The 72089-nt window shown below is 43.6% G+C and overlaps 2 protein-coding genes across 3 annotated transcripts in view; both read right to left on the bottom strand.

Moving 5' to 3' along the window:
- The window catches only part of mmp24 (matrix metallopeptidase 24), a 59379-nt gene extending 48896 nt beyond the window's left edge, over positions 1-10483 (bottom strand). Inside the window, exon 1 of the mRNA XM_084349298.1 lies at positions 10029-10483. Within this exon, the coding sequence (XP_084205424.1) occupies positions 10029-10178 (150 nt within the window). The 5' untranslated portion in view covers positions 10179-10483. The remainder of the gene's footprint in view (positions 1-10028) is intronic.
- A 32145-nt stretch (positions 10484-42628) lies between these two features.
- sdc4 (syndecan 4) lies at positions 42629-62632 on the bottom strand. Of its 2 annotated transcripts, none has more exons than XM_084349305.1 (5): positions 62324-62632; positions 47148-47391; positions 46995-47038; positions 46573-46768; positions 42629-46324 (listed from the first exon to the last, which is right to left on the bottom strand). In XM_084349305.1, the coding sequence occupies exons 1-5, from the start codon at positions 62375-62377 to the stop codon at positions 46173-46175; spliced, it is 690 nt and encodes a 229-aa protein (XP_084205431.1). In that variant the 5' UTR covers positions 62378-62632; the 3' UTR covers positions 42629-46172. The 2 variants fall into 2 exon arrangements, with proteins under 2 accessions (XP_084205431.1, XP_084205432.1); XM_084349306.1 differs by having other exon boundaries at positions 47148-47388; positions 62324-62629.
- Between the last annotated feature and the right edge of the window lie 9457 nt (positions 62633-72089).

The raw sequence follows: 72089 nt of genomic DNA, 5'->3' as shown, positions 1-72089 counted from the left end.
CAAATGGGGAGCAGCACCAGAGTAACAGCTAACTGCCGCTTACTGCAGCTGCCATTAGCTAGTTAGCTCAGTTAGCCGTGCAGCTAGCAGTCCGAACTGGGAGCTCAGAGTAGCGGGTGTTTGCTGTGTGAACTGTGACGGGCAGAGGCTAGCTGGTTAGCATGCTGAACATGAAAACACAACCAAAACTCTTACACCTTTAAATTAATTGTTGGTTATTTTAATAATTCATTAATCAGCTTCTTAGACGACAGCGTTTTCTTTCATCTTTGTTTTTGGGAAACACTGATCGACATTTTTCACCATTTTCTGACATCGAGACCAAACAAATAATCAGTCAGTTGAGAAGTCGACAGATTAATCAATGATGAAAGTAGCTGTTAGTTGCAGGCCTGCCTGTGATTTCCTCTCATCCAACACCAGATGGTTGAGTCAGGAATAATCACGGACCAAAGAGAAAGTAAGAACTGAGTGAATAATATCCTGCGTTCAGTTTAAATAAAGATAAACAATTCATTTACTGTACGACCGGTGATGAACATTATGGTGCTGTAGCTGCAGGCGCGTGTTGTAATTAAATTTACATCAGAGTGTGAAATGATTTCCTCTTCCTGTTTCTCCACAGTGATCAAACACGATCCTCGCTCTGCGTCCGTCTGCGCTGCAGCCACCGAGCTGACGGACGGACGAGACGCTGCTTCTGCTCACAGACCTGCCCGACAGCCGTCTTTAATTACAGCTGCACTTTCTGCATTTCCTCCTGCTTTGTGTCTCATGTGATGAGGCTCTGCTGGACTCTCATGTAGCTCATTCACTGTGCTGTTTGTGTCTTGTGTTAAAAGTGATCTGCAGGGTCCATTAACTGTTTTCAGTCCTGCACGATGCTCAGCTGTGATCAGATGACAACATGAGCTTGTAACACTGTTACTGTCGCTCCACCTTTTCTCCTCGTCTCCATGTATTTTCCTTTTTTCATCTTGCTTTCTCTTCTCTTCTTTATCCTCTCAGCATCTCGAGCCTCTCCACCTTCGCTGCCTGACGTCCCGTCTCCTGCTGCAGGATTATACAACTCGTCCTCTTTTTCTTCGCACCCTTTTTACTCTTCTCAGGGTTTTATGCAGATAAGGCTGATCTTCAAAAACCAGTGACATGATGGTAAGAAAACAAGCTGTAAGTGAGTCAGCGCTGTGAAGAAAACATCCACTCTGAATAAAGTCGACCAGGCGACATGCAAAACTCAGTGATGCACCAATTCAGGCCGTTTTCATATGAAAGTCGTGGCTTCAGTACACGAGCCTGTGAAGGCTGCATCAGCAGCTTCAGGTGTGTCATTACCTGCCTCAATCAGTTTCATTTGTCTGCGTTCTGCTGCACAAATTGTGGGTTTTAAAAAAGACGAGCAGCCAATAGGAGCCTCTCACAGCTCCAGCAATCATCTCAACTGAATCGTTTAAGTCAGTTCGTTGAAGGAGTTTGAAACCAGGCAGAGGCGGAGCTCGTTGCACCACTTTATAAAAACTCATCAGACGTTTGACTCAAATCATTCAGTCCAAGTCTCAATCAAGTCACTTTTCCTCCTCAAGACTCTGCAGGTCAGGTCTCACCTGCAGCATCCCGTCTTCATAAAGACAGAGAGGAAGGTGTCAGTGCCCGTCTGACTAACCTGTTCAAAAATGTGACAGTGACTTGAATTTGTGTGATAAATCTTGATATTCAGTGAAGTAAATAACTTCAGAAAACTTTATTTATTTCTTAATTTCTTCTCAATAACAAAAACTATTCCCCTCCCATCACTCAAGTCTCTCCTTTAAACAGATTTCAATCATTTGGAATAAAAAAAATCATAAATCAGTCAGGAAACATTATCAAAGTCGAGGTTTCGGTACTGAAATATGTGTAAACACACCGGCCCTCGTCTTATTAATGTTGTTGAAAGGTGCGTCACCATTTTGACTCTAAATTGAAATTTGCATCAATGAGCATCAAGTTTTTATCATCAATCCAAAGACGCTCGTCTGAGAAAAACAGCACTTTAGAGACAACACAGCTAGCTTAGCATTAGCCTGCAGCTCCTGTATGCACGAGGATGAACTGACTTGTACCAGCAGCGCTGGGTTTATTCTCTTTCTCAGAGATCCTGTATTGATTTGTTTGAGAAGAGGGTTCACTCTGCACAGACTTGAGAAACTGAACTTTGTAACAAACTGAATTTCTCTCGTTTGTTGTTTGTTGTTGAATCACTGAAGGCTGGTATTTTTTTGTTGAACTCTGGACTCTTTATTTTCGGTGAATATTATTTGAACCCCAACCTGGAAAAAGACACCAGGATGAATTAAAGCTGTTGGTATAAAAGACCTCGATCTGTTTAAAGTTGTCAGGACATAAAACCAACGATCTGTTGATCTTTACAGTATCGGAGCCACCGGGGCTGAAAATAACCCTCGTTAATAAGCATCTTATAAAGACTTATATTGTTCTTCTTAGTGATTAACTCACACCTATTACAAGGACCACTGAAGATCTGTCAGCTGTAAAGTTTATAACTACATCTGACTTCTGCTGAACTTACTGTAGATGCAGAATAGAGCCACATCACAGGCAGCGATGATTATAACGCCTCTCTATCATCGCAGTTTGAAAAGCATGTCAGCTATTTTCAGAGGCAGGTCGACTGAGTTCAGCTGAGCGAGACCATCCAGCACGTCCCTGCTTCTGAGCACTTCAAACTGCTCTGACTTTGTCCCCGGCTCGCTGCATACAAACAGCACAATACCCTCATCAAATGCACAATGACAACTCCTCTTATTTACAGCTGCAGCTTGCACCGAGTGTGCAGTAAAGTGTGTGTGTGGGCGGGCGAGAAAGACAATAGCTGGAGAGGAGGGAAGTGAAAAAGAGTGGAGACAGAAGAGCACCGAGGCAGAGAGAGGAAGGACTGTAAAACAATGAGGCTGCCCATCAAAAAGCCTCAATGTGCAGAAGAAGCAGCGGGAGGCGGTCGTAAAAACAGACGTGGATATACTGTACGAAGCCCGGGCGCCATATGTGCACGCTTCACTCCAAGGACGGCAAATCAGGACAAAGCTTAAAACTACTAGTAACAGCCGTGAATTCACACCCGCCTACACAGTGTACAGACACACACGGCTCTGATAAGTGCAGCAGTGCAGCCTCATTTAGCTCATTTCTCGGGTGTAATGTAGTGTTTACAGCTCCCCGGGGAGCAGCCGCGCTCCCGGAGCGTCTCCTCCTCCGGGGAGGGAGAAAAAGACAGAAAAGAAGCCCAGAGAGGTTTGAAGCACTTTCATCTGCTAAAACCATCAACTTCCATCATCGTCACGGTGATCTGCAACCTGGACACTTCCTCCATCATCGTCACGGTGATCTGCAACCTGGACACTTCCTCCATCATCGTCACGGTGATCTGCAACCTGGACACTTCCTCCATCATCGTCGTTCATATTCATCACCGCTGTGACTGTTTACTGTTGTCAAGTCTGGCTTCATATCACAATCACCATCGCTGCTGCTGTTGTTCAGCTGTTTATCATCACCACCATCATCACCACCATCATCACCACCATCATCACCACCATCATCATCATCACCATCATCATCATCATCAGCCTCATCATGCTGCAGGTACGTGCAGCCATTTTGAGAAGGCCTCTCGTCACCAGGAGAGCGTGAAACTCGCCAGTCAGGAAAAAAGTCTTCAAACACACGATCGAAGACGCTGGAAGAAAAAACTCCTGGCTTAGTTTCAAATCCCCCCGAATTAAACCTTCAGTCCCGTATCTCAGCTTTCTATTATATCAAATACAGACGTGACACTTCAGCAGCTCTCAGCTGACTCTGCTCTGAAGCCACACGGACGTCAAGAAACCACTTCTTGTCCACAAATCATTGAGCTGTTGTCACATTTCTGTGAACTGACACCAGACAAGCCTTTTTACTGTAAAGCATCATTATGTAGTAAATGTGGGGCTGCACAAGTGATCACAATATTAACAAATCACAAAGTTCAAGGAGACCTATTATACTTGTTACAGTTTTTCCTTTCCCTCAGTGTGTTGCATCGCTTCTTGCGGATGTAAAAGGAAACACCTCACCAATAGTCCCGCCTTTAACTCGTGACTTGTTGACATCACCATGTCACACATCCGCATTATCAATGTCTTTATTCACGGCAGAAGTCGAAGCCAACTGGAGGCTGAAGACACGACAGAGCCGACCGGAGACACATCATCACGACTTTCATTAGTTTCTTCAGTGAAAATGGAAACGGTGATGCAAAATGATGATTCCCATTATTGTGAGTTATATTTCAAATCATTAAATCCGTCTTAATATTTGCATTTTGTTTTTATTTCATGATTTCATCCAGCCTGGGAATAATGACACCAGCAGCGTAGGGATTGTTTTCCTGTAAACCTCGTTGTCCCTGCGCTGGAAAGTTAATCTGTACATGTAGATCACCTTTAATATAGATATCATGATATGACATAAGTCTTTTCCTGGATTTAAAGGCTGCGTTACAGGCTGCTCTACTTGTCCTAATACTTATCTTTACAGACTCAGTCAGAGTTTCCACATTACTGATGATTATTGATCAAATATCTGATGTTGTCAAAGTTCATCAATAGTCCCCCTACAGTACTGTCACAGTATCATTGCCCAGTCTGAACATGTCTTTAATGAGCTGTTGATGTGAATTCAAAATACTGAAATATTCATCGTGTATCAGGATCAGGGGAAGGACAATAAAAGACTTTATCACAGATCGTGATAAAAAACATCTTGGTGAATATCCTCACATGAAACCAAAGATCAGCAGAGCTGTGAGGTCACTTATCTGTGCAGGACGACGTTGAGATCTATGATGAATGATTGAAGAATCTTTAAAACAGATGTGAGTCGTCTCTGTGACACAATAAAATATTTGTTCCCTCACGAAATGTAAAGTTAATGTTTTAGTGCAATTTTTGTTTTTTAAATTTTAGGAATATTTTGATTATCAGGATGATGTCACCAACCGCAATCATGTTGGACTAACATGGATAATCATGAAGGGCAGTTTTCATACCGTTGCATGTCTTAAGGCCATTTTGCCCAGCTGTCAATATAAATACTCAGATTAAATCCACTTGTACAGCGAGTACATAAAGAAAACAAACTAAAAATGGGCAACAGCCAAAAGCTTAAAAGAAAAATCATGATCAAATTGTTCGACAGAAGAACAAAACAAAACAGCACCAATAAATCTGAGAGGCTTCTTAACCTCAATATATTAACCTTTAATATCATCAGACACCATCAGCACCAGCGTCTGCAATCAACCAATCAATCAATCAATCAATCAATCAATCACATCAGTACAATAACTAACATTGGGTGAATAAACCATGAAACAATCTGCACAAAAAGCTTGTTTCACACGCAGCAGCAGCTCGGCCCACACCACAGTTGTCTGAACCTGCTCGCCAAAAATATTCCCTCCAAAACACACAAACATGAGTCGGTTCTGACCACAGAAATCTGACCTATTGTGTAAACAGGCAAACAGACAAAGGAGCGCGGAGCAGTGAGTCAGACAAAGAGCTGAACGCCTCCTTCTCCCTCTGCTGTCTGCGAAGCAACCATCTGTGTTTCCACCGCGCCAGCCCCGCTCGCTCTCTGTGATCAGAGGCCGAGCGAGCAGCCCGCCACGACCTGCAGCTGAGGGCGGGCGGGAGGCGTACGGTCGGGTGTTCGCGGTCCAGCTGGGTGCTGATGGACGACTGAAACGATTCTTGCAGAAGAAACAGAAGACTGAGCTGATGTGGACCCACGTCCGTCATCAAGAAACCCAAACTGATCAGCACCACCACATGTGGACTGACTGCAGGTGTTAGCGAGACAAAAAGAGAACTTGCTTCAAAGCTACATGCTAATAATCCTTTCAAGGAAACTACAAATACACTGTAAAAACAGTATTTTCTTTATTCAGTATTTTTAATGCTCTAAATATCTGCCAACGCTGCAGTTAATGATTTTTTTCGTTGTCGATTATTTTCTTGATTGATCGATCAGTTGTTTGGTTTACCGCCGGTCACTCCTGCACAGACTCTGGCTCCAATCGTCGTCATCAGCACGAGATGGAGACGTGTCGTCCATCTTTATTTAAGTCAGTGTAGGGCCGCCGTCGTCGCAAAGCTTTCCCACCAGCTAATAAAAAAAAGACGCGCTGTGTGAATTTACTGCTGCTGTAAACCAACACTTCCTTCAGCTGCAGCTTCACATTAAAAGCATTTTAACTGATAAAACATGAGTTATTTTGTCGTGAACTTTGACGATGCGCTTCGTGAGATTATGCTGAATTATAGATCGTGCAGTAATCCATCGTTCAGTTTAGCAGCACCTTGTATCATAACACCGACTACAGCTACAGTTGTGCTTTCTGCTGAGTGCTGATCAGAAAATATAAAAAAATATCAGCTCATTTCAACTGGACCGCACCCGAAGACGTGCGTCTCGTTTTTATCACGTCGTGCGTCTGTCTGTGGACATGTTGCTTCAGGGTTAGCATGTGCAAAATACTGCTTAATATCAACTGTACTGCTAACAACGGCTAACAATGGCTAACCTGGTTTTACAACTTGTTGTGCTGCAACGCAGCCAACTCAGGTGTGACGTCATTCCCAGCTCCATTAGCATCATTAGCATTGTCATCGTGAGTGTGTTAGCATGCTGATGTTAGCACTTGCATGTTCGTACACAGAATTACTGGCTGTCGACACTGTGTTTGAGATGGTCACCACAGGACGTGATGCTCTGCAGACTTTTACTGACACGAGTTATAAAAAACAAGTGAAGCAAATAAATCCATAAATGAAAACATGATCAAAACATCTTGACAGAAAACATGAAGCCGTGCACAGACGTGACCTCTGCAGCCAAAGTCACAACCAAACCTCCTCCACAGAGTGTGTGTGTTTGTGTGTGTGTGTGTGTGTGTGTGTGTGTGTGAGACTCATCACTTCAGCAAAGAGTTGAGAGAAATACAGCGAGTCGACTATCAAATACAAACTCTTAATATCTTTGATCTCTTAAAATCACAGCGTCCCCACAACCAGCGAGTCTGAGCTGTTTAATCAACACAACAAGCAGACAGCTGGCAGACAACCTGCACACCGAACCTGCTGCAGTCCAAGCCCGCGATCAACGAGAGGCATTCATTCAGTGATTAGAGTCAATTAATACACAGCAGAGGTCATCTGACACATCTCTGTTGTTACACTCAACTTTAAATTCAGGACAACAGGACCAGAACCAGGAGATGAGGAGAGCACACGACCGTCTGAACACGTCTCGTGTGGTCCATGTGGCTGCAGCGAGCACACAAAGAAACCTGGAAGCTGTGAAAATCTGAGGCAGGGAGCGTTCTGATTGGTCGGCTGTGACTTCACAGGAGACGCTCTGTTAAAAACATCACATGATCTCGTCTGTTTGCAACAAACCGAAATATTTCAGCAGAAATACATAAAAACATTTATTTATTCCACTTTGCAGGCAGAGTTCAGTTCAAACCAGCTGATCAGAGTTTAAATTGTGTTTACTGTAACTCTGTTTATGTGCTGATGTGGATTCTGGCTTCTTCTTATAAAATGATCAATTGTCTGCTGATCATCTGCTTCACCATAATTTAAAAACTTGCAAGATCTATAACAGCCGATCACGAGGACAACAAAACAATCTCCTTTGTGTTTTGGAAGAATAAAAAGATGTTTTCGATCACATCCACGCTCACCTGGAGCAGCTATTTAATAATACATGTAAAGAAGTCATGCCTGAACCAGCTGATCACAACTAAAAACATCAACCATCAATCAATCTTCAAGCGAGCATCGAGCGAGTGAAGATCTGCACGTTTCACTGATCACAGTACAAAAACACATTTATAACTTTATCCACTGTCCTCCAGCTGAGACAGCCTCCTGGTCAACAGATGACTTTACTTGTCTCAACAGTAACAGCTAACGGCGGCTAACTGTACCGAGCTCCGACTGAACACGACCGGTCCGGACCGAACACGAACTCGGCCTGACGGCAGTGGATCCAGTCCGGAGGTGGTTTATGTTTCGCTGCTTTCAGACAGTCGTGCAGCTGTCGTCTCACTGGCAGCCGTTGGTCTCGGCTGCTGCCATGTGCAGCCGTGTTTGTCCAGATATTTTACACTTAATTAGTTGCGTTTAACGAGAGCTCCCGGTCAGACAGAGTCGGCTACTTTGACAGCTGTGTGGCGGGAAGCATGTAAATATGTGGAAGCAAATAACCCTCCAAGAAAAAACTCCTGGATCCGTGTCTTTCTCCGGATCCACACCGAACGTTATCGTGCTCGATTCTGGGCTGAGACACTTCCTCCATCTAAGTTTGGTGGAAATCAGTCGAGTAGTTTTTGTGTAACGCTGCTGACAAACCAACCAACAGACACAAACCTCCTTGACGAAGGTAAAAAATGAAAGCTAATTTGATAATTGATCGATAATATAATCTAATCTTTTGTCTGATGTGAGTGTGAACTGAATGACAAAAGAAACTGGGTGAAGACGTCACCTCAGAGGCGTCTTTTTCTATTTTCCTGATGAAGAAAATAATCAGCAGATTTGTCAATAAGACCTGTTCACACAGAGCTGAAGCTTTCTGCACCGACAGGCTGCATGTTTTCCTCTCAGCAGATCTTGAAACCTTGAATCGCAGCAGAAACTGTACAGTGCGTTCGTGTGAGGCCACATTAGCATGACGTGTACCAACAATAGCTGTGGGGGGGATTATGATTTCTGAGGGGAAACCAGGCTCAGTGAAAACATCTCATCCTTTGTACGGCGCCGTGACACACGGCGGCTGTTAGCAGCCACGCTCAGCACAGCCACGGGCGCTTCCTTTGTCTGAATGAAAGTGTCACTCGCAACACAAACATCGCTAAATAAAACCGCCACAGATCACGTCTCCTGGAGGCGAGAGGCTTCTTCTTCTTCTCCTCCTGCGAGCTTTCCATTTCATAACACATGACCCACATTTCCAAACGAGGTATCGTGCACATTCAGCATCAGGAGAGAGTTTCTGCTCGAACCTGCTGAAGCTGAAAACATCAGAGGCAGCATCATTTCACCATCACACAGCCTCACATGCACAAACTACTTCCTCTCCTCGTCTGCGTGTGTGTGTGTGTGTGTGTGTGTGTGTGGCAGCAGCCTGACACCACACCGGCCATCATGTGCACAAGACTGTAAAAGATGAAAACACATCTGTCTGCACCTCCTCTCTTCTTCTCTCCTCCAACTCGCTGCCATCTCCATAAATTATGGAGGGAGCTATATTTGGACGGAGTGAATCTGCAGAGCTTTGTTCGGCGCACATGCAGCTTCAGCCTGATGCTCTCTGCATGCTGATGGCTGTTTATTGACAACGTGGGCTCATTAGAGAGCAGATATAACGCACAGCCATCTGCATGTGCACATCAGTGTTTTAACCCCTTCCCGTGCGTCCCGTGCGTCAATAACCAGAGTGAACCATCAGCGCGTGCTGAGGATGTTTGAGGCTCCTCACCATCTTGGACGGACCGACTCAACAAAAGGCCGAACCAGCGGAGGAGCTGATCATCTGCTCAGACGAGCCTGTGGGCGACCGGAAACAATTAAAAGCTGATGAGCCAATTAAAACCACCTTTTAGCGTTCAGTGCGCGCGCCGACAACACAAGAGCAGAGCGCGAGGAGCTGATACAGCTGCTTTAATTCAGTCATCCAGCCCCTCGTGAGCCCGCGAGCCTGTCAGAGGAAACAAAAACACACCGCGGAGCGCACGAGCTGCGCGCGTGAAGAGGGCGCGCGATGGAAGTGATGGAGAAAAAGAGGAGGGGGGGGGGGGTCATTCCTGCACATCCAGGGGACATAAAGGTGGAGATAACACACACACACACACACACACACATCCACACTTTGTTCCAATTACGCGCGCGTGTGAGTGCGCGCGCGCGCTCACCGCCTACCTCCACAATCAGCGTCTTCTCTTCTCCGCAGACGGAAACGACCCAGAACAAAATGGGAAAGTAGCAGGTCTTCCAGCAGAACCCCGGGAGCCCCGCTGTCCTCCTCCGCCTCCGCCTCGCTCCTCCACCTCCTCCTCCTCCCGTCGCCATGGCTGTGTCCCCGAAATCCCCCCCTCCGCTCTCCGCCGGTGATGTCCAGGCTCCTGCGTGTTTACCGGAGGAAACAGTCCGTGCGCTGCTCGTGCTTCATCCCGTCTGTCTCTCTCTCTCTCTCTCTGTGCGTGTGTGTGTGTGTGTGTGTGTGTGTGTGTGCTGTCTCTCACTCTCCCGGTTCGTCGGTGCAGACGCGCGATTGGTTTCCTACACTTGACGAGCGCCCATTGCGCAGGCTCACTCAGGGTCGGCGGAGCAGCTGGGGAAGCCTGGCTACAAGACAGCGAGGCTGCAGGTTGGTCCGCCCGGGTATCACTGAGGAGGAGCAGGGGGAGGGACGGAGAGAGGCAGGGAGGGAGAGAGAGAGGGAGGGAGAGGGAGGGAGGGAGGGAGAGAGAGGGAGGGAGAGAGAGAGAGAGAGGGAGAGAGAGAGAGAGAGAGAGAGGGAGAGAGAGAGAGAGGGAGAGAGGGAGGGAGAGAGAGAGAGAGAGGGAGAGAGAGAGGGAGGGAGAGGGAGGGAGGGAGGGAGGGAGAGAGAGAGAGAGAGGGAGGTGGAGGTGATGGATGTTGTTGCAGTAGCGCTGTGCCAACACAAGGGGCGCTGCAGCTGCAGGGAGACTGGATCAGCTGAAGACTGAGACAGAAACAATGAAAGAGCATCAGAGTTAAAGGAGCATTCTGTAGTTTTAAGGAATACATTTGAATCAGAAGACAAAGGTCTTCACTGACTGACTAAATCAAAACGTCGCTGTGTCCTCGCTGCAGCGCTCCGACCTGTGGCCCCCCCACAGCCTGTGCACCCCCCCCCCCCCCGACAGCCTGTGGCCCCCCGACAGCCGTGTGGTGCGTCACTTTACATCTATTCATGAACTCACTGGCATGCCGGGATCGACAGGTGTGACTCATTTGTACAAGGCCTCATTTAAACATTAAACCTATTTACACCTTCATATGTGCTAATCATGTGAAAACAGTGTGTGTGTGTGTGTGTGACAGAGGAAGCGTTACCTACAGAGACGTGAAGAGGCAGAAGAGACTCAGCGTTCATATGAATCACACCATGTGTTCGATAATCAGGTAACGATCCTGTCGAGGGATCAGATCTACACTTTCAGAAGTGTTTTACAGTTCCACCCCCGATTAAATTATGAATGAGTGAGTTTTGATTCATAATGCATTTGTCCTCAGGTGTCCTCAGGTGTCCTCGGGTGTCCCTCCGAGCTCCATGTTACATGTGGAAAACTATATGAGAATCCATACTGCGCTGTGTGGGAGGAGATGTCTCTGCAGGTTTACACCTTCACAGTGAAGTTTTCCATGTGTGTACGACACAGTGGGGAAATAAAACAAGATACAAACAGAAGCAAACAGATGAGAGGAGAAGAAGAAGAAGAGCAGAGAGGTGAAGATGAGGAGCAGAGCTCAGGGAGAGACGACCTCAGGAGGGAACCAACCGAACCGAACTGAGGCTGCGTTCAGACCGACTTCAGGAGCTTTCTGTAACTTATGTTCTTGTTTTATTTGTTGTATATCACTGTATTCATTAGCGTCCTCCTGAACGCTAACATCAGCACGCTCACAGTGAAACGCTAACATGAAAACCATAAAACCACAATGCACAACAAAACACGACGTGTCCACGAGTCTGTGTAGCGACTCTCATCAGGAGTCATCACGCCTGTTTTTCTAACAGCTTGTATGTGAATTGCTTATAAGTAATGTTAAAATGTCAACAATCTTAGCGTAGCATGTTAGCATGCTAACATTTGATAATCAGCACTAAACACAAAGTATCTCTGAGGATAATGGATGAAGGTCATCAGCTCTGCAGGAATCTGGACAGAAACTAAAGTGTTGGACTTTTTGACGTGAATGTTTGAACCAGTTGTTAAAACAGCTGTGGAGACATTTTACTCACAACCATGTCGACCTCATGATGGTGCAGGAAGAGACGTCCGGGGATCATCACGTCACGATGATACCTGAGGACGATCCATCCTGAGCTGCTCACGAGGCTGAAGGCTCCAGAGGATGAGAGGTCACCGCTCTGAAGCTCTTCCAGACCCTCTGAGTGTTTCGTGCTGCAGTTACTATCAGCAGCATGTAATCACACTGCAGATAAATAAAGACAAAGAGCGGAGGAGGCGCAGACTGAGATGATTTGGTCTTCAACACCTCCTCTTCTCTCACCTTCATCTTCCTCCCACTCATCTCCCCCCTTCACTTTCACACTCGAGTATCTCACCTCTTTGTGTCCAGCTCTCTCTCTCTCTCTCTCTCTCTCTCTCTCGCTCGCTCACTCACACATGTGAACATCAGCACCTTCACTCAGCGTCCATCAGTGTTGACAGGTCACATGACCTGAACCGTACGATAAATGACCAACATGAATTCAATAATACAATTCTGTTATGTCCTGAAACAAATACTCCATTACTGTCCTTCAGTAGATGTTTCAGGTATCTGTACTGTACCTGAGTATCTCTGAGACTTTCCCTCTCTACATCTGAACACAAACATCTGAACTTTCTCCTCCTCACAGCTTCAAAACAGACTCGTTACTTTAGTTTGATGCATTTGAGGTGAATTATGGATTATTGTTATTTGGCGTCATCGCACGCCGCCTTCCCAACATCACATGACTGATGTCGACCTATCAGAGCACATCACGCACGGCAGACGCAGCGAGACGAAACAAAGACGTAAAAGACGTGAACAGACAGAGAGGGAGGCTGAATGGGGAGAAAAGGCGTGTTAGTGTCTCGTATCTGCAGAGTTTCTTATTTCCTCACTTTGTTGCTGCTCGGGACGCTTTACCAACCTGTACTCGATTACTTTTACCGGAGTAAAGAAGTTGAATCAGTGTCTGAGTATCTGAACTTCTACTGGAGGACGGATCATCTGGGCTTTTGCCTCCTCTGGTGATTTTTGCGTCAGAAATAAAAATAAAAAAATAGCTTCACGTTTCTGCCAGTTTTCTCAAACAGGTGCAGAGAAACTGTCTTTCCTTCAGGCCAGACATTGAACCGTAGTCCTTACCCACAATCCTCTCTGTTCAGACAGTGTGTGAATAAACACCATCTGAGGAGAGCAGGGAGCCAACAGCCTCACATCTCCATCTTCTTATAACATCTCTTATGAATCTCCTCCTCTCTGGACGGCTCCGGCTGTTCCTCCGCTCTTCTCCGGCCTCTTCATCCTCCTCTTCCTCTCTTCCTCTTCCTCGGCTCGTCAGCTGTTCACCTTCACAACGCTTCATTTCCACTCTGCATCCGTCGTCAGCTCAGTAAACCAGCCGGTCAGAAAGCTTCTCACACCTTCTTCACGTCTTTGTTCCTCCTCACCTTCTTGTTTTACACATCTTTTTTTTTAATTAAAACCTTTTTCTCTTCTCTCCATTTAGTCCTCGTCCTCCTCGTCAATCTTTCCTGATTTCTCCTCTCTCGTCTCGTTTGCTTCCAGACAGTCAGATTCACACCTCCCTCTCCCTCCTGTTCACTTATAACAGCTTCTAATTTCTGGGTTGTGACCCACTTTTTCAGCAGCTGACATGTTCTGTTCTGGTCCAGCACTGAGGCTCCTTCTGTTCTCCAGCCTTCAGTGTCAGTCCAGTGACATAAACCAACAGTCAGGATGTGATGTAACAAGCCTGTCGAGTGAGCAAAGCAACTATAATCAGCATTTAGAATCAAATTAACATTTTAATAACAGGGTGACGGCGTGACGCGGCCGCTCGTATGAACCTCAGAAGAAACATCAGCTGAATCTGCGTTTATCTGTAGACAGGTAGAGACGAGCATTCAGCAGCTAAAGAGACCAAAACTGAGCTAAAAGAGAGAGAACATTGGACTCGGGCCGTCTTTTGACCAAATCATGCGTTGTGGTAAAAAACATTAATCCTCCAAATCATTTGAATAAGGGCGGTGTGTTTGAAACCACAGATTTATGATGGATCAAGGTTTACTTCCTGGTTATGTGCGAGGAGCCTAAAGAAGAAGGAAGGGTCATGACGTCATCGAACGCCTCAGGACCAGACTGTGGTTTTAAACCCAACACACGTACGTTGTACAACTTCTGATGAAGAAAAAAAACACACCTCAGAGAAGATGTTAACCACTGATTTATTTGTCAACATGTCGTCTGCTCTTTGAGTTTGTGTAGGAAAGTTTTCTGTCGGTGCCGCTCGTGGTGTCAGTGACCAGTCGGACCATTTGGTCATGATATTATCAGGACAAAAAATTTAAAATGTGATTTAAGCGCCTTACATTCATCAGGAGACACAAACACGACTGACCATGTTTCTCTGTAACTGCTGGATGTTAAGCGAAACTTCAGCTTGATGATATCTCAGCGTTCAGTGTCCAACATTGTTTCTGCTGCCACCAAGTGGTGAAAGAAATGAGTTACAGCAGGTTTCACCATCACAACTAAAAACTTCACCTCAACCCGTCACTGTTAACTGAACCTCAGTCTGACCTGAACCTCAAATCCAGGTCTGATGTCCTCACTTTGTAAAGACGTCCTCAACAAACACTGGTCCTCACAAAGATAGACACACAAGAGCACAAATACACTGTCATTAACCGTGTGTGTGTGTGTGTGTGTGTGTATGTGTGTGTGAGTGTGTGTGTACCTCGGAGGAATAATGGTCTCCATGGCGTCAGCAGCAGGGGCTCTGCTTCTAATAAAAGAAAGTGATTACTCACAGCCAATCACACGTCAGAACGAATCCCTCGCTCACCTGCCTCGTCCAATCAGGTGGTGAGTGTGCGGCTCGTTAATGGACGGACAGGCCGGTTAATGAGGACGAAGTGCTGCTGTCGTCTGGCCTGTCTCCTCCTGGCTCGTCGCTGCGAAAGGTCAGTGTGTGTGTGTGTGTGTGTGTGTGTGTGTGTGTGTGTGTAGAGAAAACATTTGAAATATTGCTGCCTTCAAGTTCAATGGGACATTTCTACGTTACATCATGCACTGACATTTTTAAAGCACTCTGCAGATGTTACCTGAAAGACACTCGTTAGCTCTCTGAGTCGGATGAAACAATTAAAACTAATTAAATCTCTGTGAGTTCAGTTGAAGGACCGGTCCACCATGTTTAGCCGAGCTTAGCACAACACACTGGTGAGCAGGGGGAAACTTCCAGCTCCACTCACAGAGTTTAACTACAGTCGTTACTCGCCTCGACTTCTGTGGAGCTGCTTTTAGCATGAACTTGCCTCGTCAGTGCAGATCCCAGAGGAAGATGTTTAATCAGGTAACGTGGACGTGTGTGTAGATAACACACCTGGAGGCACCGTGAGAAACTCTTCATATGCTGAAGTGCTCTAAAGATAGAAGACACACTGACTCCAGCTGTGAGTCAGACCACTCAACTACATCTGCTGTCTGCAGGAAGAAGAAGAAGAAGAAGAAAAGAAGAAGAACAATAGAAAAGTAATGACTATACATTAGTTGTCCAACAGGTACTGACCGCCCACAGCAGGTTTATGTTCTGGTGCTGCTCAGTGTCTCTGATGCTGCAGCCCAGTTCAGCTGCAGACGCTCTGCTGAGGCGTGTCAGTGAATCTTCACACCAGCAGATGGCAGCACTGTGACGTGAGTCACTGAGGGGGGATCTGTTGACGTACAGGCTGTTCATCACTTTGCTCACAGAAAGTTACAAGTGTATCAGAAATACATTCAGATCAGTCGTGTATCCGAGCTGAGCTGTTGGACTTTGTGTTCAGTCTGTTTTTACACAAGTATCTAAACTTGTGTCAGTTTTTGACCTTTAGCCATTTTTAGAGATACTTAAAATATAATTTTCTACTAGTCATTTTGCAAATTTGGAAGAAAAAACTATATATTACTAACCTTTATTCACAGTTAATCAGGAAGTACTCACTCAACAATCAGGTTGTTCATGATTATTTCCTCACTCGCTCCACATTACTTACTCATATTATTTCTGTGTATCTTATTGTAAAGTGTTACCGAGCTGAATAATTAATCTGCTGAAGGAGGAAAGATTCTCTGAGCTCACATGTAATCTCAGCTGGACACCTGCACTTTAAGATGATTTTGTAAAATCACGTCCTGCAAAACACACCAACAATGGACTTTACAGTGAAAAAGGAGACGTCTTGTCTTCAGCAGTTAAACTTTTCGAATCAACAGTCTTGATTCAGAACTTGTGGTGAATCTTGTGCCACGCCCTCACACCACATTTCATGTCAGTATGATCTTTCTAGCAGAAGTTATGCAACCAAAAAACGCCAGAAGTCACAGGGTCAGACTGAGGAGACGGAGTTGATGTAATTTTAACGAGGCAACTGGGAAAAAAAGACAAATCAAGAAAAATATTATTCAAATCAGTGTTTTTTATTTGTCTTGAAACATGTCATGTAACAAGAGAGCAGTGTGTCTGCATCAGAGGAGCATCATCAGTAGATAACCATCTCAACAAACATCTCTGTGCAGCAGAATGAAGTTCATCACTCTACTCATTCACCATGATGAAATGTTGGCAGTCAACATTTGTGCAAAGCCCTCCACTACGTTCAGATCTGCACGTGTGGAGCCATATCACACCAACATTAAGGAGACGGGTTTCCAGCTGCGTTTGTGGCCACAAAAACTTTTCCAAACCTTAACCAAGTGGCTGTTGTGCAGCGTAAGCACAGCGTTGTCTCAACATAACATTTCACATTGAGCCTAAATCAACATTAAATGCAGAGACATGAATTATGAACATTTATTCTCGTGATTGAGTCGCAGATTTTAAGAACAGATCAACAAAACATGTAGATCAGAAATCTTCTCACTTAACCGTATTAAGACGTTGATGGCGGAGTGAATGAACCACGTTGGTTCAGTAGAGCGGTGAGGTTGTTCCTGATATTTGAAAAATGACTCTTCAACTCTGAGTCAAACTTTGAGAAAACAAGTTTCCTAAAACCCTCATTTAATGGAGGATCTCCACAGGGACCAGATTCATACAGACTGACACTACTCAGTTGATGCGACACTTCACATTTCTCGCTTTTTATAAGACAGATTCCAGTGACAAGTGGAACAGAATACATGAACGAATATGCAGCAGGATAGGCGTCCCCCCATGTTTGGGATAGGATTGGAAAAGTAAACCACTCTATTTTAGGATAGGTGTTGTGACTCTTGTACTTCTTCAGCAAAACATCCAGGTTCTGCAGATACAAACTGATGGCAGCGTTGATTGTATTAACATAGTCTGATCTACGTCTGCCGGCATTGTTCAGTCGAGCCTCATGGATCAACATCTGGAGGTGGAAGGAGGCTCCATTGACCCAGATTTTGAAGCCCTGGGTGCTCATCTGTCCGTCAAGCAGCAGGGAGTTTCTCAGGATGGTCAGCTGGTTGCTCAGCTGTGCTTCTAGTCGATGTATTTCCTCCCGTAATCGTTGCTCATTGCTCATGAAGGTGTGATGGCGCTTCACGTACTCTGACATTGTGTCCCGGACAGCTGAACGTTTCTCCTCACCGAACACACGTCTCAGCAGGCTGTATGTTTCCTCAGTCGGTTCAGTGGTGCTCTTCATGACGATCTCCAAGATCATAGAAATCACCAACGCTCCAAGTCCAACAGCATTTGGGATTGGAGTCAACTGAGACAAACCTGATCCCAACCTGTCGATGAAGCCTGGAACGCTGTTGATCAGCTCATTAGAGAAGGTCTGCAGCACAGCGTTTGAGTCGATGCCAGAATATTTCAGCAGAGACTCGTCTATGCTGAGATCTGGTAGGAGGCAGGGGTTGTCCAGAGCAACTTCATAATAGTCCCGAGCAAACCGGTCGTACTCTTCTTGTGAGTATCCAGAGCCCATGTTTCTCAGGATGATCTGTGAGGCTCAAAGTGTGTTTGTACCAGCAGACTGATCACCAGGCAGTTCAGACTGTATGAACATAAAGTCCAACCAGCTCCCTCGTTTAAAGCCAGAACCAACCAACCAGGTCTCTGCAGAGTTGGAGGTGTATTTGTTGACTTTCCTCAGTCCCAGTGTGGCGAAGGTCTTGGAATTGTCCACGTTGTATTAACATGTTTTGTTGTTTGGACTTTGTTAGTTTGGCCAAGAATAGCATGAGAAGCACCTCAGTACTGTATTCCCTGTCATCAGACCGGCCTCCGTCTTCTTGGAGGCCTTGTTGTTCTGTCCCGGTCCGGCGAGGGTCGGCAGACCACCAGCACCATGGTGAGGGGAACGGGAATTAATGTACATTCAGCCCTATTGGCTGGCTGCGTCCCTCCCTAGCTGCCTGTGTTTACAGGAAAAACACAACTGTGCCAAAACAAATATCACTCAACTAGATGTTTCATGAACGCCTGGTGGAGGCTTCACATCAGCCGAAGGCCGGCAGTCAATATACTGTATTTTAAGTTTCTCTGTGATCTTTGACAGCGGGAAGATGCAAACTTTGTGATGCCAAGTGTTTGTGGTGTTGTGACCTTGAACGTCACCTGTCTGGATTTCATTCTTCACTCAATAAACAAGCAAACTGTGTTTGTTGGAAAGTTTGTCAGCGTGTCTTCAGTCAAACCAGATTCACTACAGTTTATATGAGACATATTCAAGCTGCGGCCCTTTAACAGCCTCATTCTGGCCCTGTGATCATTTTCTTAGCACATTTATTAGTTACGTCTGTTGCTAAGAAAGAAAAACTCTTATTCCATTCAACAGTTTTAACCCGGGCTGTTGAAGCGGGGGGAGTTTATGGGAATCAAACTGACAACTCAATTGTGAAAACTAAAAAACAAAGCTGAGAAAAAAAATAAAAAGCAATGTTTCAACACTTTAAACTTAATTTATAGATATTTAAAAAAAAACAAAAAAACATTTTAGAGCAATAAAACACAGATTGTTAATTCTGGTGATTAAGTTTATCTGTGGGGGAGCTGGGTATTGACTATCAATCGACAGATATGGTTTCGTTCAGGGGCGTTACAGATTATTTGTGATCAAGGAGACAGATTACTGATGTTTGTCACCAGTAATGGAATGTAACTGAGTACATTTACTCATGAACTGTGCTTCAGTACAGTTACTTCGCTTGAGTATTTCCATCTCTTGCTACTTTAAACTTCCACTCCACTATTTGATGACTCGAGTGACTTTGTAGATTCAGTGTTGACAGACTGTGACTTGTGACATGTGACCAATCAGACAGTGTTGTGGGCGGGACATGGAGTGAGACCACAGAGTGGAGACGGCGGACAGAGAGAGGACGTCTCAACACTTTTAAATGAAATGCTGAATATCGTCCCTGATGATCCATCTGTCCCCGACACTGACGTCTCCCTCTGCTGGTCACAATGAAACTCTACATCTGCATCTGAATCCCAACACTGACTCGTGGCTCTGTGGTTGTCAGATATGAAATGTTAGTAAATGACTGTGATCATTATGTGAATCTGACTGAATCTCTGGTGTTTGGTCTCTGCAGCCTCCTCTCCTCAGATACAACAAACACTTCCTTCTTCTTCATCCTCCTCTTCCTCCTGCCCTGCTGACATGAAGCCACGCTCAGAGACAAACAGAAGAACAACTGTAAACCAGAAACAAACGTGCCACGATACAAAGTTAATATAACGAAATAATAATATGATAGTAACACGATGAGGAATGAGATGTTGGTGATTGTGGTGAAGCTGCCTTTAAACGATCAGGTGCTCAAGGCCTTAACTTTAAGAACTAACAATTGAAGATTTGACCAAATTCAAACTATTTTTGTAGCTCTGGCCCAAAGCAGGACGGCTCCTGATGATGGCAGACACCGACCTGCGTCTCATCATGTGTCACCCAAATGTCCTTCAGAAGGAGACTTTTTACTCTGAGTACATTTCAGAGCCTGTACTCTATTACTTTGACTGGACTAAAGAAGTTGAATCAGTACTTCTACTCTGTTTTTACGCGAGTATCTGAACTTCTGCTGGAGGAGAGACTGTGTGGACTGTTGACACGTCTGCATATTTGTAAGAAGAGATGATTTCTGACACTTTGGGATCGTAGGATGTGTCGACCACCATCCCAAACATGTTGTCAACATCACATGACTTTTCCAAAAGTCTATTAAAAGATTCATTAATCGTTCATGATTATTTCCTCACTCGCTCCTCATTACTTAGTCATATTATTTCTGTGTATCTTATTGTAAAGTGTTACCGAGCTGAATAATTAATCTGCTGGAGGAGGAAAGATTCTCTGAGCTCACATGTAATCTCAGCTGGACACCTGCACTTTAAGATGATTTTGTGACATCACGTCCTGCAAAACACACCAACAATGGACTTTACAGTGAAAAAGGAGACGTCTGGTCTTCAGCAGTTAAACTTTTTAAATCAACAGTCTTGTCTCAACATCACATTTCACATTGAGCCTAAATCAACATTAAATGCAGAGACATGAATTATGAACATTTATTCTCGTGATTGAGTCGCAGATTTTAAGAACAGATCAACAAAACATGTAGATCAGAAATCTTCTCACTTAACCGTATAAAGATGTTGATGGCAGAGTGAATGAACCACGTTGGTTCATTAGAGCGGTGAGGTTGTTCCTGATATTTGAAAAATGACTCTTCAACTCTGAGTCAAACTTTGAGTGAACAAGTTTCCTAAAACCCTCATTTATTGGATCACAGGGACCAGATTGATACAGCACTTCACATTTCTCGCTTTTTATAAGACAGTCTCCAATCACAAATGGAGCAGAAGACCAATATATTCTAGTACTGGTGCTGTGACTCTTGTACTTCTTCAGCAAAACATCCAGGTTCTGCAGATACAAACTGATGGCAGCGTTGATTGCATGAACATAGTCTGATCTACGTCTGCCGGCCTGAATGTTCAGTCGAGCCTCATGGATCAACATCTGGAGGTGGAAGGAGGCTCCATTGATCCAGATTTTGAAGCCCTGGGTGCTCATCTGTCCGTCATGCAGCAGGGAGTTTCTCAGGATGGTCAGGTGGATGCTCAGCTGTGCTTCTAGTCTTCGTATTTCCTCCCGTAATCGTTGCTCATTGCTCATGAAGGTGTGATGGCGCTTCACGTACTCTGACATTGTGTCCCGGACAGCTGAACGTTTCTCCTCACCAAACACACGTCTCAGCAGGCTGTATGTTTCCTCGGTCGGTCCAGTGGTGCTCTTCATGACGATCTCCAAGATCATAGAAATCACCAACGCTCCAAGTCCAACAGCATTTGGGATTGAATCCATCTGAGACAAAGCTGAACCCAACCTGTCGATGTAGTCTGGAGCTCTGTTGATCAGCTCATTAGAGAAGGTCTGCAGCACAGCGTTTGAGTCGATGCCAGAATATTTCAGCAGAGACTCGTCTATGCTGATATCTGGTAGGAGGCAGGGGTTGTCCAGAGCAGCTTGATAATAGTCCCGAGCAAACCGGTCGTACTCTTCTTGTGAGTATCCAGAGCCCATGTTTCTCAGGATGATCTGTGAGGCTCAAAGTGTGTTTGTACCAGCAGACTGATCACCAGGCAGTTCAGACTGTATGAACATAAAGTCCAACCAGCTCCCTCGTTTAAAGCCAGAACCAACCAACCAGGTCTCTGCAGAGTTGGAGGTGTATTTGTTGACTTTCCTCCGTCCCAGTGTGTCGGAGGTCTTGGACCATATATTAACATGTTTTTAATGGCATTCAAATACGTACAGTTTTTTATTTATGTGCATTTTAAGAGAAAAACAGGCATTTTAAGCCAAAACACCCTGGAGGAGGGATGTGATGGTCCGGGCTGCTCTGGTGCTGGTAAAGTGGGAGATCTGCACAAAGCTAAAGGGATCTTGAATAAGGAAGTCACTTAATTTTGCAACACAATGCTGAAAAAACAGTCAGTAACATACGACCACTTTACTTTGTATAGTCAGCAAATAAAATGAGAGAGAGAAAAGTGTGTGTGAGGACGAGTTTCACCTTCTGCTGGAGGAGAGACTGTGTAGACCGCTGACACGTCTGCATATTTGTAAGAAGAGATGATTTCTGAGTCAGGATCTGCAGGATGTGTCGACCACCATCCCAAACAGTCAGTGTGCGCCCAGCTGGGAAACCCAAAGTGTTGAGTTTTTTTAGCCATTTTTAGAGATACTTCAAATATAATTTTCTACCAATTCTTAGTCATTTTGCAAATTTGAAAGAAAAAAAAATCACTTGGGTGAGTTCACCTAATGTGGGACAGCTGAGCTCCAGTGAGTGTGGGTCTTCATCAAACCAATGAACGTCAATAAAACCAGCAGGAAACACAAGCTGTGATGTCGTGTTATCAACATCACACGACTCTTCCAAAAGTCTATTGAAAGATTAGGGCAGAGCGATCTTTAAACTGGAAACAACCCAGTGACAAGTCATCTTACCAATCACTTATCGTTTAATCGTTAATGATACATGAAGTATGTTAGACTTCCAACTGTTTTAACCACTGACTATGTTTGATGCAAAATCAGAGTCGGTTACATTAAAGGATTACCGTGTAGTTTTGGAGAAGAAATTCAAACTCTTAACTTAAACTACAGACTGCTCCTTTAAAGACTGCTCTTTAAACTACAGACTGCTCCTTTAAACTACAGACTGCTCTTTAAGCTACAGACTGCTCCTTTAAACTACAGACTGCTCTTTAAAGTGAAACTCTCGCCAAAAAGCAACCGAGGCTTTATTTATGATTGGGTATGAGTCAAACCTTCACGTACAAGCACACTCATGACCAAAGAGGCACTTTTAAGATTTACCGTAGTTTCGTTTTGGGGCAAGCTCATTTTGAACGGGAGTACATAGGGCATACCACGACGGCATCAAAATGTCTATTTTTAGACCACTAAGAAGGCTCCACACATCATGAAACTTTACTGGTAGCATCACCAGGGTCTCTACTCATGACACGAGCAGTAAGAACATTGTTTGTGTACACAAAGTGTGTGAAAAAGACGGTTTTGAACTACTTACGCTTAGCTACTGGGACTCCGGCGCGCCGCCGCCATTCCAGGCAAAAAGTGTCGATCTCCGAGTGCGGCCATCAGTACGGAGAGTAACGGTGGGACGCTCCTCGGGCTTATTTCCAGATGAATTCGCGGATAATTCGTTGTTCTGTCGTTAGTCAAAAGCAACACTGACGTCCACTGACGTCCATGTTGACAAGGGAGCCACATATTACAAACAGTACGGCATCAACAGCCACGCGAGAGGTTACGTGACATCACCGGCTGTTGATGCCGTACTGTTTGTAATATGTGGCTCCCTTGTCAACATGGACGTCAGTGTTGCTTTTGACTAACGACAGAACAACGAATTATCCGCGAATTCATCTGGAAATAAGCCCGAGGAGCGTCCCACCGTTACTCTCCGTCATGATGGCCGCACTCGGAGATCGACACTTTTTGCCTGGAATGGCGGCGGCGCGCCGGAGTCCCAGTAGCTAAGCGTAAGTAGTTCAAAACCGTCTTTTTCACACACTTTGTGTACACAAACAATGTTCTTACTGCTCGTGTCATGAGTAGAGACCCTGGTGATGCTACCAGTAAAGTTTCATGATGTGTGGAGCCTTCTTAGTGGTCTAAAAATAGACATTTTGATGCCGTCGTGGTATGCCCTATGTACTCCCGTTCAAAATGAGCTTGCCCCAAAACGAAACTACGGTAAATCTTAAAAGTGCCTCTTTGGTCATGAGTGTGCTTGTACGTGAAGGTTTGACTCATACCCAATCATAAATAAAGCCTCGGTTGCTTTTTGGCGAGAGTTTCACTTTAAGCTACAGACTGCTCCTTTAAGCTACAGACTGCTCCTTTAAACTACAGACTGCTCCTTTAAGGTTGCTCTCAGCAGGTCAGCTGCTCTCTGAAACAGTCACCGACCAGCAGGAGGCAGCGTTTCCTCTCGTCGTCCTCCACCTATCACAGCAGTCGCTCGTGTTGACTCGCAGTGACTCAGCGGGCGTGTCTCTGCTCTCTGTGCTCAGCGATGAAGCAGATCTATGACGAGTCAAACAGTGGAAGGACGAAAGCAAACGGGCCGGTCCTGCACACACACAGTCCAAACACACAGCTGTGTTTGTTTACAGTGATTTCTCAATCTCTGGGTTTCTCTCCACTCCAGCGTCGTCACCTCGTCATCAACTGAACAGAAAAGTAATTAATAGGATTATTCAGAAAGCTAGAAATTAGTGAGAAGCAAGAACAGAAGGAAGAAGGACTCTGATCTTTTAAACTAAACTAAACTTCTAACTGGTTATCAAACGGTAACGCTGATGTCTGTGTGAGCTGCAGCCTGTAACTGTGTCGTCCTTTAAGGTCAGTTTGTTTATTCAGTGTATTCAGCCATGAAAACAAAGTTTGTTTATTCAGTTTGTTTAGGCAGAAAAAAATCAGCCAATGAAGATCTCTCTCTGCTCATTAACATCTCCTCACCTAAACTACAGAATGCTCCTTTAAAGTTCTGGTTTTTGGCTCTCGCAGGCTCAGAAAAGGATCCCGACAGAGAACGACCTCCTGAGAGAATAAGATTGTTGCTCAACCAGAAAGAGCCGCTATCACTCTCGCCACATCCACCAGACTCCATTTACAAAACAGTCATTTTACTGTCGTGAAACACACTTAATCTGAACGGCAAACACAGAACAAATCCTCGTCGGTGAAGCGCTCACGATCACGAGTCGAGTTCTGAAAAATGTGGTGAGGATATTATTCAGCAAACCAATCACAATATTGTTCTCATTTGCGATTAAAGTAATAAATAAATAAATAAACCTCACATACACTCATGTGATTTGATTAAAAACCAAAAGCAAGACAGTCTGAGGCGCAGTTGGGAGTTGACCCGTGCATGCTGCTGTTCTCTGGGTCGAATTCTGACTGACCCGGGTCGGATAAATCATGAAATTAAATCTGTTTTTATGGCCTTTTTCTTTGCTGAGGATGAATGAAAGAGTCTCACAGCCTGAGGTAAGAAGCTGCTCTGTAGTCGAGCATACAACACTGAAACAAAGTTCAGTTTCAGCTTCATCTTCTGTCCACAGAGGCTGTCAATCAACAATGGATGACAGTTTCTTGTAGCTTCAAGTAAAAGGTAGAAAATCCACCGCATCCTGTTAAATTCCCCAGGACTGCCGCCTCGTGTACGCTAGAAAAACGTTGGGTACAGTCGGGTATTTTCCATCACAGCCGACAGAAACAGGAAGTCTCCTGACTGTAAGTGAAGATAATCTGGTGTCTGCCGCTGCAGTCGATTTCCTGCTGTAACTGTTTTTCTGATGAGTGCGAACACGAGGGGGAAATCCACCATCGAGCCCACCGCCGCACAAACATCCTGCCGGTCAAACCTCACTGACGAGAAAGAAGCCGGGACTGAGTTCACACAAACACCTGCAGCTCGTTCATCACAACACGAGACGACAAAAGTCAGAAATATCTTACTGTCCCAGTACGAAGTGCGAACTGCAGGATGCCAAAAATACCAGGATGTCCGACTGCATCCGGTCACATTACACAGTGTACAAGCCAGCTGACCCACAATCCTCTGCACAGCGGAGGACTCGTCAGAGAACAAACACCTGACAGCTCTCTGACAGATGACAACACATTCAAGTATAAGTACTTCGTTCTTTGTACTTCAAGTTTTGTTCTGAGGCTGCGATGGACGAACAAGAGGGTCAAAGTTCAAGTAATAGTAGTTTGTCCTGATTGTAAACATGCTGCATGCAGCAGTGTGAACTCTGTGACGGCGGCTGCAGTACGAAGAGAACGCAAAAAGCAAAAGTCTGCAAACAGGACGAACCCGAGTCATCAGGGTCTGAACTGATGTTCTGGCCTGTGATGATGATCCGCTCATCAAGCAGAGGAGCGCTGGGATCCACTCGCTGACACCAGAACTCAAAGGGGCACTTTTAATATTTACAATATTATGAGGTAATAAAACAAACTGTCTCCATCAGTGAGTGAACAAGCTGCTCTCAGAGGAGAATACGGTCCCAGAAAAAGGTGGCAGGGTCCGCCACATATAAACACAAAAAAACAGTTTAAACTGTGTTGTCCTTTAAGCTCAGTTAGTTTTTTTAAGTCGCATATTTTTGGCCTTTTCATGGCTTTATTGTCAGGACAGCTTGACAGATGACAGGAGGGATGACAGGGGAAATGAGGTGCAGCAGGTCCAAGATGTTTCTCTTCTCAGTAACATTTCTGCCTCAAATCTACAGAGTGCTCCTTTAAAATGGACCCGCTGTCTACAAATGCAGAAAAAAGCAGAACTAACTGAACATTTTGCATTTTCTGTGACAAGTCTGCTTCAAAATAAAAGTCAACTCCCGTTTTTTTTTTAAAAATCGACTGCACATGAAGATCTAGTTTAACTGATTTACGGGATTTCAAAGCTCATTTAAATGTATCTGGACCCGGAGGAGCGTCGAGTGCTTCGTCTTCATCTTCACCATCACCAGATGTGTTTAGATCTCTGTGTCTATAAATCTGACTTGTTGATCGTCACCCGCAGACGTTCAGCTCGATGTTTCACGTGTCGACGCAGGAGAAATAATAATTAAACATCTGTGAGCAAACTGTGAAACTGTGTCTCTGCTGCTCTCACGTGTGAACAGTCGAGTTTACTCAAGATTTCACAACGTTCACGACAGAAAATCAAAACAAGACAAACATGTGAGTGTTTGTACGTGAGAGTGTGTGTGAGAGTGTGTGTCACAGTGTGTGTGAGAGTGTGTGTGAGTGTGTGTGTCAGTGTGTGTCAGAGGTGATTCTGAGTGTGTGAATGGAACAAAGAGACGACCGAGAGACCAAACAGAGGGAGCGGCCGTCCGTCACAAAGACTCTGTTTTACTTAAACACACTTTCCTTCGCTCTTTCATACGATGTGATGTCTTCGGGTCAAGTCAGGACCGGTTCTGTTCACCTCCATCACTAAAACACGTCGTCAAACGTGTGCAGAAGAGTTGAGTTGAGTCAGTTACATGTCGGTGAAACAGTTCAGAAGTGAAGACGAGCTGGTTTCACGTGAAAAATGACTGAAAATTAAAATATTTGCTGATGTAGAGTAACTAGTAACTAAAGCTGTACAGTACTTCTCTCTGAGACATTGTGTACTGAAGTGTCCCTGAGTAAATGTACTTAGTTACATTCCAGCCGTGGTTCTGATGGTTGGTCGCTCCGCTCGCTTTCTGACGCCTCGGCCCGTTTTGTTTGCAGGAATGCAGGACGTCAGCTCAGGTTCCTGTCATGTGACGGCTGCACAGAGGGAGAGAGGTCCGGTTTCACCTGAGAGAGAAACAAGGTGCAGCTGGGAAACAGGAAGAGATCTGACTGATAGTGATGAAGGTCTGACTGTTGAACCTGCAGGATGAAGTCAGGTTTGTGTTGTCAGTGAATGAAAACATGTTTACCTGACAGGATTTCTCTCTGACAGTTATGATCGTGGGTGTTTTGACGTGTCGCCTGTTTCAGCCTCAGGAAAGTATCCGATTACTCCGTCTGAGCGATGTGTGCTGTGTTTTTCTTTAGAGGCCTGAACGCCGCACGTCTTCAGGCCTCGCTCCAAAACCACTCCTGCAAAACACATGAGCACAGCGACTCCGTCAGTTACGTGTTTATGAAAATGCAGGTATTGATAACGCCGTCTGTCTTCTGTCTCTTCTGCCGGCCGGCTGCTGGTTTCTGGGAGGCCTGGACTCCATCCTGGTGCTGACCCCTCTCATTGGACCTCTGACCTCTGGGGTTGGGTTCAAAGCCCTGTCAGGGGGGTGTTCGGGGGTGACGGTGGGACACGGTGATTTGAAGCTGCCAGCTCTAAATGTTTCCACATGCTTCCCCTTGTACGTCTGTTGAGTTTAGATGTGTGAGAACCAAATCTGTGGGGAACCGTGAGCTGAGTCTCCAGGAGAGGTTTCACCCTGTTTCCACCTCAGCGTCAGTTTATTAAGATCATTTATTAAAACAAAGTCTTTAAATTTAAAGATGCAGCAACAAAACTCAACAAATGAAACCAGTTATTTGGAAAATCAATCATCAGAAGTAAATATACAGAAATCTGAGGAAGTACCAGAAGAAGACATGTCGCCTCAGAAGTAGAAGTGAACAACTGACGAAATGTTGAAGAACCTGTGCAGGTCTCAGCTGCTCCTGCAGGACGCCATCTTGGTGGACAAACAAACATAAATATGAGTCGTAATAAACTTCTTTCATTAGCTGAGGCCGGGCTCAACTCCACCGTCCAGCCTTCGTCCACATGGGACCCGGTTTGTTAAAGTAAAGAGTTTATAGAACGGTTCTGAATAAACATCCGGTTTTAATCATGTAAAACTCTATAAATCCGTCCTGACGCGGTGCTGCGACGCTGCCCGAGCTCCAGCTGACCTCTGCTGCCGCCTGCTCGACCTCCCATAAGTCAACAGTGACGGGAAGAAGGTCATTACACACACACACACACACACACACACACACACACACACACACACACACACCTCTTCCTGTAAAGTGCGACTGTAAAGAGATCCTGTTGGTGTCCTGAGGGCACGTTTGAACAAATCACAAGTGAAGCTGTTTCCTTTCCTTCTGAATTCATCTGCTGATGATTTTCTCCATTGATCCAAGTGACGACACCAGCTGAGCTGCTGCGGCGCCCAGTCGCCAGTTCATTTTTTGACTGATCGACTAATTGTCATGAAATCTCAGGTAGTTTTAAGGGGCTCTGTGGAGCTTCTGTGTTTTTTACCATTCGGTACTTTATGTTAGCGGACCCCATTTCTCAGCTAACGTTAGCGACTGTCGCTCTCTGAGACGAGACACTCGAGAAGCAGCTTTAAACACCTGCAACACATCATCCAGCGAGAGAGAGACAGACGAGGACGGTCTCACTCTTCACGTCATGTTACAATACAGAAAGTGACTCATACATGTGAAGTACAACAAGTCATCACACACAGCAGCTTTTATTTGTAACAAAACAACATTTTTATAAACTCTTGTGTAAAAATCTGTCAAATAAATGAAGTGAAGTAAAAATATTTCATGAAACAACTGGCCTGAAAAGAAAAGACTCAAGTAATGTACAAGTACCTTGAATTTGTACCACAGTGCAGTACTTCACACACTAATCACACACTCACACACACACACACTGATCACACACTAATCACACTGATTACACACACACACACACACACACAAAGCTTGACCCAGTTTACAGGAATTTGCATCGAGGGGGAAAACGAGGAAAGGTCTCTGAACGTCACTGAAGTCTGCAGCTCCACTTCCTGTCGCTCTCTGGCGCTGGGTGATGTTTGGACGGGCCCTTGACGGGCCGGGTCTGCGTGTCGTGAAGAGGTTCGGGTTAATCCCCATTACAGAGAGCAGGCGGACATTTTGATTTATTTACTGTTCATTGAGGTTCTTGTACTTAATCTATCTAATTTATGCTCCGACGTGCTGTAACTATTGATTGTTTTCATCGCTGATTTATCTATCGATGACCTTCTCAATGTGTCAATAATGTGGGAGACGATGAAAACGGAGTCATCAGGCAACACGGAGCCTCATTTATAAAACTTAGCAGACTCAACGTTGATCGTAACGGAAGAAAACTGGTGCCACAGAATAGATCGGGTTTGAAAAGTTAAGATTTGTCATTCACAGCCTCGATACACGATCAAGTTCGTTCGTCAGACGGGGAGCATGCAAACACTTGTGTCTCAGCAGCTACAGTGAAGATTTCAGCTTAAAAACGTGTAAATAACGTCTTTTCAGATCAATGATCACACACACACACACACTGAGGCAGCCATCACAGATGTTGGCACAGATACACACTGAGAGGTCGGCAGTGAAAGAAGGGGAGTCGGGTTACTTTGACTCCATACATAAAGTATGCTGACTCTACCTCTTGATGTCTCCCCTGAGGGCGGGGACTCCTGCCTTCAGTCGGCTTAGCGTTGATCCCACCCTCCCTGAAATGAAGCCGGGGGCAGGCTGCAGGATTTACTGTACCTTCAAACACACATGGAGCCCATTTTTTGCCGACCCGCTCAGAAGAAGTCCAAACCCAAACACGTCTCAGGATCTCTCAGCAGGTTCGATGTTGTCACGTTAGATTTATTTTTAGAAATGAAATCAGCAAAGAACAGAGAGCAACGTGTGTTTGAGGTTTTATTTTATTATTGATTATATTTAGTCTCATTAACGACGACGTAACTAAAGATATCAAATGTAGTGGAGTAAAAAAAGTACAATATCCCACTGAACTGTAGTAAAAGTACAACAAACACGTCTTTATGTGTCGCAGCTTTGGTGAGAATGAAGTATCATTGTGTTCAACAGTGTGTACTGTGTGTGTGTGTGTGTGTGTGTGTCTGTGTGTGTGTGTCTGTGTGTGTGTGTGCACTCACTTCATTGTACTTCACTTGGCAGGTCACAGCGTCATGTAACAAGATCCTCTCGCAGCTCGGGCTGATCTGGAGAACAATGCAGGAGGCGAAACACGTCCACCATGTTTTATATCGGCCTGAACACACACACACACACACACACACACACACACACACACACACACTCATATGAGGAACAAAGGTTCAGAAGTGTTTTCATTCAAAATCAGAGTTTTTCTAAACATGGTTGATATTTTCATTATGATTCATTTTAAAGGAGCAATACGTATTTTTAAAACTTTCAAAATGCAGTAACTTTATCAACAGAGTGTTGACGTTACAGAGTGTTGACGTTATGACGGGCCGGGGGCTAGCTAACCAGCTACCAGAGGTGATGGAGGTCTGACAGACCCGTAGTTTCAGCTGGGAGACGTAAAAGCAGCCAGTTCACTACTGAGTCTATAAATCAACAAAATAAACTCACTAAATGTGAAGAAAGGAAATATTTTGACACCTGTTTTCTTTATTAAACAGAAAAATACAACCGTCTACCATCTGAATCCATCCATCCGTTGCGTTCTGACTGAGCGGTCGGGGGAACGTAAACACACGTCTTTATCAGATTACTTCTTCAGATGGACTCTAGACTTCAGTTTGTCTTCATTAAAGAGACACAGAGAGCAGAGCGGAGATTTACCTCCACGTTACAGTGACGTGTGATTTATATTTATTATATCTGTTGGACACAGAGAGAGAGAGACAGACAGAGAGAGAGAGACAGACAGAGACACAGAGACAGACAGAGAGAGGCAGCGCTGGTTCGAGCCTCCATCGCTGCCACTCAGGAAATTCCAGTCATTCCTCAGTAATTCCTCGTCTCTCCGCTCACACAGCCGGTAAACAGACCTCCTCTCTGCCTCCGTCTCTCCTGCCTGTCAACGCTGCGTCTGTCTCCCACCTCTCACCCTTGACCTCCGACCCTCAGTCAGACTTAATAACAGGAAGTGATTGACTCCCCGCTGCTGGTGCCGCGGTGGGAAGAGAAACGAGGCGGCGACGATGGCGGCGGCGCCGTCGTCCCTGGCAACATCGAGCTGATGTCACACCAGAGAGCCGTCCACGACAACCGCAGCTGGAGGACGAAGATTCACATCGGAGGGTTAAATGATTCGTCGATCAGAAGATTTATTGATTCATCGTTAAAAAGTGGCTCCAATTTCCTAGATTTAGATGTTTGTGACGGGCATAATTTTCTCACCACGCGATAAATCAAGAAAATATTCAGCAGATTGATCTAAAATTAAACTGAAACGGTACTGAGTAGAGCGCATACCTCCACCAAGGCAATTTCTATTTGGATCTGCATCAACATGTACTCAACCGTAGATACCGGCCACCTACAGACACATTTTTCCAACACTACTTCCTGAGGAATCAACCAAAGACGTGGAAAAACACCTGACTGTGTTAGAGGAAGTTACTGACGACTGTTCTGGACCAAGACTCATCTTCTATCCAAGCTTGGTGGAAATATGTTGAGTGTGTGTGTTTGGTGAGCAAGTCCAAAGTTCAGGTGGGAGTGACGTACAACAGCCTCCCTGCTCCTCCTCCTCCTCCTCCTGCTCCTCCTCCTCCTCCTGCTCCTCCTGCTCCTCCTCCTCCTCCTGCTCCTCCTCCTCCTCCCGTCAGTCGATGACTCAGTGTAAAGACAAGAAGGAGCAGCGCTTTGAGCGAAGTGAAGGAAGAGTTACGGGAACGGGTGGATGAAACAAAATGTGAGTCTGAGGAGGAGAGACTGAACATGAAACATCAGGAAATAAAAGAAGAATGTACACATGAATTATTTGATCTTTATTAACTAAATCATCTTAAAAATGTCCCGAGAGAACCTTGTGTTTTACTGTTAACTGTGTAAATGACAAATAAAGTTACTTGAATACTGGTGAGTGTCATGAGTCAATAACCTGCGTCACTGAAACAAACAGATACAGAATCATCTTCATGTACAACATTTGCCGAATGAACAAGGAGTCCCAGACAGTTTAAAATGTGTTGTACACAGAATTATACAAAGTTTATAAAGTTTCTCTTCACGCAAAAAGTCTCTAAATTGGGCGTTTCTTTCAGGGAGTCTGGTGATTTTCTCCTCTTTCTCCAAACAAGTAGCCTTTATTAGTTACTGTTTACTGGATTTGTAAACTTTGACATGTTTAGCATCAGTGTGTTTTATTCTTTAATACATTTGGTGTAAATGGTGAAATCAGTTGAAACAGTGTTGAAACAACAAACTTTACAGCACTTTAAACACAAAGAACAGACTGTTTTTCACAGCGATGCAGCGTCAAACTGACACTTTTTACAATAAACGTCCTAACGTGTTGTTTTTAATGCCGAATTTACAAAAAGGCACCAAAGATTTAGAATCTGTCGAAGCCGTTTCACAAAGTTTGATACGTTTCTCTTCATGATGCAACAACTCTTAAAATCACACTTTTTGTAAGGGAGTCTGGGATATTGCCGTTACTAGAGACGTAGTTCCTCTGGAAAACATGTTTTTTTAAAACTATTTATATCATTAATGTATAAAACACTAATTATATTGAAAAATGAATTATTTGTGATTAAAATAATGGTTGTTAGTAACGTGCTCAACAAGCTCAGCCAACATAACTCAAACCCTGGTTTGGTTTAGGCACAGAAACTTCTTGGTTGGGTTCAGGAAAAGATCAGATTTGGGGTTAAAATGGCCTCTTTTTACACTCTGAGGGAGCTGATGAGATATTTGATTGTAGAGGAGACATGAGGAAGGATCCAACATGGCTGACACACAGAGAGGTCTTGGATGATTATTACTGGGGTTAGGGTTATTAGGGTTATTAGGGTGATTTTATGCTTTCCTATTAAAAACAGCATCGATTAACAGGTTTATATGACGACATGGAAAACATGGTGGAGAAACTCAGTGCTCATGCGTGAGGAGCAGGTGGTGAGTCAGTCAGGTGTAACAGAGCTGCTTCCACTGTTATTGTAGACTCTATAATGGTGTTATTGCAGACGTTCGTCAGTGTTTCCACCATCATGAAGTTCAACACACACACACACACACACACACACACACACACACAGTTAAACCCCCGATGCCTGGAAATGATCGGCTGTTTCTATGTATTTATTCTTCATGTGTCGTCGAGTGCTGAGGACGAATCGAGGAGTCTCGCAGCCTGAAGGACGATGCTGCTCTGTAGTCTGGTGGTACGGCGGCAGGACGGCTGGATTGTGGCGTAATGTTTTATGTTGGACACAGAATTACCAAGGCCCGGGTCCACAAAGCGGCAGGAAAGAAAAGCAACGTGGTAACAATATCTTGACAGCCGCCGCTGTACGATCCACACTCGTCCTTTGTGGTTTACGATCCGTTTGTGTTTTATCTGACATCTGGACATCAAAGCGAGGAGGATGTGGGTGATGACATCATCCATAGGAGACAAAAATACGGTGAATATGAATATATAAAAAGAGCCACGGTGACGTCACCAGAACCTTTCTGAAGAGTTGAGAGACATTTAAAGCGGCCGCACAAGAAAGATGGAGACGTTGGACGCTGGACATTTAAAAACATTGACTCTCCAGTGGAAGTCTTTCCAACATGTCAGAGAGGATGAACTGACGTCTTTTGGATCTGGTTCTGCTCGCTGTGAGCGTACGATGAAGGTCCGGTACGCTGCTGCACTGAAATGGTCGTGTTGTTCTGGGAGTCAGCTGCAGTCGACATATTCAGTCGTTCAGGTTCGAGGATGTGTTGATGACCTCATCGTCATGCATCCTGCTAACAGTGTGTGAAAATATGATGCGTCCGTCTTTCACACGCTTCCAAAACATCACACACACAAGCTGGTCGTCTCGCTTTTGTCCACAGGGGGCGCCAGAATCAACAGAAGAGACAGTTGATTGTAGCAGCTTTAAAGTTTTAAGAGTACTTTTACTCCACTACATTTATCTGACAGCTTTCGTTACTGTCGTGACTCTGCAGATTTAAATCAATACAACATATACACAATGTTTCAAGTACAGTACTCGAGTAAATGTATTCAGTTACATTGCACCAGTGACACAGATTGACACATAAACCTATAAACCTGTTATCACCTGCTCAGTCTCACACACACACACACACACACACACACACACACACACACACACACACACACACAGCACTTATAATCAAACTTTCACTGTCTTATGTTCACACACACACACACACACACACACACACACACACACAGTGTCCAGGTCATAACGGTGTCCCTTTAATCCAGTTAAGCAGCTTTATGGACTCGGGGAACGTGTCAAGGTGCTTCATCAGCTCATCATCGTCGTCTGGGAGAGTTTGGATTAATCCAGTCCACAGCTTTCAGCTAAATGCTAACATTAGCATGCTAACATACTCACAATGATTAAAAAATACACAGCTTGTTAAAACCGAAACAAAGAGCTGAAAGACGTTAAAGAGATTTGCAGCGTTGCAGCGTCGGGCGATAACTCACCGAGAGACTTTCATATAACTTACAGTTATTCGAGTCATTAGAAAATTAATTAGCAGAGTTTTAAAGACTCGTCGCCTTACTTTGGAAAATGCTAACACAGTGTATGCTAGTGTGTTAGCATGGAGACGTGGATGGAAGCAGCTACTGTCTGTCTCTTTCTCGCTTTCTTTCCCTCTCTGTGCCTCATCCTCTCTCCCCACCATAGGCCACCTTTTGTCTCCATGCAAAAACTCAAATTCCTCCCGGCCTCTGCCCACAGTAACACACACACACACACACACACACACACACACACACACACACACACACACACGCATTCCTCTGCCCGGCAACAATGAGGTCTTTGTGTTGCACGCCGCCCATGTTTTCATTTCATTTTTTATTGCTTTTGAACTCCTCGCATGGAGAATTTAATCATCTCTCCGCTGGTTCCTGAGGTTGGTTTTGAAAAGAATTTTTTTTGTTTGGTGGCTGGTCGTCAGGGAGGCCGGCAGCTGCGGTGTGTGTTCCCATAACGAACACACACAGACACACACACACACACACACACCCCCCCCACATGAGCCAAGGACAAAAGGACTACGTGTTTTCAAAGGCACCTGACTTCACGTTTTGTTTCTCTTCGTATCGTCACTGTTGAAAAACCTAAAAGGTTGCTGGCTCTGAGCAGAGGAACAAAGAGCCGAGGCTTTGTCGAGGAACTGAATGTGAAAATAAATGACTGTAGACGCATCAATTAAAGGAACAGTTCCACCTTCTCTTACGATCAGACAAGGTGAACCTAGATGCAGACCCGACCCGACTGGTGGATCACAGCAGGTTTACTGAAGAAGCTGCATGTGAAGATGATGATGAGGAGGGAGAGCTGCAGGCTGTGATTGGAGGACGCGGGAAAACAAAGACAAAAGATAACTTGAAAGCAGGATTCAAGGTGGCCGACATGTTTTCTACCACAAAGGCTGATACAACCAACTGAGTGGGTGAAGGACTGCGCTGCCCAGTGACGTGGCCATATGACATGTTGTGATATATATGAGGCTAGAGCCAGGGTTATCCTCGCTTAGCATCTGGACCGGAAGAAGCCTCCTCGCCTCCTTGTAAAGCTCCACAATATACTTCAGTAATAAAAATATAAACACGTCTGGAGTGTAAATGTGTTTATAATACATTTCTGGTGTCATAACAAAGCTTTACGGTCATTTCTGCACTTTGTCACCTTCGCTGATAGTGGAAGCTCAGTTCGTATCGAGGAGAGGAGCAACCACTTCAATACTTTTCTACATATTGTGTTTAAAAAAGGTCCGAAGAACAGAACCGGACGGTATGAAGTATTTACACAAACAGCAGAGGCGTCTGTGTCTGTGAAAACAACGAGGACGTGGAGACAAAATAAAGGAAATAAAGTCCAGAAAATGGAGATGAATGGAGATGGAAGGTCTGCAGCCTGTTGATGTGACGGAGCCGTGATCGAGTCATGTACATAAACACACACACACTTCACACACTTTACCATCAGCCTACAAAGTCTTAACTTGGGCAAACACACACACACACACACGCACACATACAACCTCATTTCCTGTAATCCCTCGTCACCTGACCTCCGACCTCTGCGAAGGTGTTGACAGATTTAGGACCCCCAGCTTCCTCCGTGTCTGTGTGATGTGATTTGTAAAGAGGTCTCATTCCAGTCGTGTAGAGACGCTTTTAAATAACGATTACATCAAACTGAGCACTAAAAACGTCACCGACGTGATTTCTTCTTCGTCAAAAGGCCTCAGAGTTAAAGTCACTCAGTTTGTTTCACAGGCAGCTCGTCTGAGTGACTTTTTAAAAATGTAAACTCAGTCATCAACTCCTCCCTCCATGCTGATATAAAGTCAGGTGAAGTCTCGTGGTCCACAAAACATCTCTGGAGCTTCACAGTAAAACAGAGTTGCAGCGTTCTGCTGAACACCTGAAGCAGCTGGAGATGATTTAAACATCAGATGTCTCCACACAGCTCGTCTGCTGTGATCAAAGTCTCCCCGAGACCCCAAAACTGATGTGAAAAGATGTTATTGACACCGTTAGCTCAGCAGCTACAGCGAAGATATCAGCCTAAAAAAGGTTGTAAACATCTTTATCGTTTTGTTTTGACGTTGCGTGTGGACTACAAAACTTCACCTGACTTTCCATCGGCATGGAGGGAGGAGATGATGACTGAGTTTACATTTTTCTGTGAACTTATCCTTTAAATATTCACTGATACTATATACATGATCTCATGCTAACAGAAGAAGCTAAAGCTAACAGGTTCATCAGTCTCACCTTGTAGCAGACACGAGGCTGCAGCCAGGAAGTCACACGTCTAACTTCTCTTGTCAGAACCTCATCAGAAACATTGGTTCAGTTACATGTAATGAGTTTTATCTCACCACGTTAAAGTCTGGTGGAAAATAATGAGCATTCAAATCAGACTTTATAAGCTGCATGTGTAATGTGTGTTTGTCTGCTGAGCTTACATACTGGAAGATGTACGCTTCCCCCAATCCAATGAAGAGCATTGTCGGGGTTGTTACTCTGAAAAGTACTCGTGTTACTCCCTGTTGTTACTCTGCTCGCTGCATTACTTTAGCTTCACTCATCAACATCGCCTGACGTTCATTTATCACATAATGTTCAGTTTAAAAATATAAAGTTAAATCTCACAAACATGAAGAGAGACACACAACATCTTAACTCACAAAGAAGCATGATGTGGTCAGCGACTGTAACATCTGCCTCAGTGGGAATGACACACCTGTTAATGACTAAACTGTCCTAACTCGAGGGGAAATACCTCCACAGGTGACACATTTTAATGTCAGTCAGGCGACTGAACAAGTAGATGCAAATTTGGACACACACCATGAACGACAAACAGCGACGAGTCGTGATAACATCAGCTGGAAATGTCAGAGTTTCCTTGTTAGAGGATGGAGGTCAGCAGACAACAGTAAACTACATGAAGCTGGACTCACAGCGACACCTGCCTCCTCTCACTTCCTCCTGACATTCAAATTAGAAAAGCAGAAAGAGGGAAGACATCAGTCCGGATGCAAATCAAACAGTCAAATCGATGCATGCTGGGAACTTTCACATGACGTCGCTGTGACCGAGGTTAAAAATGGGTTTTCACTTTGAGCGTCCAACATGTCTGAACCTGTCCGATCACCCGAAGAGCTTCTGGTTCTGAAGTCAGAGACAGACGGAGAGAGTGGAGGAGGAAAACAAGAGCAGAGCGGCCGGAGGTGTGTTTACACCCAACACCATGCAAATTTCCTGACGTGGACACGAACAGATGGGCTCTTAAGTGGTTCGAACCGAGGCGAGGACACGTCGGCACGCGTTGGAAATATTTTAACATGAGTGAGAGTCGACTTCACGAACAAACAGAGACAAGAGGAACAGAGAGGAGAGAGAGAGAGAGAGAGAGAGAGAGAGAAGAAATAAGAGACAAATAAAGTTGAGTTTCGAGATCAGAGAGTTTGAGACGTCACCGGACCAGAGAGAGTCTGTAACTCCAGAGATGGTTTATGTACGACACATGTCCCGCCCCGTCCCACCAAAAGCGAATCATCTGCTTTATTACAGCTGAACCGGGAAACATCAGCCAACCGCGAGGGCACAGTCGAGAGTCACGTCAGTTTTGACCCTTTTAGTGCGACTGCAGACTGACAGGAGAGGATATCACACTAATACCACACCAGACACAGAAGATGGTGACATGGAACTGTTCGCATGTGTAGAAGAAGAATAATCTGTAGAAAAAGAGGGTCATCATTGAGACACGGGCCTCGTCAGATATAAACACCAGGGGGCGCTGCTGCTGCTGAGTGTCAAGACTTCCCTTAAAGGACTTTGTCGCTGGCAGCTAACAGCTACAGCTAACATCTGTACAGTCGCACATCAGCTGTTTGTGTCAAATAAAACACAGTGTGCAAATATACAGATGTGACAGACGACATCATTTGGAGGAAAACGTTAACTACCGTGTCGGTGAGAGAGTGAGTGGTCCGTTGATTCGTTATTTCACATCTGCTCATGATTGTGATACAAAATAAACCAAACAAAGCTACTTTTGATTTTCAGCTCGGATCAGAAATAAGGAACAAACGTTCTTCCAGTTGCCAGGGCAACAAAACTATGGCTTATAAATTGCTGCGAACTGCGTTTTGTACATTAATATGTGGTTCTGTATGTGGTTTAGTAAATTATTTTAAAACAATTTAATTTAGATGCAATCTTGCCACAAAATTTAGCCATTTTAAAATCTTGCCTGTTGGAGCAGCATCATGTTTACTGAACCATCACTGAAACCGCTGAGAAGAAAACGGGTTCAAAAACATAAAAACTCACATTGTTTGGTTCAGTTTGCTTCTTTAACTTTCCACCATCTTGTTTCCTTCTCTGTAAAAGCAAAGTGCCACGGAGACAGAGAGACAGAGATGGTGAAATGTTCTCTGAGTTCGCTGGATAAAAGAGAAACGATGGAGGAGAAACACTGCCTGGTGCAACACGTTATGGAAATTCCCATAAGTGTGTGTGTGAAGGTGTGTGTGTGTGTGTGTGTGTGTGTGTGTATGTGTGTGTCAGCCAAAGATTGTCAAAACAAACGGAGATAAGTGAAGAATGTGTGATGACTGACTCTTGTTTGTATCCGTCGCTCCACCACGTTGGTTCAGACCGAAACATCTCAACGCCGACGGGATGAACTGTCGTCGCTCGTGGTCCCCAGAGGACGAACCCACCGATGGAAAAGTGACCTGACACGATTCCTCCAGCGCCACCTGCTGGCCAAAAGTTTATTTTCCTTAAACTTATCCAGCTAAAAAATGTCAGCATCTAATCTGGATACAATCTGAACTGGAACAATATTTTATAACCACATTCATGTTACCAAGAGCATGAATCCTGGTGTGTGTGTGTGTGTGTGTGTGTGTGTGTGTGTGTGTGTGTGTGTGTGAAATGGGAGTGAAAGATGATGTATGAATATGTGTTTGTGCTGGAATGTGTGTGTGTGTGTGTGTGTGTGTGTGTGTGCTGTATTCGTCAGTGTTTGGTAACCTGTGAGTGTGTTTTTCCCCGCAGCAGAGTCGACAGGCAGCAGCTTGTCTGTTGGCTCTGCATGAATGTCAACAACACACACACACACACACACACACACACACACACACACACACACACACTCATGTGTTTTACTCTGTTTTAAAGTTATTCACTTCCTCTCACCCAAATGTTTTCTGAGACCAGACCCCCAGATGGTCGAGCTCTAGTAACTTATAACTGTGGATATCTTCACAGTCGCAGGTGTTCATTTGTTTATTTTGTCGATCGTTTTTCCCTTTTTTGGGTAAATTCCTGTGCCGAGAGGTCGCAGGTCGGTGAGTCTGTCTCATGAAACGCGTTTCACATCATACGTGAACATGAAATGTTTTCCTGCTCCCGTCCGTCCTTTGTGTCCTCGACAGTAAACAGAAGAACCAGGTGAGTCCTGCAGACGAGGGACAATGGAGGAAATCTGACACCTGGACTGTCGTCAAGCTGTGAGAGAGTCGTGACGAGGCTTCAAACTCGAGGTCCAGTGGTGGAAAGTCAGTCTGAGGTACTTTAACATCCATCTCATGCTACGTTATATTCTCCTCCACTGAAAATATTCTACTTATACTCCACTTAACTTATTTTCTAGTGTCTTTGCAGACTCATACAAACTACAGAGTCTGTGTTAGCCTCATTAGCTGTTAGCTGCTTGTGAACACATGCCTGTAACTCACCTGTAACTCACCTGTCACGTCTCCTCACTGACAGCTGTCATGTTCTCACATCTGGAACTGCGTCTCTGAAAAAACACAACAAAACATATTTACTTTAACATATTCAGCCACTGTAAAATCCTGTTTTCATAAACAATACGACCCCTGCATGATGAGACTGATCTCATCGGTTGTCATCATTTCATTTTCCAGCAGCTTCTTTGATTGAATACTCGATAATAATACTTTTACTTTGTACTTGTAGTGGAGTATTATCACACACAGTGTAGTTTAAGTACTTTAACTGAACTTTGAGCAGTCCTCAGTGCAGCTGCTCATTCAGACAGGGTTAATACTCACCAGCTGTCTCCTGCAGGAGGACCGCGGCTCTTCACTCGCGTGAAGCGGCAGCAGCGCTAACGCTCCCCGGGCTGACGGTGACATCAGCGGGCAGCTCCTCGCTGTCAGCACCGCTAGTGCTAACACAAGGAGCTCCCGCTTCTTCCCGCTGTTTCCTGGTGATGTCATCAGTAATGGCCGCCGTGAATAATCTCGTCACCTTTGATAGTTTTGCCACAAACTTTCTGATTTCCTCCCGCTGCAGCGACTTCATTTTAATTAAAACAAATTTAAAACATTTTTTTTATTTTATTTTTTTTGTTATTAATATTTTTATTTGTATTTTTTTTAAAATTATTTTATTTTTTGTTTCTTTTGTTCAAGAACTTTAAATATATATGTAGCATAAATTTTAATTCCAGTCCACCGTCAGCACAAACACAACGAACACAGTTCAGAGGTCTGATAATTAAAAGGAGTAAAACTGAAATATATAAACAGTTTAATTGTTTTTGCCAATTCCCATTTTTTTTTTAGATTTAAATGTTCAATGGAAGTCAAATATGATTTCAAGTCTGTAACTTTAAAAGTGTGACAGGAGGGCAATCTTTCAAGCCATTTGCTAAAATAATAATTAAATGAATTGTGTACATTTCACCTGGGGAGAAGCTGGATTTGTTAAGATGAGTAAAATATCGATCTTTTTTAGAGTTTCAAGCGTTTCTGAAAGATGTTTCTGTAAATCGAACCAGAAGAACCAGCAGCTGTTGTTTACATCAGGGGAAATGACAAGTAATGTCTTTAACAGGATAAATATATTTATTTATCGTTTTCTATCTTAATAAAGCCAACTCTATTTATATGTGGGAGTCGTGATATCATCAAGATGACTTCTAATACAAGTAACAGTGCACTTTCCAGGTATAGAAACCCCATTAACAGTAACAGGACATTCACTTAAAGTCAGTTCATCAAGATGTACTTTCTATATCGTTTCTATATGAAATGCACCGTTCACTTTGTTCTGCTGCTCTACTTCCTGAGTCACTTCTGCACCGGTGCAGTAGGATGGACCGGTCCAGTGTAGACGGGACTGGAGGTTCTGATGCCTTTTCAGAGAATGGATTTTTAGAAAAACGTAATCAATTAGAGGAACGTAAATAACGACTTTTTTGACCGTAAGTTTTCGAGGCTGTTATGGAGACAGCAGTGGCTCTGGGCCCGCAGCTCTTCCCGACCTTCGCCTGATGGTAAGTCCACTTCTAACAAACCAAACACTGAGAAGTTCACTCAAATGGTTAAACTGATCTTTCCATTTGTATTTTGACTCGTCTCAGACTGTTTGAGCCGATGTATGAAGTGTTCTCACGCGATTTTCTCACTCAGGAAAAACAAAAAGGACAAAGACGGGACTTTAAAATGTTAATGTGCATAAAAATAGCTTTATTTCCAATAATAAATCAGAACCTGCATGCAGAAACCAATGATTCATTGGCTTCTCCACTCCATTGGTGATTCACATGTGGTGTTTGTGACATTAAGCAGCAGAACATACGTTTCTCTCCCATGCTCGCCGAGCAGACCCGGAGCTGATTACTACTCAAAACATTTCTTTTTAACTTTTTCCTGGAACATTTTTACTCCCTCAAAAGAAAAAACACGCTTGATTGTTTCACTTGTTTAAATTTGAATCAAAATCTAATCAGTCACTCCTCAGTCTGAGGTCGAGGTCAGCTGATACACTACACAGGAAACAAGCATCAGCATTGTCTTGATTAAATTGTTTTGTTTCCTGGGAGGTGAAGACCTCGAACCAGTGTCGAGATGTTTCAATCGCTGGGAGCAGCTGGTGTTTGCAGGGACCTTGAATCTCCCAAATTTCATCCTGCTCCGTTTTGGCTACAAATAAAAGATAAAATAAAATAACTGAACCAGCTCCAACTAGTAATCAGCCCGGGTCTGATACCGACAACATGGCTCATCAGCACAACATCCCCTGAACAACGAGATGAACACCAACCACAGAAGCAATCCTTCTACAAACACAAACATAAATACAAAAGCAAAAAACAAAAAAAAAAGTCTAAAAAGATAATAGAAACTCTTACAAAATAAAAAGTTTCAAAACTATTTGCCTCTGAAAATCTCAAACTAGTGTATATAAAACTTTTAAAATCACATATACAACAGCTTAAAAAGGGGGAAACACCCCAACCTGAAAGAAGGCAATAAAATAATTTGACAGTTAAATTAATAAAAAAAATAAAAACAAAAAAGGGAACAAGTTGATCTAGTGGAGAACAATGAGCGGAGGCGAGTTAGTGTTAGCATTGGTAGTATCAAAACAGTTTTCTCATTTACATTTACAGTAAATCACATGAACGGTACTGATGGGGAAACAAAAATAAAAACAATTTGGCATTTAAATATTTGGTTGATATTTTTTTGTTGCCAGGATGCGGCTAAGTACCAAGTTAATATTTCTTCAGTTTCTTTTTAAATGTTTATTTAATGACTATATACAAATCCTTGGTAGATCAGTCTGTGCTGTGAAGAAATGTGAGCATCGAACCTGTTCACCGTGGCTTCAGTGAGTGCTCGTAGACCCCAGAATGAGAATATGAAACTAAAACTGTCGTCGTAGCTTATTGAGAAAGCATCAACCCCACGGTTTAAAAAACAAAAACACAAAGTACTAAAAAAACTACCAGTTTGTCCGATCACAGAGCTTCAGCTTTCTTTTCATTGGACAAATAGTCCCAACATCTACTGGATTCATGAATATCATAGTTTCTACAAGTTAGTGGTGAGCTCAAAGGAAAGTTCGACATTAAGGGAGATAAGTTTCTTTACTTTGAGGATCGACACCACTCTCATCCGTCTTCAATCTTCAATAATTTGGTACTTTAACCCCTTTAAACACAGCAGATTATCACTTTTACACTTTGCTTTTTGCAGGATTAAACAAACAAGAAATCACAAGCTAATTAGTGAGATTAAGCTGCGTCATGTCGTACAGGACGTATCGTGATTTCTAGTTTCCGACTCAGCTTGAAAGTCCTGAGTGCGACCAGGAAACACAAGTTTAAATTTCAACACTTTCGGAGCTTTAATGTGACGTGATTAAACACAGCAGGTTTTTTAACGTTATATTGTCAACAACATGACTTTGTGATCATAAAACCATCTTCAGTTGCTAGCCCTCTGATTCCAGTCTTTATGCTAAGCTAAGCTAACTGTAGCGTCATATTTAACAGAGCGATATGAGAGTGTATCAATCAACTTCCCAAAATGTCAAACTACTCCTTTAGAAGGTGCAATATGTAAGAACCGGCCACATGCTGAACTCATACTCCAAACAAATAGGGGGCAGCGAATCAACAGAGCAGCCGCTAACTGCTGCTAACTGTAGCGGTGCAGCTAGCGGTCTGGACTGGGAGCCTGGAGCACCGGGGAAGTGTTGGTGTTGAGTGAGTGCAGGAGCTGTGGACCTCTGGGACGAGGAAGGAGCCAGCGGGGAACGCATGCAGGGAGCGGCGCTCATTTCTCGATTGTGTTAAACTATAATTCTTACATATTGCACCTTTAAGCTTGAGTGTAACTGTGTGAGAGGGTCAGCAGCTAGTCATCGTGACCGAGCTGTGCGTGTGTGTGTGTTTGTGTGTGAGGAATGTAGGTGTGTCACCTTGTAGGAGCATGTTGGTCTGACTCCAGTCGAGTTCATCATAATAACAGAAAAACAAACCCTGGAGGCACAGCGGTAATTATTATAGTGGTGAAACATCTTCCAGGCGTTTGAAGTGCTCTCCAAAACAGGCAGCAGAGCACAGCACTTTGCAATGCAAGTGTGTGTGTATATGTGTGTGTGTGTGTGTGTGTGTGTGTGTGTGACCTGGGTCATACAGTATTTGCAAATTCTTCCTCCAGATTAGTTTAGCTTACTTATGTGGTGCAACGTGCCAGCCTGCAGGGACTTTCCCCACACGAGGAGATACAAAACATGCCAGAAGTTTTAAAGAAAAAAAGTCTTTTAAGGTCATTTTAATAAACTCTGCTGCATCAGAAAATTCACAGAACATGAACTGAAACATCTCTCGACACCGTGAAATGATTTGCAAATATTTCCTGACCCTTGTCTGACCGTCTCTTCTCTCCTTGTAAGTTTTTGGACCAGTTTGAGGATAAAGATTAACAAATATTGTAATTATTAACATCAGTCTGAACGGATGACGGAGCAGAAAACTAATTCATCTGAACAACATGAGCTCAATTCGTTTCCCGTCATGAAGGGATGTTTAACAGCAAAAACTGAAATCTCTCTGCATGACGAGGAGTTTCTTTTTTTTAAAAATCTAATAAAAATGTTCACATAAAAGTCATTTTGCTACAACGTGAGAATCTGCAGTCCAAGAAAACAGGTTCAGAGGAAGACGAGGAGGAGAACAGAGGGAGAATAAATAACTGGACTGTAAATGCGTACCGAGACAACAATCATTGCACAGTGTTAGTGTTTTAACGGGAAGAGAAGAGAGGAAGGGAAGCGACGAGGAGTTAAACGTTCTCCAAGTCCTCGGTTCTAAGTTCTGTTGTTTTGTCTCTTGACGTGGGGACAAAATAATAAAAACAAGACAAAAAAATAAAGATCACCGTGTACCGCAGCTGAAATAGTCCACTCCTGTTGCTCCTTTTCCAAAAGAGAGAGACCAGCGGACCAACAAAGCCTCCGATTGGTTAAGAGAGCACCAGTAACATTAGCATACATCAGGTAGGAGGAGTCAGTCTATCGATTGTGTTGTCGGGGCTTCTCTCCTGATTCGTTATCGAGCGTCACTCCGCTGAAGAAAAGTGAGGAGGAGGAGGAGGAGGTATGATGATGATGATGAGGCACTGATTGGGTTTTTCAGGGTTTAGGGAGTGAGGTGTGTGTGTTTGTGGGTGTGTGTCTGGAGGGGGAAGAGGTCAGGGTCTATGCGTAGATCTCTGTGGTGGGAGCTTTCTTGTAGATGGGCTTCTTCCCCAAATCGTAGCTGCCCTCGTCCTTCTTCTTCATGCGGTAGATGAGGAGGAGGATGAGGAGGACGGCGAACATCAGGCAGACGGCGCCGCCCGTGATCAGAGCTGCAAGAGAGAAAGGGAGGGAGGGAGGTTAGACTTGAACTTTCTCGTCCTCTGACATTTACTCAACTGATACGTTTATACTTTAACATTCTCAAGAAACAGCTGGTGTGGTGCGATTTGCTTCGTCATAGCTACACGTGTCCTGTAAACGTAGGTAGCTGGGGATCATTGATCCAGAGGCCAAACATTCACATAATTTTAAACCTAGTTTTCATTCTCTGACGACCAGTTTCAAGGTTTCCACTGACCTGCGAGGACCTCTGTCTTTTTAAGGATGCTGTCTTCGCTGGCATGGGACATGAGGACGTTGGATGGGTGCTCCTCGCCGGGCTCGGCCCCGTTCCTCAGCAGGGGGATTTCGTTGCCGTTCTGGATGATGACCTCGTTGACGGTCGGCCGCACCGGGCGCTCCACCTCCGGGATCTTGTTGTCGTTCACATTGGGCTGAGGACGAAGAGAGAGATTTAAAAACATGCAAAGTCAATAAACTGAACCTGAAGTGTGCAGCAACACTGCCAAATCAACTATATACACACTGCTGTAAAATGATTCTGATTTAAACATGTGAAATTACAGCTGCTTCAGGATCACAGCGTTTACAACAACTGGTGATGACAGGTTTTTTCAGTATTCAACAGTTTTAGCTCGAATCAAACTCAAAATTTCTCACCTTAGCTGACGTCTTGGCCTCTCGTCCAGGTGACACAGTTGTTGCTGTGGAAAGATGATTTTTCATTAAACTTCATGAAGAATGCCTCCATGACTACAAGACTTTAATTAAAATGTGGATTTAAAATGTTCTGAAGTATTTGTAAAGACTGACTTTGGTCGCCAGAGCCGGAGAAGTCGTCATCGTACTCCTCGTCCTCGTACTCCTCCTCCTCGTCGTCGTACAGTGTGTCTTTGTAGTCGCCTTCGCCGTCGTTTACGTCGTACTCGTCTTGGTCGTCCTCGTCGTCTGTGAAGCCGAAGTCTGAGCCTGATGACTCCAGGTTGTCATGGTGTGTCAACATGGCGGCCGTCTGTGTGGTCTTCATGGGCATCCATGTCTCCGTCTCCCTCACCTGCTGGGACACCAGAGACACAGTCGGGCTTAGAGCGATCATCAGTTAAAACTCATCATGTGAGCGGAGCAGATATCTGCTCTCAAGCTCATGGCGACACATCCAGAGATACGTTTCAGTCTGAACCGACCCACGCTGCCATAAAACAGCTAGAGCAGGAAACTGTTCTGATAATCGGCTCATCAGTTTGAGTAGTTTCTCAAGTAAACAAGTCAAACTATGAAAACAGTCTTCCAGTCTTCACCTGGAGGTCAACTACAAACCAGAGAAAAGTCTGTTGTCCTGGATCAGCTGTTCAGAGACACATCACAACACAAAGCCTGCATTTTACAAGGAGTCCATCCTCTGAATCAGTTATTCCAGCTTAAAATACTTTATTAATCATACTATTTAAATGTGTTTGTGTCCCATCGGCTGCAGTGTCTGAACTAATTCTATCAATACGAGTCGAAACACAAACGAGAAGAGACGTGTGATTATTCTGCCGTCTTGATTTTTTACTTTTATTTATGTTACATTGTGAATTCTTCAAGCTCAGAGACCTTTATTTTGAAAATACAGTTTCTGCTTCCTTCTCTTGCTCTGTGTTTCTGCCACCATTACAGCAGGTTGATACAAACAATAACTTCTCTGTCTGTATTTCATGATGCTGCACTGACTGGAAGAGGAGTGGATTTGGTAAAGACTAGTGCTCTGTGTTACTCTATTAATTATTAAAGGAAATGTGGTTACTGCAGCTCTTGATGTTTATTATTCACACAGATGCTTTTAGTTCATGCTGGCTAACAGGACCAACTGACAGACGGGCGGGCCTTCATTTCTTTGTTCTTGTAGTTCTTTGGAAAAAAAGAGGATTTCTCGTCCAGTCACCACCGTCGCTCTAATCACTCTGAAGATTAACACAATGAAGACACATCAACCTCCTTTAATCACATTACAACACTTAATTTCATTGACCATTTGCTCAGTAAGCAGCGTGAATGGGATTAACACACACACACACACACACACACACACACACACACACACACACACACACACACACACACACACACACACACACACACACACACACACACACACACACACACACACACACACACACACACACACACACACACACACAGTTAATCAGTGAGGGACGGGGAGGTAAAATGAGGCAAGAAAAGCGGAACAGCAGGTCCTGAACTTGCAGCTCGTTCAAAAGCTTTAAAGTCTTTCTGATGTCCGACTTTAACGTCCACACTGAAACATCCCAGCGCCACAAACGCAGCAGCTGTCACACCTCCAACAGTCTACTCCTGATGTTTACAGCGATTAAAGGCTCAAAGAAGAAGAATGAATGACACTGTGTCTCTACACAGTCTCTCTATACAGTACAGAACGAGTGAATACCTCGATGTGTTGTTGAAAACATTTTAATCCCATCAGGCAGTAAATTAATCAACATGAAGCAGAGACAAGTTCTGCAATCATCCAAACAAAGACACAAAACTCAAAGACCTACTGCTTTTCTCGATTTCTCAAATGGTTTAAAGTAAATTGATGTGTTTTGGACTGATGGATGGACTAAATAAAATGTTTTCAGATGAAGAAAGGCATTTTTAAATTTAATTGTTTTCATAGAGGGAAGTCTTTTTTCAGCTGCTGCTCGGTAACAACAAGGGATAGAAAATCTGCAGCTACCACCAATGTGCCGCTGAGATAATGAGAGTTACCAACGGTGATTAGGCTTTATTGAATTAAACTGGACTGTTGGGCCTTGGCGGAGGTATGCGCTCTACTGAGAGCCAGACTCAATGATTTAAATAAAGTGAAGTGAACAACACGAGAATGTACACAGCCGATTCTGCTTCTATGTTTTGAGGCACTTTCAGCAGCTGAACCGATCACATGCGGACAGATCGCCCGCATGTCCTGTGATGGGCGGCAGCCAATCACTGGGCTTTGTTCACCGGCGGCGCAGTGAAAGAAGACCGAGATCCTGGAGAGCGCAGAGCCGTGAGGGCCAGAGAGGAACAAGCTTCTTTCAATGAAACCTTCAGTTTACCGAGAACAAAAGCTGACCACAAATCACACTGGAAACATGCCCGGGCATCCCACAACATCCTCATTTACTCTCTCACACACACACACACACACACGGACACACACACACACACACACGGACACACACAGCTCTGTTGACGTCATGAGTTCTCCTCATAATTACTTCCATCTGAGCCTTAATTTTAAGGGTTAGCTGGTGGCTAAGCCTGTCGGGGCCTCAGAGCATTATGTGTGTGTTCTCAAATACTTGGCATAGTAACGATGTGTGTTTGAAGGTAATCCCCTCAGCCTCTCCTTTTAAAAGTAGCCTATATGATGAGGAGGAGGAGGAAGAGGAGGAGGAGGAGGGAAAGCCCCATTGTGACTGCACAAGGGCTTCAAACGAGGGCGGCCATTTTGCTGTGATTCCTCTAAAAGTAACAAGGTGGTCTGATGAGGACGCCTGCGCTGTGTGTGTGTTTGCTTTGTTAATTCACTCTCAACTCAGAAAATCTAATGTCTTCTTTATCTCTCACACACACACACACACACACACACACACACACACACACACACAGATGTTTCTTAATCAAATCATATTTGTTTTCATTTTTTAATTAGTTGAGCTGCTCCACAATCTTTCCCTGTAACCCCGGGCAACTATAGGAGCGACCCCAAGACTGAGGATCACTGCTCCATTATGTCCTCATTTAAACCTCATACATGGACCCAGGGGAGCTGTGATCCTGTGTGTGTGTGTGTGTGTGTGTGTGTGTGTGTGTGTGTGTGTGTGTGTGTGTGTGTGTGTGTGTGTGTGTGTGTGTGTGTGTGTGTGTGTGTGTGTCTAAATCCTAAGCCTTAAAATGGTGACTGCTGGCTCTTCATTTCCTCGCTGCCATTCAGATGGGAATCTGCTGCTGCTGCGTGCTGGAACAAGCCCGCTGAGTCACATTATAGGAATCACACTCATTCAGATGATAATATGGATTCATCCCAGTCAGGCCTGTTGTGTTGTGTTGTGTTGTGTTGTGTTGTGTTGTGTTGCGTGTGTCAGCGTGAGTCACATTCATTGTAGCCTGCTAGGATTTTACATGACTCCCGGAGGCACGTTTTACTCTCCTGGTTTGAAATCATTTCTTCCAGTCAGAGTTTTGAGTTACAGTTTGTTATTTTAATCAGATTTCTTCGTCTCTGCTCTCTCCAACAGTTTCAAGTAGGGCTGGTTATCAAACCTCGATACTTTTATGCCACTGACCGAACAGAACAATATCTGCCGCTTACTTAAGATACTAATCAATTAATTGTTTAGTCTCTAAAATGTCACAAACATGTAAACAATCATCAAAATTTCCTACAATTTCCCAGAGCTCATTATGGTGACAAAACTGCAATCACATCTCTGCTGGAGATACCTTTTTTTAAAAGTACTATTTTTGTGTTGGACATCAACATATAGTTTTTGTAATAAGACAACAGGTTCATTTCAAAGAGAAGCCAATATGTTCATCCCTGTCAGTGTCAATAAACCCCTTCCTCCTCCTGCCTCTGACCTTTAAACCCCCCCACGGTGAAATGTGGACCTCCATTTGTGTCCTGGAGAGACGTGCTAAAAGAAACTCCACCATTTGCAGCCTGGTGTGCTCTAAAACAACAGCATGCCGTCTCACAGGCTGAGTGAGACCTGTCCCGACAGGCCACGATTATTCACTAAGACAGCAGAGATCAGAGGGATGGTGGATGAATTTACTATCAGATGTGGGGAATATTTCATCTTTACTATACTTTCCCAGGAAGCAAAGCCAGGATGGGATTCAGGCCAAGTCCCAAGTCTGTTTGGACCAAAACAACCCAAGAATGTAGCAGACCCACAACAGGAAGTCTCCGTTCCACACAAATGAAAGCTGTGTGTAAGAGACAGAGGAAGATGTGATGTGTTGGTCTGTTATTGTACAAACAAGACAAAAACAAGCCTCCATTTTACTCCAACCAGCATCAGAACCAGCACAGACTGGTGAGGAGAAAGGAGCGAGCCGTCTGAACAGAGGTTATGTAACCGAGTCAACATGGAAATCAGCTCACACGGTGATTGTACAGCGACTGAACGACAGCCCGTCAGATTCAGTACCGGCTGCCTGCTGAACAACTACTGGAACTTATTTATATTAAAGAGAAGAAAGTGGGGGATCCAGGCTGATGTGCACACTTATTTTCATATTTCTGTGAGTATCTGGTGTCAGTTTTTACTGTTTCTTCAACAGGTTTAAAAAGGAACAGCACAGACCCAAACCAACGGAAAGTCAGGTGAAGTTTGGTCGTCCACAAAACATTTCTGGAGCCGTGCAGCTTTCTCCTAAACAACTGAGGTAGCTGGGGACTTGTTTTAAAACGTAAACCCCCCCGAAAAAAAACAAAGTCCCCTGAAGCCCTGATGATTTGAAAAGACGTTATTTACACCCTCAACATGCGAACAAGCTCGTGTAACCTCTACACACAGGGCTTGTGCTATTAGCCTAGCAGCTGTCCTTTTGGGATCTCAGGACTTCTGGAGACTTGGATTACACCAGACAGGCTGTACGGAGCCATTTTATCTTTTTTACTTTTTAAAAACAAGTCCCCAGCTACTTCAGTTGTTTAGGAGAAGACTTTCCATCATGGGGATGAGAAGATAATGACCAAACTTTCTTTTTTGGGTGAACTGTTCCTTTAAACTTGTTGAATAAATGGAAATAACTGACACTAGATACTAAGAGATATGGAAATGTACATTTTAGCAAGGATCTCTTCTTTAACTCTACAAAAGCTATACATTCATTCATGTGTAACCAAACACATGTTATCCTCCAGCATCACTGCCACAAACCGGAGAAACAGTCACACCCTCATATGAAACCTTGTGTGTTGACAACAAACAGCCTTAACGAGCTCAGCAACACAAACAGCAGCACTGTGGTTCAGAGGGAGGCCACGTAAGTCCTGGAGAACTGAAAGATAAACCTCATACACAGCACATGCACATGAATCTAAGAGCAGTGATACTGAAAACTGGAGATCCTAAAATCTCATCATCATCTCTGCTAACATTGTTTTTATAGGAAGAAAAAGAGTGACTTTTAAACTACAGCATCATTACAGCAAAATCTCAATCTCATTTCGTCGGTTGACCACATCATTTGTCAGCCATTTTAAAAGCCACTTATGAGCCACTTACAGATCACCATTTTGTCCTCCCATCAGTGATTCACAGCCTCATTTATTCTGCCTAATGTGCAACCGCTGATAAGCAGCCGGATGTGGATTCCAGCCAAACCAAAGACTTTCAGCCAACCAACCAAACGGAGTTCATGGATTCATCCGGTTCTGCAGCACAACGTGCAGAAACACTGCTGTCCGTGTCCAAAGCATGAAGGGTCCAGTCAATAGAAATGTTGGCATGTTCTATCAAAACTTCTTCTTATTCAAAAAATGTTTTTACTTTAATTCTGTCTCTTCTCCTAAACTCAGACAATGATCCTCGCTCTCACAAAGACTTCAACAGTCCAGATGACCTTTTCTCTGAACTCTCCGTCGACCATCTTGAAGCTAAACAAAGTGTTTCCTTGTTTTATCAAAGCTTCTTAATTGCAGAGCTCGTTTGGACTCACAGTGTCACAGTGAAACACCCACATGGCTGCGGTCCGAGACGATCATGTGACCACATCAGCCATCAGTCAAAAGATTAAACCGACCGGGACATGAATCAGAACTCTGTGAGAACACATCTAGTCAGCACCAGCTCAACTGAGACCAGCCGGTTCACCCAAGTATGAACATGAATATGGTACACAAAAGATCATGTATGGGACTGCAAACCACTTTTTATTTCTCCACCAACAAAAACTACATTCCCAACTAGGATTATTATCAATATGTTTTGTCGATTTACCACTCAACTGTCTGGCTATTAAAATGTCAGGACGTAGTGAATTCTCATCCCATCACAAGGAAAGTAAAAAAAAAATGAGTGTTTGCATGTAAACCAGTTAATATAGCTTCAGATTAAGTGGATCAACAGCAAAATTATCTCCATGTTTCAACTTCACTTTAGTATATTAAAGTATAAATAACTATATTTGTGATTTTGTCAACTACAGGTGATTAAAATTTGTTCCAGAGTATCTTGTGTTTGGCTGGTGACATGGTCTTCATGATGGAGGGTCAGATTAAAGACTCCCTCTGAAAACACTCGAGTCAGAAGTTTTGTTTCCCGTCCTGTCACACACTTCACTCAGTCTAGCCTCTGTCCTTGTTTATCCTGCCCATCTCAGCATGGAGGTCCTAAAAACTTTCCAGTTCCCCCAATTGTCCACATTCACTGAAAAGCAGTCTGTCAAGATGCCCGCCACCCAGCCTCCGGGTCTGTCCCTTCCATTGACACCAAACAATGCCAGTGGACTCCTCAAGAGCATATCAATGACCAAGGTAACTGGGGATAAGCCTCCAGCAGCCTCCCTTCATTAAACTGGGGAAACAATCCCTCCATCTGCCGACACACAGAGAGGCATCTGGTCCATTCACACGGCGGCGTGGAGGAGGTACAAAGTATGAAAAGACAGAAAAGAAACACCAGCACGCAGGAATGTGCTTCCTTATTCTTTGTGATGTCCAACGTCTCTTGACCTTTCAAGAAAAGGCAAATTATTGTTGGTTTCTAACCTTTTTATCCTCCTCCAGTTGACTTTCAGAGTCTACCTCAGCAGCATAAATAAAGTCAAATGAAAAATATGGTTTAAAAAAAGAGGTTAAATCTCAAATCCCTCCTTCCATCTTTCCCTTTGCCTCTCCACATTCACTCCCTCCATCTCCCGTCCTGTTTCTCAGCTCCTCCCCCTCCTGCTGCTGGGTGATACTTGAACCAGCAGCAGGATTTGCACCATGTATTGTGTCGCCTGATCTACTGGTAAGATGCACTTCTGACCCCTGACGTAACACACACACACACACACACTTATGTGAGATGAGCCTTCACAGTCTCACTTCAGGAGTTCAAGGCCTTCAGTTTATGGGATCCAAAGGGCCTCATAAAGACCGATCTATTATGAGGTCTTTACTTTGTTAAATCTTAAAGTTGATCCGGTTCAACAAGTTTGGTCCTCGTGTTTTATATACACACAATCCTGAAAACAACCATTTCCTTTAGAAATACACATTGAACAGTGCTGACTAGATCTCACACACACACAGACACACACACACCCCTACCTTTGCACTTTTGCTCTGACAGCCGAGCTCTAGATTCCTCCTACCTACGCCCAGTCTATCTATAGCAGTATTTCCACCTACCAGCACCATGCGAGACTCTATGGCAACATGTGGGGCTTTTCCATACACATGTGCTGGCTCGGCTTCACTCGGTTTTACTCTGTTCGTCAGCCCAGCACTGCAGGGATTTGCATTTCCACAACAGGGCTACCTGCTTATAGGTGTGTCTTTAACTGACGATCCAGCTCCAACATGATCAATAAACATTAAAGGTGAATAATCGGGCCATTAACGCAGAAGGAAACATATTAATATAAAAATACACATTCAAATATTATTTGTGTGACGCGGCTCGTCTCTGCGTGGCCAAAAGTGCCAACGGACATGAGCAGCGTTGATGCCGACACGTACAGCGGGGCTGTCGTTTCTTTATCACAAAGACAAACATTACTCAGTGAAGTGAGTAATGCTGTTGCGTTTAGCTTTTTGGTTTGTACAGCTTCGGTCTCCACAGACAGGAAAGTAACAGCCGGGCCAGCTGTGCAGCACACAGTGTTGATTCAGTCTCAGCTGATAAGCCTAATTGAGTTTTGATGAGCGCCTCCTGAGGGAACGTCCCCGGTCTTATCCTAATGGCCATTATTGGTCACTTCCTCCCGCCGGTGAAGCCATCCTGCCATGTCAATTGGATGATTCTCCGTTCTTACCGAACCCGTGACTGATGGACAAATAAGTCGAATGCCCGCAGCGACTCAAACTCTTCCAGAGGCCGTGCCTCTCTAATGTCTTCCCTACTCCTCCAACTCTTTGATGTCACTCCCTGAGGCGAGCGTATCGCTGCCTTACATCAAACACATTACAGCCCAACAGACTGAATGTAAGCTGTAAGAGTTATTATCAGCTGAAAGATCGGCTTCAGGCTTTAAATGGCAGGAAATAAGAGGAAAAAGGCAGGAAAACAGGAAATATCTATCTAAGACAAATCAACTCAGTGTTTAATGAAAGCCTGAACTCCTGAACAGAAGAATGAATATGAATCAGGCCAGTAAACAACTGACTTATTTATACTTTCAAGTGTTTTTAGACATGTGAGAATGTCCCTTCATTCATAGTCTGAGATCAGCCACAAAGACTCAATTCATTTTGAAGAGGAGATGCTCAACTGGACTCTTTATCCTAAATAGATATCGAGCTCCCAGTTCATAACAGCAGCATGCAGCCTTCCCTTTATCTTAATCTAAAACTAATCTTTGTTAGTTTTTTCAAATTATTTAAAACAATCTCCTAAATTGAGAAAGACACCAGACACACCGTGAACAACTTTATCCAGCACATATTCATGCATGAGCTCACAACTGAGTCACATTATGAGTAACTAACATCAGACGCAGTCACTCCAACAGAAAGGAACGAGCAGGATCACATTTAATCATCAATTAATCTGCTTTTTTTTGTTCAACCAACAGCCTAAAACCCAAAAACTCTTCTAACTCATCCAACTCTGCAGGAAAGTGCATTTCCCCAAACTGTTCCTTTACAAGCGACAGAGACAGATTAGCATGTTAGCATGTGTGATAGGCTGTATGAAGCTGCGTCTGCTGCTGTTGAGGAATGTGTCTCTCTGTGTGGGTCAGCTCAGTAGCCAAGACTTTGGTTACACAGTGAGCCACCACATTCCTCTCTTCTCTGCAGTGGAGCCAAAGCTAAGAGCCGGGCCGAGCCGAGCCACCGCGGACCGCTGTTCTGTTCCTCCAGGTTCATATGGACTTCAGTCTGCAGCGATATCCTGCAGGGAGGTGGTTTAAAGCTGCCTCTCGTAGCCGCACTCTCAGACTAATATGTACCGTAAGTATGTTTAAATGAGCCTGGGAGATCAAATGTAGACAGCATGGGTCCTGATGCATTAAAGGGTAACGCTCCAGTACTGTGGAGATTTCAAACACCTCCCTGTAATCTTTTCTGACAGGCAGAGGAAAACCATACGTCAGCGTCTCTGCCATTTTCCTTCTCCTCACATTAAAAAGGGCACCATTTAGTTTTGGAGAAGAAATTCACACTCAGAATTTTAATATTTATAACATTAATGGAGGCAATAATACAAACTCGGACATCTTTATCTTCTATCACAGCTCAGGTATGTGGATCTGAAACGAACAAGTTTAGGCCGAGAGAGCCGCTGGTGGTCTTCTGTACAGTTAGACCTCACACACACATACACACCGATACAAAACAGTGCAGACACACAACATGACACATGTACACACACATCAATACTGAGACATTTCCCTAAGCGCACACACCCACATTCACACGCACACACCACATCAAAGAGGGACTGTATTACTGAGACACATTTGTCAGGAAGGATGTCTGAATGAGGGGAAGCCCTCAAACCACCCAAAACACTGTATGATCTCTGGTGTGTGTGTGTGTGTGTGTGTGTGTGTGTGTGTGTGTGTGTGTGTGTGTGTGTAATACATTTCCAGAGAAAACAAGAGTTCATAAAACAGATTTTTTCTAGCACTGCAACAATAAAACAATTAGTTGTCAACCAATAAATTAATCATCAACTATTCTGATGATCAATTAATCAATTTGCTTTTTTTAAAAGACACAAAGAGTCAAAAATATTTTCTGGTTTTCTTTCCTCCTCTGTGACAGTAAACAGAAATCTTTTAGACATTTGAGGATGAAACACTGATTGTGATTTTTTCACCATTTCTGACATTTTATAGAACAAACAACTAATCGATCAATCTGCAGGTTAATCAACAATGTGGTTTGCAGCTCTGGTTCTTTCCATGTTAGTCACATGTTCAGGATTATGAAGCCAGTTGTACTTGTCCAACGTTACGGCACAAAACAAATCTTTATTTGTCTTCTGAACGTGTTAATGAACGCCCCTAAAATATCGTCACATTGCAGCTGGAGACATTAAGTCAACATTATTGGGTTATCTGATTCTGTCTCCAGCCGTAGGGTGGAGCATTTTGATTATTATATTTCATGCTCACTCCCTGCAGTTTTAAAGTCAGATACATCTGTTGTGCTCGGGGGAAAAACCTCAGAGTGCATCAGCGCTGATAGCTGCTAACAGTCTGGCTTCAGGCCTGGAACAACCATCTGTCAGGGTCTGACAGGGTGTCCTGGGACAGCAGAGGCAGGGGCTGCAGGAGCCACATCAAACGGCCTCCCTCCAGGCTCGCTCATACATTTCCCAATGGAAACACAGCCAGGCTCATATTCCATGTTCTGCCATGGCCCTATATTTTTACTGGTCCACCACAAAGCCACAACAGCTTTTCTTTTCAAGACTGGGGGAGGGGGCGGTGGGGAGCGGTGGCGTGTTAAGCTTCACGTTTCCCAGGCTGCCGCAGTAAATGAGAACATGCTGTTTGTCCATTTATTTTGTTTAAAAGGGTTAAAAATGTGTTTATACCAACAACTGTAGAACTGGCTGAAACGACTAATTAACAGTGTGTGATTACCAATTAATCAAACAGTCCAACGAAATAGAGATGTTTCCAAACTCTGACTGTATGACTGGGGCCTGGTGTACCTGTTGCTGGTACCCTGAAACGGTCATGTTATTTGGGAGCATATTCAGTTTAGGTATGAGGATGTATTTCATGTACTGCAATACAGCCTGAACATTTGGGATATAACTTTAAGGTTGTATCGCTCAGCCCAAAAAAATCTTAACCAGTGTATCAGTGACTGATTAAAGACATTACAGATTAATTACATGGTTTGTTCATGAAACAACTGACTAAACTCGGAAAACTAAATGGTTTCATGTTCTTAAAAGTGAAGAGTTGCTTTTGTTTAAAACTAAATATCTTTGGGTTGATCAGACATGGATTAGTTGCATCCCCGCTGTAAGAGTGCTCACACTGTTCACCTGGAAAGTGGCTTCGGCAATAAGTGTCAAAAAAAAAAGTTGGACGGGGGTGATATAACCAGAAAAGGAGGAGGTTTATGGTTGACTTCTGCCCTAAATGTATTCATATAGTTCCCGTTACAACTGCCAGAAAATGTAGTGGTTGAAAAGGGGTGGAGGGAGGCAGGGGAGGGGAGAGGAGAGGGGGGAGTCAGATTCGACTGCTCTCCATCACAGGCAGGAAGGACAAAAACCTCCTCTCTCTGTGCCAACATTCCTCGGCCCAAAGGGATTTTATAGACCAGCGGACAGCAATGCAGGAACCATTATTACATCCTACTGATACTATTTATCATGCTCCCCTCTTTCCCTCCCTGCGTTCTTTTCACCACACGGTGCTTTCAGTGCACCCCATCATGCAAAAGAGACAAAAAAAAACTTCCTTAAAAAAAAAAAAGAAACGGGCTCATTCTGGTGCAAATGATCGGGAGCTAAACACAAAACCAGTGGCATTCCAACAAGATATAACAAATGGACTCAGCCCCGAGGCTCCAAAGGCAACAAGCTGAGGTTTGGTGGTGCAACATGGATTAACTTCGGGGCAAAGAGGATTTTTTTTTTTACCCTGATTAACCACAGCAGTTGCCATCACAGGCACATTTGGTAAATTAAAGTGATTAGACTAATTGAAATGAACTCGCAGAAAGTTTGGTTAGACTTTTGTCCAACGACAGCGCAGCCTTTCTAACGTGCCCTTTAAATAAAAAAAGACACAAAAAAACAAACAGTTGCTGTACTTCTTATCTTTCACCTTCACCCAGTACTCTGTCATGAAGGACTCGTGGTGACTTGTGTTGCCGTACATGGGCAGAAAATGCTGAGGTCACTGGAAAAAGGCACGAAGAACAGGATTTGTTTGCCCTGGTCTATTTTGGACAAACTGATAAAACTGTACACGAGGTCTCAGCCCGGCCGCAGCTCTGCACGTCTGAAAGAAATCAAAATGGTTGACCGCGGGCAGCTCAATCAAACTTCCCAGAATTAGAAATGATTGTTGACGGGAAAAAAGCCAACTCAGTCCATTGATAAAAAAACATTCCCATCATTCCTGAGGCTCCCAAAAAGCCCTTTTTTGTATTCAGAGCACGCTCTTTTGTCAGGTAGCAGAACATTGTTATCGATTAGCTGGGAACGCCAAACCCACATACCAATAATGACCTCAGTGGGTAGAGAGAAGAAAAGGCTGGAGGGAGGGAGGGAAGGATTGTCATAGCTCAGAGGCTAAGTATCCATCAAAGGAAAGAGCAGCAAAGGAGTGAAAGAAAAAAGCCACGAGGACAATTGATCACAGGGACAGAGGGGACAGGCGGGGAGACGGCGGACTGACGTCAAAGAAGCAGAACCTGAAACCTGGAGGGTAACCGCTAATTTAAAAAGAGGTACCAGAAACACAGTGTATTCTGGTGGGAAAGCTGTAGGTGTATCCACGCTAGGCTAGGCTAGCGGAAAGGAGTGTCCCTTATGAAAAGGCCCCGGGGCCCTATTGAGATCCCTCCAAGTGTGCAAAATCCCTAAGAGGGCCGGTCAAGGTCACCAAAGGTCACATTCCTGAGGGGAAATCAAAAAAGAAGAAGAAGAAGAGAGGAGAGGGGAGCGAGGGGGCGACGACAAGACGAGGCAGAGTGAGCAACAGAAGCTCCACAGCCATCAGGAATGTAACAGATAGTAAAGGAGAGGAGGATCCAACCAGCCGTCAGGACGGAGACAGGACGCCTGAAGGCAGATGAAGTTCAGCTCTTCAATCCGGGATTAGAGTCCAGAAGGTTCGTGGCTCCACACGGGAAACTTTCATGTATCATAAAACATCTCAGCGAAGAAGGCAACAGTCATATCTGTGAAACCCCGCTTCATTTAAAGAGCTTCAGGCATCCGTCCGGGACTGACCAGTGTGTTACTGCCATTCACACCATTTGTACTGACCAACTGGGTGAAATGGGGGGGCAGGGTGCATGTGTTTGTGTGTGGGTGGCCTGTATTAACACTCCAGGATACACAATTAGAAACTAGAGTGGAACTCGGTAGAGCGCATACCTCAGCCAAAGCCCAACAGTCCACTTTAATTCAATCAAGCCTAATCTAATAAACTCAAAGTGAATGTAGCCTCTCAACATTAAAGACAGTGAGAAAACATGAAGCTGGACATAAATGACAGCTTCCTCCTTCCACACCAGAGAGTTGACTTTTTGGTGATGATGCCGGAAATGATGCAAACACCTATTGTACTGCTGAGATTCAAAATGGTACCAAGATCTCAAGTTCCCTTTATTAAATCACCCTGGTGTCAATTATTTCACCCCATAACACACGTTCTTCTCACTGTACATTCTGATGTGTTCAATATTGTATGTATGGACACTAAATCAAGCCAAAACACAATAATCTCAAGTTTCTTTCTAGACACACACACATACTACCATCACATGGTAATTCTGTCCTTTAGGCAGAGCAGGACTGGGTCAAAACATGTCTGAATAACCTGCATTTCATGAATAGTTGGGGAAGAAACCAGGCTTTGGTGGCAGTGGAAGAAAGGTGTCAGTAATATACAGGACAACATCAGAAAATGCTGGAGAACATGAGGTGACATAATATGGAAAAGCCCACACAGACCAGGGCTTTACAATGCAGAAAAATCCAAAGTGACAAATCAGGACAGGTCACAATGTGAAAAATAACCTCAGCACAAAACTCTTCAAAAACTTCCAGTCATTCACAAAAAATACAAGTCAGTTTTTTTTCAATGATTAAAAAGGGGCACTGTGTAGTTTTGAAGAAGATCATTTCAATATTTACAATATTTATGAGGTAATAAAACAAACTTTGTTCCATAAGTGAATAAACAAGCTGTTCTCAGAGGGAAATAAGGGCCCCAGAACACTAGAAAGGTGGCAGGGTCCGCCATATATAAACAAAGTGTGTTGTCCTTTAAGGTCAGTTTGTTTACTCTGTTTATTCAGTCATGAAAACAAAGACAGTTTGTTTATTTAGTTTGTTCAGATGAACATTTCTTCCCCCAAACTACAGACTGCTCCTTTAACTTAAAGTATCAGTGAGTCATAAACAATGTTATTGAGTGGGACGTCCACTGAGAAACAGACACTTGATTAAACTAATCACTCATCAATCACTGCACCGAATCACAACCAGAAACGAGTCTCATGAGGGGGAAGACACTGAAGTCACAACAACATGGAGACTCACAGCTTCTTTAAGAACAGAGGGAGGTGAAATCAACTTTCTTTAACTGACTGATCAATAACAGTGATTCATGTCAGAAGATGTCCCACTGATTGGCCCACCAGAGGCAGGAAAAGTGACTTGAGTGACTCTCCAGCTCGCCCCCATCTGGGCCCCATACTGGATAATAGCAGCGGGTTGTGGATGCCTGTGCCCCACCTCCCCCTCCACCAGCCGACACACACACACACACACACACACACACACACACACACACACACACACAGGACTGCAGCACTGCAGCTAGCTGGCTAACAACACTGATGCTCTGTGGATTAATCAGCTGTGTGTGATGTGAACACGGGACGAGCCGTTTCCCTCCGTCAGACACTGACAGCACTAATCACAGCTAACGGAGTCGCGGCTAATCACTGTTAACGAGTAGCGTGTTTTAGCTAGCGCTGCCACACTGACCGAGCGGGACACACGTAAAGTTTTCAAACGTACACTTCAGATGAAATGACCGTCAGAGATGTGAGCGAAACAACTTACCGACTCTGAAAACACGGAGGCAGACAGCATCAACACGAGGCAGAGGCTGAGCATTGTGTCCTCTCGCGCAGATAACCGCTAAAGTTTTAAAAAAGTCTCGGAAGAAAAGCCGCTGCGGACGTTTGTTTGGTTTACACTGGACCGGTTCGGTGTCTTGTGTCCCGGTATAGTCCAACAGAAGCAGAGCTTGTAGAGAAACTGTCCACTCTTTACCACCTCGACTCGTCTCTGCGGTGCTGGTTCCGTCCGGTGACTGCTCGGCTCCACTGAGGCACCTCACGCGCTCCTCTGCGCTATATTTCACTCTTCCCCCGACTCTCCGCCAATCAGCGAGCGGGCTGTGACGTCACGCTCACAACCTTCTCTTACGGTAAACGTCCGTCACGTTCAACAGGTGCCCCGCCCCCTGCCGCTCAGCGCGTCAAGTTACCCGGATGTACCGAGCAAAGAAACACCGGCGGGTCCTTCAAAATAAAAGCATAAATAACTTTACGGAAGTGTGATTATCAACACAAAATTAGCGTTTAAATGTTATTTTCAGCGTCGTAGGCCTACTTTACAAATTTAAATATTAACTGTATGCATTCAGTTACCTATTTGTATTCATTCTTTAGTTATTCTTTATCATTTGGTTTTTAAATTGTATTCTATTACGTTTGGTTTTTTTGTGATTTATGTAACTTGATTAACTTTTCAATTAAAGGAGCACTACGTAGTTTTGGAGAAGAAATTCAAACTCAGAATTGTAATATTTACAATAATAATGAGGTAATAATACAAAATAAAATAAAAAATACAGACTTTTTTCATCAGTGAATCAACAAGCTGCTCTCAGAGAAAAATAAGGTCCCAGAACACTGTTTGAAGCTAGAAAGGTGGCAGGGTCCGCCACATATAAACAAAGTAAAACAGTATAAATTGTGTTGTCCTTTAAGGTCAGTTTGTTTATTCAGTCATGAAAACAAAGAGAGTTTGTTTATCTATCTACTTCCTTGCTAACTTATCATAAGTTTTCTTGTTTCTCTTTTATTTCGACCTATGTTTCAGTATTTTCAGTAAAAAGAAAAGGAAAAAGAAAGAAAAGTCCAGTGTCACGACCCACATCTGCTGTTGTTTGTCTTCATTAATGACATGATAAGGAGCTAATAGTGGGCCGTTTTATAACATGCCATTTGTCAGTAATCAGCAGGGTGTTATCTTATCTACACAGTGTGGTGACCTGAAAGACTTTGATTAAAAGTTGATTGTTTTAACACCAGAGAAAGATCAGCTTGAGTTAGTATCTTTTAAAAAAAAACAAACAAAAAAAAAAAAAACATTAATTGGGGTGTCCACATACTTTTGGCCATGTCACATATAAAATATCCTACCTTAGGCAACAACCCAGAGTCAAAATATAAGACATAACAGAAGTTATGAACCAGGAAGTATGACATAAAGGAAAACAGTGTTAATTCCAACTGGGGATGTTTAAGTTTGAGCGTGACATCACCTCATTTTGTTTTCTGCATGCCTGAGCTGTGCTTCCTGTAAAAAGAAAAAAAGGGAAACTGGTCGCCTGCAGGGGTTTGAGCTACTTCATGGAAATTCTTCGAGTGACGACATCTTCCGGTAAAAGTTCCTCTCGCTCCTGCTCCCTCCCCTCTTTCCCTTTCCCCTCCCTCCCTCCCTCCCTCCTCTCTCCAGTGTTTCCAGATCTCCTGCCTCCTCCTGCTTTCACTCTCCAGAGAAACATCATCACTCTGTTTTCAGTTTCCATGTTGATTTATTGACGATGAGTTTCATCATCGACGTTTTCACTAACTTCGCTTCAGCATCTTGATTAGATTAACTGTACTCACACCACAGCAGAGGCTGAGACGTGTGTTTGTGACTGGATACCATCCTCAAGTAAAAGTACTGTAAAAATACTCTATTACTAGTAAGCCCTGCGAGTAAAAGTCCTGCTGAAGACGACCTATTGAAGTATAATCAGGGAGATGTACTTAAAGAAATGAAAGTAGCCTAAAAGTACTTAATGCAGTAAAATGTCCTGAGACTGTTTCACTGTTTATATGATATCATTAAATTCAGTGTTGTAAAAAGTACATAAAAGTCATACTCAAGTAAAAGTACAGATGTTGTGTTGAATATTACTGACTTATGTATTTTTTACAACGCTGCTAGAGGGAAAAAAGTACATGTAAAAGTAAATTACACATATATTTACATGTATGAACATACTTATACTACTATGAGTCCATCGATTATCAGATCTACTATTCGGTGTTTTTTTAATTTGATATCAGATTAAATAAATTAATTAAAAAATGCACTACTACTTCTACTCAGCATGTAATCTGTAAAATAACTTGTAACTAAACTTATCAAATAAATCAAGAAAAAAGTACAATATTTGCCTCCAAAATGACAATAAAGTAGCAGAAAAGTACCTCAAAATTGTACTTAAATACAGTACTTGAGTAGGGTGAAAGTACCTTGATCACCGATGGAGACAGTCCGACTTCCTCCTGACGTGACCGGCAGCTCATAATCACATCGTGTGAACGTGATCCAACACGTTTGGTACAAATGTCGACCTCAGACGTTTCTGATGTTCGTAGAAACGTTAACCGCTCACGTTACATCCTAGAGTCTGGACTGAGTGTGGACATACGAGACGATTTATACTTTTATTTTGAAGGGTCGGAGCCATGAATACATGTGTTGTGATCTGAATGTTGTGTGTTTGTGTCTTTTTTATGTCTGCAGAGGTGAACGAGACGCTGACAGAGATCTTCTGCCTCCCTGCTAAAATCTTTGCTGCAGCAGAGGAAGAAGTAACACAAAGATAACACACAGAGTGGAGATAAGAACACACACACACACACACACACACACACACACACACACACACACACACACACACACAGTTACAACGGGTCTTTGTCTTGGGTTTTTCCAGATTCAGTTTATCTCTTATCAGCGTGTGTGTGTGTGTGTGTGTGTGTGTGTGTGTGTGTGTGTGTGTGTTTTACAAGCTCAAACGTTCATTACCTGCGCAGTAACACAGTTTAAACACATGAAAGGAAATGAAAAGTGATTGTCACTGTACATGACCTGTGTGACATCACATCTGCTACCAACATTAATAATGTTCCAGTTAAACTTTATAATTATAATTGTCAATAAATGGTCATTTTTATAATGAATTAAACTTCAGTTAACGTCTTTAAACTGTTAACAAGCAATGAAACAACATTCATTAAGACATCATAAAGTTTATTAACGTGAGGTGAAACTTTATAGAAAAGTCTTAATAAATGAATAATAAAGTGTTTTATTGTTTGTTAGTCAATTAAATATCAATACAAGTTTAATTAATTATAAAACAACCATTTATTAATGACAGTTAACTTTTGTCGACTTTAAGTAAAAGTGCCAAAAGTATTAGTATCAAAAAATCAAAAAGTCAAACTTCAGAATGATTTACTGCAGGTGTAGAGATGACGTGTGTTTATGTGTTGTTCATCCAGATAATCTCCACAGATGAACTCCACTGCAGCGTAAATTAAATGTGTAGCAGTAAAAAGCTAATGCTAGGCTACAAACAGGCGACATCACGGTCACATGACTCAAACGTCTCCACCACTGAGCGTCTTACTGCACAATTACTATCCAGGTTTTATATAAACTGATCAATGTACAAGTTGTAAAGTCAGAGTGAGAACAGTGTGTAACTAAAGTGGGCCTGTAAAGACGGACTAGTGAGGAGACGAGTCTCCGTGTTCGCTGTGAGGACGTTTAATGTCCCCGACAACCTCTGTAGTCTCATTCAGACACTTGTTAGCGACCGCTAACCGCTTTTAACACATGAAGAGCTTTATAATTACATTTACAGTCAACAACATTATCGAACTGTTTCATAATTATTGCAGCAGTTCATCACTTTGGAGAATATTAATTACTTTACAAACTGAAATTCAACCTAATCTATAATAAAAACGTCATAATTACTGTAATCTGAATCTGTAAAGTAACTGAAGCTGTGAAACAAACACAGAGCAGTGAGCAGTAATATATTTACCTCCAGACTGTCGCATACGTCACATAAAAAGTACCTTAACATTGGACTGAACCACAGTACTTCACTAAATGTACTCAGTTACTTTCCACCACTGGTAGCGTGTGTGTGTGTGTGTGCGCGTGTGTGTGTGTGTGTGTGTGTGTGTGCTCCCTGGTTACATTAACAATTACAATTAGCAGCTGAAGTCAGACGAGGCGGCTTCGCGAGGGAACAGTTGTGGGTGTGTTGTTTGGACTTGAAAGAGGAAGCTGGAGTTTCCAGCCGCTCTGTGTTTTCCTCACCTGCCGGCAGACGCAGAGGACTTTCCCCGCTCACGCTCTTTATGTGATAAACAATTTACAAAGGTCGTAATCTTTGATGTTTGTTTGTTTTTAGGGTGGACCGTCCCTTTAAGCTAGCGAGGTTATCCAAAGACAGACGGACCTGCTGTGTATGAGTATGTTTACCAGGCAGGTACTGAATAACCACTGATCAAGACAGGGTTCAGTGAGCGGTCCATTGGACCTGAACGTTCCCCTGAAGGCACCAGCACATCAGCTAAATGTTAAAGAAGTTAACGATCTTCTTCACGTCGGCACTTCCTGATGAAGCTTTTCTTTTAATGACATCACAAGTTAATGGCGGCCATCTTCTCTGGAGGCGGACGAGGCTGCAGCTCGTTTCCACTCAGATCAGATCAACAGCTGCCTGAACAGGACGATGGCGGTGAATTCCCCGTTCAGACGGAGGAGTGTGTGTGTGTGTGTGTGTGTGTGTGTGTGTGTGTGTGTGTGTGTGTGTGTGTGTGTGATGTTTGGATTGTGTAATTTTCCCAGTGATGAAAGGTAAAAACCCTGCTCAGGTGAGAATGAACACACAGGTGTGTTTGTCATATTAATCATCAACATTTTATTTTCCCCTTGTGACTCTGTGTGTGTGTGTGTGTGTGTGTGTGTGTGTGTGTGTGTGTGTGTGTGTGTGTGATCCATGACTTGGCTTGGCTGTCTTCGAACTCCACCTTCACCTTATCTCGACTACACACCTGTAAAGTGTCATGACTGCATCTATCAGAGGTCAGATCACTATCATGTGACATAATCTGTCCCTCGATACAAATCAAAACCCGGCAAAGTCGACCCAGTCACCAGAATAATTGTTCTGACTGTATTTACGTTTTTTGGTTGAACTGTTCCTTTAAGAATGCTGAATACTAAAAAGGGAACTGAATGAATTCAACAGGCAAAGTCCAGGTGAGAGAGTGTGTGTGTTTGTGCATGTACACAGACACACACACACACACACACACACACACACACACACACACACACACACACTCATAACTCAGATGACATTTCGGAAAGGCCTCCTGACGGCTGAGAGACGAGAAAACAGAGAAGTGAAACACGACGTCACCACAAGACGAGACGGAGGAAGAACCACAAAGCTCTTCTGAAGTAATGTTGGTGTTTCGATGGAAAGTCAACCTGCAAGTGTGTGTGTGTGTGTGTGTGTGTGTGTGTGTGTGTGATTGATTTCAAAGATCAATCATTTGAATATCAGATCCAGTAATCAGTTACTTTTACTTTTACCTGTACTTTTAGTACATTTAACATCAGATACTTTAAGACTTTTACTCGAGTACCAGTTGAATATCTTCTGGGCACTTTTTATAACTCTGTCAAGCACATTTACTCAAGTACTGCACTTAAATACACATTTGAGGTACCTGTACTTTACTTGAGTATTTGCCATTGAGTGGACGTTGAGGTATTGTAGTGGATTACTTCGACTGGTGCTGGTGCTGGAGGGTCTCATCAGTCAGCAGGATTCATCCTCAGGGGACCACGAAGAGTAAAACTGTATAGAAACATATGATTACAGCTGTTTATGATTTATTTCAGTCTCCAGAGCTGCTCGACCACAACGAGCTGTGATGATTCTCCAGAAGTGAAACGTTTACAGGACAGTTTTAGAAAGCTGTGAGCTGAGAGTGAAAGTGACACCACAGAAGAAGAAGAAGAAGAAGAAGAAGAAGAAGAAAAGTGACCTGTTAGACCACACGATGAGCTGAAAGTGTGAAAGCATCTTTTTCTTTGTTGTTTCAGTCGTATCACACGTGTGACGCACACAAACTCACACTGGTTGTGATTGTTCTGTCGGGCTGAACCGTCCTCACTCTGATCCACAGTCTGGTTCAGGTGTTGAGGTCCGCTGCAGCCTGGAGGCCTGGAGGCCTTTTCAACCTGTTGGTTTGTGGTCAGAGTTCAGGATCGTGATGCTTCAGCGCCCCCTGCTGCTCAAACATGAACACAACTCAACATTAAACAGTTACAATTGATTTATTTTTCATTTGTTGACTAATTCTTTATAAAATATTATTGTTCTCACTATGATTATTATAAATATGGTATTAACTGTTTCACATTAAACATGATAACAATAACTTTATTTACACAGCAGATTAAAAACACAGTTTAAGAAGCAAAGGCAGCGAACTCAAACAGGCCCAGACGACCGAGTCTGACATTCTGCCAAATAAAAGAAATAATGAGGCTGCTGCAGGTCGAGAAGGCTTCAGAGGGAAAAGTACCAAAACAACAGAGTAAAAATACTCCATTACAAGTCAAAGTCCTGCATTTAAAATCCTACTAAAACACGTGCAGCTCTAGAAAATGGTGGCAGTACTTCCAGGACGTGGGTCATGACAGAACTGAACCAAACCCACCATGTTGTGAATGTAGGAGGAGGCAGCCTCGTTAATAACAGACCTGCTGCAGACACACAGGTACAGGTGTGTTAACTACAGGTGTGTTAGCAGACACACAGCTACAGGTGTGTTAACTACAGGTGTGTTAGCAGTGTTTTGGTACACAACCTGGTTTGTGCTGTATTTTTCTTTTTGAATTGCTAAAGAAATAATAATATTAAATAATAATAATAATAATAATAATAATAATAATAATAATAATAATAATAAACTCTGTCTGATTATTTTCTGCCTAAACAAACAAACTCAAACTGACCTTCAAGGGCAACACAGTTTATACTGTTTTACTTGTTTATATGTGGCGGACCCTGCCACCTGTCTGGCTTCACACAGTGTTCTGGGACCTTATTTTCCTCTGAGAGCAGCTTGTTTACTCACTGATGGAGAAGATAAATATTTGTGAGTCTGTGTTTCTTGTCTGAAACCACACGGTGCCTCTTTGATGCTGCTGAAGTAGAAAACCGGATGCAGTCTGGAGACTCAGGCGCCGCCGCTGCCTGTAGGTGGCGCTCTGCTCTCACGTTTACAGCTGCATGTGGTCTGACAGCAGAGACAAGAACTGTCTGTTCTCTCCTGGACTGCAGCTGCAGGCGTGATGTGAAGCAGATAATCTGATTTAAAGCGCTTCAGTTTATAAAAGACGATGATATCATGTTTCCTGTTTATGTTTTTCCCCTCCACCTGTTTATTTATCTCATATTTTGGCCCGATGACACTTTTATTTCATTATGTCTTGGCAGCATGAGGAAAATACAATTATGAAACAAAAACAGACTTTGAGTAAAGTTTTAAAATCAAAACGAACTGTTGTAAATAAAGATAATGCAAAACATCTCGTAATATTGAGTTTTGTTTTAATGATTCATCGCGACCTCGTATAATGAAAGTACAATAATTCAGTTAGCAGAACAGAAAGCCTCCACACACACACACACGCGCACACACACACACACACACACACACACACACACAGGATGTTATTTAATGAATAAATGTTTGTGTACATGAATCTTCATCACGACTGTTTTCTGTCGTCAAATGTTCCTGACTGCAGGTGTAGAGGAGGGTTTTGTTCTGATGGTGTCGACCCACAGGTGAGTTTCATGGACAAAATGTTCTAACAGTCAGTTTCTTTTCAATGTTTCATCAAATAAAGACATTTAACTCTTTATCATCAGTGGTGGAAGTACTCAGATCTTTCACTCGAGAAGAAATACTGAAAAGTACAAGTACTGGTGATGCATTCTTGACCTTGGAAACAGGAGTTATTGTTCTGGAGCTTTGCTGTTTCTTCTTCTCTCTGACTTTAAATCTTCACAGCTCCTCTCGTCTTTATATTCTCTATAAGGAATAGAGATATCAGGGATGTTTTCCTGACGATGTCCTGTTTGTTGTCCTGGTGTCCATGATTCTGTCTGCTAACTCCAACACTGGACTTTCAGTCAACCTAAATGAACAGAAAGAGCACGGCCGGACAGCGTTTCATACGTCTGACGTCTTAATAAACCTGCAGCACGACAAAGAGAAAAAGTGTCTCTGAAAGCTCGACACACTGCGATCTAAAAGAAACACACTGGGATAGAGAAAACGTCACAGGAAGGATTTATCTCCGTTCATTTGGCAGCAGATAGGAACAGAAGAATACAGAAAGTAATCAGTTACATTAAATACTTTTTCTGACTGCAGGATTCAGATTTGAATCCTTTTCCAAAACAGCTGACGGATAATTGACTTCAGTAACTTCAAACTGAGGGAACAAGTAACGTGTCCCAGGTGTGTCCGGGGGCGTCCGGCCCTTTTTAGTGTCCCCTGGAAACATCTGCAGCATTTCTGTGTTTACTGTGTTTTCTCTGGTTTTTTTGTTTTTTTCTTGAAGAAATGTAAACTGAGTCATTATCATGAAGCAACTGGAGTTTTAAACGTGACAGACAACCAATATACAACCAATATACAACCAATATACAACCAAAAAGTCCTTTAAGACTTTGCTGAATTAGCTGTTAGCACTTCCTGTTTGCAGTGAACCTGTTTATGTGCAGACGACCATAACTGGATTATTATGATACTGAAGAAAACTTAAAAACATGATGTTTCTAAGCAGATTTATAGTCATCGTCTCCTCCTGATGATATAAAGTCAGGCTCAGCCATCGTCTCCTCCTGATGATATAAAGTCAGGCTCAGTCATCGTCTCCTCCTGATGATATAAAGTCAGGCTCAGCCATCGTCTCCTCCTGATGATATAAAGTCAGGCTCAGCCATCGTCTCTTCCTGATGATATAAAGTCAGGCTCAGCCATCGTCTCCTCCTGATGATATAAAGTCAGGCTCAGTCATCATCTCCTCCTCTCCATCCATGATCGCAGCGACCACAACAGGAACACTGTACATTTTAAAAGTTGACCAACAAGCTTAAAATTTACAAAGAAACGTAGAGCGAACATTTATTCTGACGGCTGTGTTGACTTCCTGAGTCTGCAGGATATACTCAGGATCTGAGTCACAGTCTGAGCTGTGAGGGCGTCTCTGTGATAACTAACCCCCAACTGACGTCAGGACGGAGGTAGGCTGATAGACGAACTTTAAAATACAACCACAAACACATCAGATGGCTCCGTACAGCTCGTCTGCTGTAATCCAAGTGTCCAGAAGCCTCGAGATCACTAACTGAACTAAAAAGACGTTATTTACACTCTTTTCCAGCTGAAATCTTCGCTGTAGATGCTAAGCTAAAAGTGTTAGCGTCCCCCGAGCTGGAGAAGCTGAAGCAGAATAACAGGAAGTGTATTAGTACAGCAGCAGGAGAAGTCGCTTCAAACCGAGTCACTTGTAAATGAGTTTACTTAAAGCAGTAATTAACTCTTAATGAACAGCTCAACGGTTAACCTCGTCTCACTTTTAACCCCTCGACGGTCATTAAATGTGTCTGTGTAACAACAGATCTGCTGTCGCGCCC

Source organism: Pagrus pagrus (genome assembly GCF_965226575.1).
Source record: "Pagrus pagrus genome assembly, chromosome: 3".
Lineage (NCBI taxonomy): Eukaryota > Metazoa > Chordata > Actinopteri > Spariformes > Sparidae > Pagrus > Pagrus pagrus.
Note: the sequence above shows the minus strand (reverse complement) of the source record. Positions and strands in the feature narration are given on the sequence as shown.

What these genes read in the sequence shown, in the direction of transcription:
- sdc4 (XM_084349305.1), bottom strand. Translation starts at nt 62,377, where the DNA reads ATGCTCAGCCTCTGCCTCGTGTTGATGCTGTCTGCCTCCGTGTTTTCA. An exon ending in AGGCCAAGACGTCAGCTAAG is followed by an intron (nt 46,769 to 46,994) that starts GTGAGAAATTTT and finishes CTTCGTCCTCAG; the next exon opens with CCCAATGTGAACGACAACAA. An exon ending in AAAGACAGAGGTCCTCGCAG is followed by an intron (nt 46,325 to 46,572) that starts GTCAGTGGAAAC and finishes TCTCTCTTGCAG; the next exon opens with CTCTGATCACGGGCGGCGCC.